The sequence below is a fragment of the Oculina patagonica genome, unplaced genomic scaffold (genome assembly GCF_052425735.1).
Source record: "Oculina patagonica isolate OP01 unplaced genomic scaffold, crgOcupat unplaced2, whole genome shotgun sequence".
NCBI lineage: Eukaryota > Metazoa > Cnidaria > Anthozoa > Scleractinia > Oculinidae > Oculina > Oculina patagonica.
In genome coordinates, this window is record NW_027558036.1 from 1,896,942 (window position 1) to 1,949,020 (window position 52,079).

The window sequence follows — 52,079 nt, forward strand, 5'->3', positions numbered from 1 at the left end:
GCTAAAACGTTCCGTCGCTCGTGTGTCGAGCAGAGATTGGCAGACGCCGTGTGTCGGCTCTTATAGCTAAAACGTTCGCTCGTATGTCGAGCAGAAATTGGCAGACGCTGTCTTTTGGTTGTAGCTAAAACGTTCGCTCGTGTGTCGAGTAGAAATTGGAACATGCCGTGTGTCGGCTATAGCTATGTTCGCTCCTTTGTTGAGCACAATTTGTTTCACGACGTGTTACGGTTTTGGTCTCAAGTGTGCTCGTGTGTCGAGCTAAGTTGGCAAGAGCCATGCGTCGTCTTTGTTTAAAGTTTGAATTGGGTATCGAGGGTATTTGGCAACAGTCATGTGTCGGTCCTTTTAAGTGTTGGTGTGTTAGGTGCTTTGTTATGGTTTATCGGTCAGGAATTAATAAGCTTTTATGTCAAGAAAAATACAGTAGTTGTGTGGACTTTTGTTTAAGAGCTTACTGCTGTTTGAGTGTTAATGAGCTTTGGTTAAAGTGTTAACACGTTGGGCTAACGTAAGGTTTGTTACCTAACACATCCCAGTGCGGAACTTTAAATAGACAATTGTATATTTCTGTAGGTTTAGTTTGTAATTATTAAAAGCTCGCCGGTCGGTCGTTTTTATCCACGGAGTTAAGCATTTTATCCACGTTTAGACGCTACAACCTGGGTTATACGGGAGTTATGTTTATCCTTTACTTCTCCCCTAGCTAGAATTTTAACAATTCAAAATATTATGTCATTTTAAAATAATTAAAAAATAGTCAGTCCACGCCCTCCACTGGCCTTGTCGCGATCAGAAGGGTATTCTAATTTACACCCTATAATCTGTTTACGACGGATTCCTGGTCCGGCTTGGCTAGTGGGGGTTTTCCCTTTTGTTCTTTTTTCGTTTTTGTCTTACGTTTTCCTTTCTCGGCAGACATCACTGGTGTTATTCTGTCCGCCTTAGGTCTTGGCGTTTTCTTTACTCTTAACTTCACTCTCATTATAAGCCACGATCTAAATACATGCTATGATATGGTATAGGGAAGTAACCCCACTAGCTGGGTTGGGCCTCTCTCGTGGTTGGATATACCGGTTGGGGTTTGAGGGGTTTTCTGAGTTTTGGGGAGAATGTATATTTTGTGGATTATTTCATGTAAATGCGGAGATCTTTTGGCGTTTATACTGAAGCAGCAAGGTGCGTGAGCAGCCGTAGGCCACAATCTTTTCCCATATCTTATCCACGCCGGACAATTAGCGGCATAATTAATGAGTGAGAATGGTAAACTATTCTCATTCATAATTATGACGCGGAATTCACAAGTGCGTGGATTACATAACCCTGTTTTTTTATAGATAGTTGTATTATGTAATGCCTAATCAGCATGTGCACAATCGCGGTATTTAAAGATCTCTTTGCTTAGTTTCGGGACATTTCGAAAGAGATACGCAAGCCGGGAAGTCCGAACAAATTTTCGACCCTCCAACCTCCCCTTCGGCGACGTAATACACAGCTATAGTGCTTTCTCACCCAGTCGCTCATTGCCTCGGCCACAATCTTTTCCCATATCTTATCCACGCCGGACAATTAGCGACATAATTAATGAGTGAGAATGGTAAACTGTTTAAACACATTATTAATAATTGACAACATTGCTGACTAAGATGACTTAATTTAGCGCACGGCATGAATCTCATTTAGAACGGATGAAGATTTTCGTAATGAATAAACTATTGAACAGCGAAATCATTACTAGTGTAAATTTAGTGAGTACAATCAGGAAAAGTAGTTTTTTTTATGAGCATTACAATTGAAAAACGAAACATCTAGTTTACCGCATTCTTTCAAGATATCGAATTTCTAATCACGCAGTACAAGAGCGTAAAAAGTTTTCTGTGAATGTCACGTTTACCGATCAACTTTAAATTTCTCTTTACGATAGCAAAAGACTGCCAAGCGACTCGTGATGGGAATAAAGGAAATAATCAACTGAATGATAATGTTCTGTAGTTATGCCATGAATTACATCGACCTTGAGAAATGTGACTGTGTTTAGAACTGTGTTAGTGACGCAGCGCTTTTTAATGGCTATTATAAATGCTAAAAACATGGCAAATTTAACGGCTATTATAAATGCTAAAAACATGGTAAATTTAACGGCTATTATAAATGCTAAAAACATGGCAATTTTTGTCTTGAATTATGCTGCAGGTTTTCACCGAGATAATTATCCAGATGTTTTAATTTCCAGTTGACGCTCTGATAAGCGACCACTCAGATATGGAAAACTTCAAATTGAAAAGCAAGTTCTGCCAGCAATTTGACTGCCTCCTACAGTACATTTTTCTAGAAGACCTTTGTTTATGTTAACGATGAATAACGTCTTTAAAAGGATAGTCAATCAATTACAAGACTCGCCAAGATCCAAAGCACATTGGGTAGATTGAGCGGCAATTTGTTGATCGAGTCAATCAATGGCCACCAATGGGGAAAAACGGGAAAAGGTGGCTCGCCGGCTTAATGCTTATCACGTTGGACTCCAAATCGAGCAAAGCGGTGCGGCAACAAGCGTTTTCCGGTACCATTTAAGATCATGTGTTAGTCTTGAATTGGCCAAGACTAACACATAGTGCCTCTCCGCTCACGAGTATAAATGGGTAACTGTTACGCCTAATTGATTCTAGCGACGTACAGAATCAAATACAATTGGGGAAAACATCGTTCGCGGTACCAGTGTTTCAAAGACTATAATGAGTTAGAGAGAACTGTAAGAAACTCAGCAAGTTTGCCAATTTGTAAGAAGTGTCTTTTTTCTGCTTTTTATAATTAAGTATTTTTAATCCTTTTAATGTATATATTGTAAATATTTTTTATATTTCGGTTTGAGCTCTAATTTATTGATTTTAATTGTATCATTTTATAATATACATCTAGTGTTAGGACCTCTATGTAAACCACTTTAAGTGATGGAGCTTCCTAATAAAAGATTGTTATTATTATTACAGTCGCGTTCATAAGTGCGCCAAGAGAGGATGAGGGGCTCTTGGTGCGCGATTCATTTAAATTTGTGTTTTTCCTTCACGGACCCAGCCCTTAGGGTTTTTCAGGCGCTAAAATCGCAGTAGTGTGTCCGCCATCTTGCATTTGAATGCCTAAAAGACACTGTGGCCCAGCCACGGTTAGCTGGGGCCGCGCAAAGAACGACGAGTGAGGAAAACAAGAGGGCTTTTTAGGCTTTCACAGGTAAACATTGGGCACCGTAACTGCACCGAGATTCCGACCACAGCTACATTCCTCAAACGTAAATTTGTTCTTAACTTTTTGTCTTTTTTTGCTCTTATTCTGCTTCTCGGCTTCGCGGCTTATTTTCCAACAAGAATGACAACGACGACAACCCATTACACACTTTATTTAACAACAATAACATTTGTTTTCACCAAAACAGTAATACAATAAGAAAAGAAATTTTTAAACTGCGTAAAATGTTCCAGTTTGAGTTCTTTAAAAAAGTGGAACACAAAGCGCAGCTGCAGTTGTACTTTAATGTTCTTGGTCCTCAAAATCCATTTTTATCATATTGTCGCGAAGCAGATTTAGGAAACAGAAATGAAGAAGAGACAAGGCTTCTCGGCAAACAGGTTCTAATGTTTCTGGCTTGCATCGATTAAGCTACAACACTAAGGTTTGATTCCCGCCGGGCACTCAGAATTGCATAACGTAGAGGAGACGTGGAACCACGATAGAAACAGCACTGAGCCGATATACGAGTGATATACATGTAGAACCGCATCTTCCTGTTCTTTACAACTAGAAGGCTACGAACACGAAGACGGTACTCGTAAGGACAGCTCAACGGGTCCTACAGGTTTGGGGTGAGCAGGGGGTTGAAAACCCACTCACTATAAAATCTGATCTTCTTGGATTTCGATTCGGTGGCTGTCACCGACACTGGTGGAATTCGAGCGCGATGGAAAGCCGGTACTATGTTCCACACCACCAGGAGCCGGGCAGTCGGGCGATGAAGAACGCTGTCGATATCGGTTGAAACAAAGGCGTATTCGCTTAGGGTCTTGGCAACACAACATCCGGGAATGTGTTCTCTGCTTCTCTCACTGCCTCCTCAGGGAAGAAGGCTGCCACGCACAATTCTGTTGCCTTCACCCAGCCCCGGTCAGGCATGCTATCATTCTTCCCTACAGGGGGTGAAAAGAACTTTGAATAAGTGAATGAGGGATAAAGGATGGGGGATGTGGGATGAAGGGATACAGGATGTGGCATGAAGGATATGTGGGATGAGGGATATGAAATGAGGGGTGAGGGATTCATGAGGGATAAAGGATGAGGGATGTGGTATGAACGATTCCGGATGAGGGTGCCACAGGCTGATTAACACTGATCTTTCTTCATACAGTTTCTACTTGACATTTCTTATGCTATTACTCCCCTGCTTCAAAGTCATCCTCAACCTACCTACAGAGCTACATATCTATATAACTGGATTTAAGAATTCTAGTATTATTTTCCTCGGATTTTAAAAGAAGTATGGTATTATCGGTTAATCATTTGAAGATTTCTGGCGAAACGTTCTCTTATGTTGAATGTAAGTAAGACAGAATTGATGAAATTGTTTAGCACGGCGGCATCATTTCATTTATTCTGTCATCTATTCCTTCATGGGAAAAATAGAACCCACAAAAATCACTTGGCTACCAGTTGCTTCATAGTAAAAGTTGGTGGAGCATCGCACCGGTATCGTGGAGGTCACGGATTTGAACCCGGTGTTCAAAGCCCTGAAATTTTTTTCAGGCATTTTGCCCCGGTTGATTAAATGTATCATTGCTTGTTTCTTAATGTAAGTTACTTACAAAATACTTGTTTAAGATCCACTATGAGAGATGTGGGCGTATTATCTTCCATGACTTCTGCACTTCCTTGTAGGACTACAAACAGGGTACCGCCTTTAGACCGAAAGCAAAATACATGCATCAGTAAAGAACCAGGGCCCGGTTGCATAGAGCAACTAAGATTAAGTGAGATTTTCTGCAACCATTCCCTGTGTTCCAGAGGATTTTCGCGGCCCGTGCTATTATGGATGAATTGGGCAAAGACGGACTAAAGAGTAACGAAAAACCCATGACGCTGCAAAAACATTCAGCGGAACGCAAGGAGCAGTTGCAGAAAATCCCACTTTATCTTAAGTTGCTTTATACAATTGGGCACAGGGGGGATCAAAGATTTTTCTTAGTAGGGGGTGAACCAATAAACCACATATTATTTCTTTGCCGAATACCAGTTGTATTTGAAAGTCGCAGGTCATCTCAGGGGGGAGGGGGGGGGGGGCACCTTTCCGGGCCTCGATCCGCACCTGAGAACTTGCCAATCTCTAAGATGTTTACTTGTGTTGAGTTGCTTAAAATGAGGATTTAATGACGTCGCTTACAACCTCTTCTTAGGGGACGGGGTGTAGAGATCCTGGGAGTGATGTCGAGAGCTGTTCTCTTGTTTATTGCTGCTTGCATTGCATCTGCCATTCCAAAACAAGTGAACCACTCACAGAACACCAATAATAAGAAAAAAGTAGACTAACCTTCTTGGTACTGTCTGGTTGACAACATGACATCATCAGCTTGCACTTCCTTAATAACCATGGACAGAGCAAGAATGTACAGGAATCCTGGTGGACAAGCTTTGAATTCTTCTGTCTGTCAAGAAAATCGCATTCTTGAGTAATGATTATGATTCTGCACTTACATACATGTACGTGGCTTAAACAAAGAGGAAACAGGTTTTAAGAAGTGAGGAAGGATGAAGCATGGAAGATGAGAAATGGAGAATTAAAAGGTGAGGAGTGCGGCGTGTGGGATGAGGGATTTTGCACGAGGGATAAGAGGTGAAGGAAGAGGAAAGAGGGATAAGGAGTATAAGATGAGGGATAAAGGATGAAAAATGACGGATGAGTGGTGAAAGATACAGGATAAGGGATGTGGGATAAGGGATGACAGATGTGGCATACGGGATATGGGATCAGGGATAAGGGGTGAGGGATATGGAATGAGGGATGTGGGCTAAGGGATGAGGGATGTAGCATGAGGGATATGGGATGAGATATATGGGGTTCAGGATGGAGGATAAAGGATAAGAGATGAGGGATAATGGATGTGGACTAAGGGATGAGGGATAATGGATGTGGACTGAGGGATGTGGGATGAGGGATACGGGATGTGGGATGAGAGGTAAAGGACGAAGGATATACGGGATGAGGGATTCTTCTTTACTATTCTTATGTTGTTACTCACCTGCTTCAAGGTCATCCTCAAAATCTTAATAGAGAAAACAACAAATGGAACATTATATAACATTAATTATTGCTTTGTTACGAAGCTAAAATGCATAAATAATTATGCTAAACGATCCCTGTCATTTTAATGGGTGTCATTTGTTAAGGTTGGTGCAGTGGCATAATGCAGTCTGGGTGTGAGCCCTGGCCAGAGTCATTGTGTTGTGGTCTGGGGGGGGGGGGGGGGGAAATAAGTTTTCTCTTACAGTGCCTCTTTCCACCCATGTGTGTATAGGTAGCAGCAAATGTGTTGTTGGGGTCAACCCTGTGATACACTAGCATCCCATTCCCATCCAGGGAAAGGGATGAAGAAATACTCCTCCTCGAATTGCTTCATACCAAAAAAAGACAGAATGAGCTCTTCTGACATGAGCCACTTGGCCTGATCAAGGATGTAGAAATAAGAAAAAATGCAGGAATGTGTTGAACATTTTTTTGATCATCCAACCAGTCTGTTTTCTTTTTTTAATGGACTCATGTGCTCGCACTACATTTCAGTGGACTTGCGTCATCTTTAGCAAAACACAGGTTAAACAGATTGATTGTTATTCAATATCCACAAGATAAAAAGACGGTCAAACCTCCAAATCCAAAGCTCCTCCATACTTTGAGTACAGCCTGCTATCTCTCTGAGTGACCTGTTGTTTCCACTTGACACTTAGCTCTTGGAGCAATGTTGCTTCTGTTGTGAACTGTGCAATGAAATTTGTAATAAGCATGTGTAGTTGTTGTTGTTGTAGTTAATGATCTCTAGCAACTTAATCTGTAAGTGTTAATAATGCAATAAAAAACTTCTTGTTTATGATTGGTTCTCTACAAACCTATCATTTTTTTTGTCAAGGAATTGACACAATGATCATGTGAATGCCCAATTTTAACATCATCATATTTGGCTGATCAAACAACTCAGAAGTCAAGTGATTTGTGCTCATCATATAAATTGTGCAATTTTTCCCTGAACTGTACTCCACTCAATCCAATTTATATAATTACTGATTTAAACAATGCCAATTAAACTTATTATTGCATAACAATGTTTTCAGTGATACAAAAAGATCCATGTATTTTTTTCCACTCATAAAATCAAAATCTTTAGCAAAAAAGCTGCAAGATTACAAACTTGTATGAAATAATTTGAACGTGCTTGTAGATCTGTGTCTAGCACTTACTCTCCCTTAAAGCTAGGCACACACTAGGGGACTAGTCGCAGGGACTAGTCGCAGGGACTTGTCCCTTAGTGTGTACACACTAGAAAATTGACCGATTTGTGGGATTATTGTTCCCTGCGAATAGTCTCAGAAATCAAACCAGCTTAATTCGTGGGACTAGTCGCAGGGACCAAAAATGTGGTCCCTGCGACTAGACTTTCGATGCAAAATACGAGTACACACTATGGGACTGGTCCCCGAAGCAAGTCCCTGCGACAAGTCCCCTAGTGTGTGCCGGCCTTAAGATAACACTGTGTATAATTGCATGAAGTGCAAAGTGTTTAATATATGAAAATAATAAATTACACACACCTGACTAACAGCATCATGGAAGTTTTCCTCTCGTAGCATAATAACCTGGCATGGCCCAGCCGCCCTGTGGAGTACATGTATGTACATTATATACCTATAATTGTACTACAAGCTCTAGGTTTTTATCAGATGGTAGTTGAAAGTGGTGAAACCCAGAGTCTGCTGTCAAAGTCTACAGAAAACAATGGCAGGTGATCTTTATTGTCACAGTGTTAGCAGGCGGCTTTTCTAATAAGCATGTACTCATTTATTAATGGTTACTTTACCGTTTACATGTTTTGGGAGGGTGGGGGGTGGGTAGGTGACGTGAGGTGAGGTGAATCTCCACGGTATTTAAATAGAGTGTGCAAGATACCTGATCTAAAATAGAGCTTGAAGAAGAATCCAATTACAGTCACAACAATAATATGGATCCAATGATCACATCTGGTTTAAGTATTCAGACCCCCCCCCCCCCCCACTAAAATGCTTACAGGTCAGAGTGTTTATGGAGCCCTGAGAAAAACTGAATGGGTTAGGAGGGGCAGGTACCATCATGGAATAAGATATGGCAGGGTGCAAATAACACTCTAGTACATGCTGATGTATGATAAGGTTTTCAGGGTAGAATATGTAAAAAAAGCACATCAAAATATAATAGCAGAGTAATACTGTATATTGAACACTGTCACAAGACTAACTGTAACATTCAATCGAGATCACCAAGTAGTTTATCACTGAAACTGGGAAAGATTGTTTATCCTCCAAGCACCAATTATAATCAGAGAAACATGTATGACCTTTAAAATAATGCTCTTCCATACTGTGTATCTGTCCTAACCTGATGGTGGATCTCCTCTCAGTTCCAGTAAAGAAACCTGCACATCAAAAATAATATCATAAGGTGGGCATGGTATTATGGCTGATTATCCAATGGTGGTCTGAAACATATTTATAAAATGGTCGAGGAATTGCGCGCGCTGTGATTGGTCAATTCGAATTCATTATAATCCCATAAAGCACGCTGCATACGTCACGCGCGTGCTTTATTGAGTTATAATGCACGCTGCTTACGTCACGAGTTTAAGCGCGCGCAATTTCTTTAACATTTCATAAAAGAAATAAAAAACTTTCTCCTCGTGCATTATTGAGTTATATAAGCACTTGGGAATTTTTAAGAACACTCGAGAAGTGCGAGAAGCACTCGGCTGCGCCTCGTGCTTCTCTATGCACTTCTCTCGTGTTCTTAAAAATTCTCGCGTGCTTATATAACTCAATAATGCACTCGGGCGCGTTTTTTATTTCTTTAATAAATTATGCATCTAATGCTGGACAGCTTCAAATGTAATAAATAATATTGTTAATAATATCATTGACTATGAAAAGAAAAAAGCCTGCTGATGGGTGTTTAGCTAGTTAACCCCTTGACTCCTAAACCGGCCTAAACCGGCCGTAAAGGATCCAGGCATTTGTCCCGCTTGTGACGTCATCACCTTTCACCCAGAAAGGCGACATCTATGCTCAAATTGTGAAGCAGACCAAGACCTTTCCAACGATACCTAAACCAGCGTGATTAGATTGATGGAGCTGAAATATGCACCAAAACGCTTCAAAATTTTAGTGAAAAACTCAGAGGAAAGTTTCCCCTTTCCACCCTTTGATTGTCCATGGTAAGTAGTTCTTGCCTCGTTTGCACTTTCGCGGAAATTCTTCTACTAGAAAGAAGCCTGGAAGAGGGCCAAACATTGCAGCAAAAAGAAAGGAAGAAGAGAAAAAGGAAAAGCAAAAAAATATATATATAAAAAACAAAAAGCCTAAAGTGGTAGGATGGTTTATCGTTCAAAAACTATGTCCAAATTTTGATTTGTGCACATGCACGCACTAAAAAGTTGAAACGTGGTTCTGGTGAAAAACAAACATGCATTTTGCGTTTCAAGGGCTGTTTTGAGTGATTTGGAGCTATTTTAGCTTATAATAGACCTTAAAAGGTCAAAAACACCTTACAAATGCCTTTTTCGGAAAAATCTCCAGGAGTCAATGGGTTAAAGGCACCTTTTCACAAAATTGGACCTCTTTTAAAAGGCTAAACAGCAAATAAAAGGTGCATGTTATATATTTATATCAATAATTTCTACAATTCTATTAATTGCCACTGGTACCTTCCTCTCCAAAAGAGAACCCTCTGTCTCCAGCATCAAATGTAGCAAGCTCCTGATTTCCAGTTGAGAACTTCACCCTACATACAGAGCAATTAACTTGATCATTGATCAATGCATACATTAATACTGACTGCTAATTAAGGAGAGGGGTGGATTTAAAAAAAAAGAAAAACAAACAAAAAAACAAAAGAACATGATTTTATGGCAGGAGTGGGTTAGAGAGTGGGGGTTGACAATATTAATGGACCCTTTTCTAGTCCTGTTGGGTGTTTAATTGAAGAAATATGGGATTTGAAGTTAAGCCTACCAAAGTACAACACTGATTATGACCACTGGATTTTTTCCTGTATATGACCCGGGGAACATCCCATGGTGGATAATTTTGCGCACCTCCAACCAATGTTGGTAATAAGGCTTAGTACAAATGTATTTGTGTGTACTTTTACGAGTTTATTCTCAAACTTGCATTTATCAGATGTTTATTGTATAATTTAACTTACTGTCCATGAACTAGAACAAACATTTCTTGTCCTTTCCATCCTTCTTTGAAAATTATGCTGTCAGTAGGATACAGTACAATAATTGCTGCAAACAATTAAAAAGTAATTAAAGGTAAAGGAATTAGTTTTCCCTCATGGCATTTCTAAGTTAAACTGTCTGGTAAATTCTTTTTTCCTGAATTACTTATACATGTAGTTTGGGGTTCAGAAAGTTTTAAAGTAACAGTAGGCATGCAGCTTTATTATCAAAGTAGTTGGCCAATTTTACCATCATTAAGTAAAGAATCAGAGGATATCCCAGCAGAGTAGATATGGCTTATTCGAGGCTGGGCACTTACATGCATTAACTTTTCCTACCTTCAGGGTGGGCGCTTATTCAAAGTGGGCGCTTATTCGAGGTTGGGCGCTTAATTGAATAAATACGTACCTAGTTTATGACCAAAAAGGTGTGAAATAAATAATAACATTAATATTAAAATTTGCTTCTCCATCCACCAGAGAAAGCTAAGAATACCTACTGCATTATATCTATATTTTTAAAAAACATAATTTTAAATTAACTGACCTGGCTTTATGGTGGTGACCACAGATGCTAAAGACTCTTTTCTCCAGCTGTGTACCACTGGGGACTAAGAAGAAGAAAACAGTAAATTTTATAATTATTATAATTGAGTCATTTCAACTCAGACATCTGGGATCAATAGTAACAGGGACGGCGGAGCATTTTTCCAAGTGGGGGGGCTGACTAGTGACTTGAAGTGGGGGGGGGGGGGGGCTAAAAAGACTCTTCTTTTAGTAAGTCTTTATTTTTTCGGAAATTCTGGGGGGACTGAAGCACCCCCCCCCCCTCCCCCCCAGCCCCGCCGTCCCTGAGTAACTATGGCAAACACAGTGTAGTTACGATGTGTGTCTTCCAACCTTTTGAAACACATCTATAGCAATCTCCTTTGACAACTGTTGATTGTCAAACAGTTTACTGGTGTCAAGGTATCTCCTACAATTGACATTGAAAACATTGGAGGAAATATCATTTATAACATCTGCTACAGAACAACTTTTCTTAATTGCAGTCACTGACACTGAAGCTACAATACAGTAAACAAACTTAAGCATCCCATGCAGCAAATGACAAGTGTGTGATTAATTGAGCAGACTAAAGAAAATGATAATCAACAAGAAGAAGAAAGTGCCCTGAATTAATGCTGCAAATTACAGAATCTTAAATGTTGACCATGGAGCATAAACTTTGCTTGAATGTCTGTCAACATAATTCAAGTGCTTTATCGGTACTTATTAGCCTGGGAACAGAAGCTATGAAAAATAATATTTTGAATTTGGCCACATAAAATTTCAGGCAGTGTTAACAAGAAATAAATTATTTCACATACATGTACTAACCCTGAATTCAGATGGGTAAGTTTAAGTCTGATTTTGAGCCAATAGAGGCACATCAGGCTAGAGCTTATTTTGGTTTCTGTAGTATTGAGTGACTAGGAGTATTTTTTCAGATGGGATGCTAGTCCATCACAGATACAAGTTATGCCAAGCATTAATAAGACAGTTTGCTGGTACCCATTTACATGTATACATGTACAACTGCGGGGTTCGTACTCTTTTGAGCTTTTGAAATTCCATGACTTCCCATGACCTTTTCCATGACTTTCAAAGTTTTCCATGACCTACATTTTACCATTTTACTTGGAAATTTTCAAAAATTAACTTGATTTCTGGAACCTTCTTACCCTTTTCTTCACAAATAATAAAGTATTATTTTGTACAATCAATACAATTTTCCATGACTTTCCATGATCCACACTTAAATTCCATGACTTTCCAGGCCTGGAAAATGAAATTCTAAAATTCCATGACTTTCCTGGTTTTCCATGACCCGTACGAACCCTGACCTGGGTGATGAGAGGCACTATAATTATAGTGAAGTGTCTTTCCCAAGAACACAATGCAGTGACCCCAGGCAGGTCTTGAACCGACTGCTCAATCCAGAGTCCAGGGCCGGGTTGTTCGAAAGACGATTAAAGCTAACCCAGGATTAAAGGACGATCAAGATTTGAATTTTTCTTGTTTTACAGGGTTTTCCATAGCTAAATGTTTTGTTAAGTTTGAGATTGGTCCATGTCAAAACTGGGGACAGAAAATATTAACAGAAAACCTCAAAGAAATGTTATAAAATTAAAATCAAATTTCACACTAATCCTGGATTAGCTTACCGGTAATCGTGCTTTGAACAACCAGGCCCAGGACACTAACCATAAGGTCACTGTGGCTTCAGTCTCCACACAACTTAGATGGGGTAATACAAAACATGTTAAAAAAGAAAGAAGAAATGACAATTCCTTATTGTTACTTATTTTCGCGGAACTTAATTTTAGTGATTCTCGAAAAAAAAAAGCAAAATTAAAGACCCGTGACAAAAACGTTCGATCGCGAAAATAACGACGCAAAGTTTAATACCGTTCTATATTATTATTGATTAAACGTTATAGTGAGTTTCCTAGTACATGATTATCTTGGTTCAGTCTTCAAACTCGCTCTACTTTGTTACAAAGGAACAGCGTCCAAATTTTTTAAGTTTCATTAAATGTTTTATGGTTTTGTTCAGTGTCATTGGAAACTATTGCTGTGGAAAAGAAGACTTACTGTTTGTTAATGCAGACAAGTAAATTTTGACAATTTTTCGCGAAATTTAGTTTTATATTTAATGTATTTTTTGGCCAAATCACTTAATTAAAGTCCTACGAAATATGCCTGTTCCATTTTCACGAAATTAAGTTCCCACAAAAATAAGTAACAATAAATAAGGTAACTTGAAATTGCTGCAGAACAATTCTGTATGAAGTTAACACAGTATTTTCACCAACCTTTGTTGAAACCACTGCAGTAGAGTTATCTCACTGGGAAACGTGAGCAGCTGGCGAGCATCAGAGGTCTTCAGAAGTAATATCACACACCTTGTTAAAATATAATACCGGTAATTGTACAACACATTTTAAAAATATTTTAAAATTTGTTACTATTGCCATTATCATGCATGACATTGAAAAGTGACTTGCCAAATTAAGGCATATTTATTTTATACAATTGTAGTTTTATTAAAATTACTGTACTAGCGCAATGTATCCATGGGAGGCATGGTGGTCTAATGGATAGCGCGCTCGACTCTGAGTCGAGGTATGAGGCCTGGCTGGGGCGCTGCGCTATGTTCTTGGGCAAGAAACTTTACTCTTTTAATAGTGCCTTTTTCTACCCAGGAGTATGAATGGGTACCGGCGAATTTACTGCTGGGGGGTAACCAGGGCTGCGATGGACTAGCAACCCATCGGGGGGGGGGGGGGTTAGCAATACTCCTAGTCGCTTAATGCTATAGAAACCGGGAAAAGCTCTGGCTGTATGGGCCACTTGGCTCGGACACAGACTTAGTGCAATTAATCTGTTGAAGAGGAAAGTTTTCAGGGTTATACACATGCACAAGGTTTTGTTCTTAATATAAAATGTCAGGCAGACTTTTCAAACTTTGCTCATTTATCCTGGAAAATTGGGTAGGACGGATAACAATTTTCACAACCTTCAACAAATAAGTAACTTCACCTCAGTTAGGGAAACCTGATGAAATGCTGCCAGAAGGATTAAACCTAGAGACCAATGAGCCTACGACTAGAACCGACATGCACATAATTATGTACCTGTTAGATGACCACACATCAGCTGTGCACTTCATATTATACAGCACAGAAACCTCCCCAAAGCAATCACCCACTTGAATTTCCCTCAAGACAAACTTCTGGTTTTCACTGAAAACAGTTACATTCCCTGACACCAGCACATGAATTCCAGATGCCTCTTGGCCTTTCCTAAGTAGAATTTCTGGGGCATCCTCTGTCTCTTTCAGTTCTACACGACGTATCACTTCATCCCGAACACTTTTGTCAAGAGCAATAGGTAGTCTGTTCAAGCAGTCAGTGAGTCTGACAATAGCTTCTGGTGGAAGTAAAGGATTGATGGATGATGCAAATTGTGGACGTACCAATTGATTTTCCCGTCTTCTACCACTCTGTTTGTTACCCATTTCTGAGTAAATGGAGTCAGGAGTGTTTCTAATCCTGTTCAGTCTAACATGAAATTGGAAACAAAATCAAAGAATAGGATAAATCAAGACATAATAATAAAGATGTTTACAGGCAACTCTCTCTAAAACGGACGCCGTCGGGAACGGCTCCAACTGTCCGTGTTAGAGAGGTGTCCGTCTTATAGGGAGTTTAGTTGCAGTAAAATGACTGAAAAACGACAGGGACAGGGCCAACACCAGGTGTCCGTCTTAAAGAGGTGTCCGTCTTATAGAGGTGTCCGTTAAGAGAGAGTTGACTGTAGTTTGTTTTTGTTCTATTTTTGTTTTTAGTTTGCCTTTGATTCTTTTTTTTTTTTTTTTACAATAGAGATGTATATGGATAAGGCCCTTGTAATAGGTGAACCTGTTCTGCGGAATGGTAGTTATGACAGAATGGCATTAGTTTGCCAGTGGCTAGCTTCACCCCTGTTGCTTGTGTTTAGCTTCACCCTGGTTTGCTTGCAGTTAGCTTCACCCCCATGGCTTGCTTTCTTTTTTTTTGTTGATTAGGACAATACTACATGTAAATGTTGCCCTAACCAAGAAATAAAAGCTAACCACGTACAAGCAAAGTGAGGTGAAGCTAACCGCAAGAAAACCAGTGTGAAAATTAGTGCCATTCCATCAATCCGCCATTCCACTGATTATGGTCACTGATTCCTTTGCAATGACATTTTACAAGCAATGCTTCATGTCGCTGCCTACTTGAACTAGCTTGATTGCCTAACTACTGTATGAAATTTCACCACTGTGAAGCTCCTGAAGATCATGTGTACTTTAACGTTCCAAAACGATCTTAAACAGAACTTTACTTACAGAAACAATTGGAAATAATCGATTAACCAGTACAACAAACTTTAACATACAAGCTGCCCTAATGTTTGCTTTATACAAGCCTTATTTCAATTAATAATTATATACAATTAATTAATTAATTTGACTATATTATTATTTGAAGTAATTAAAAAAGTAATTGCATTGCCAAGTAACCCTTTTTGCGATCTGTGTTGACCAGTCTAGTCAACCATGTAAATAGTCCACGAAAAGCCAGCCCAGATTGACATTTTGACAAAAATAGCCACGTTTCTTTGCTTTCTCCTTTCTTTATAAGCCACTACCGTTCAGTGAGACAAAGGTTTGTTAAAAAAGTGGTATTTTTTTTTTCTTTATAGCTACCATTTCCAGTTTTTGGTGTCAACAAGCTGACCTGGGTCAGCATTGTGGTACAGAACAGAACTTTGATACAACCAGGCAACTCGAGTTCATGTAAACATTTTTTTTTACACTTAACTTGCCAAGCAGACCCGGGCTAGTTGCCAGCTTAGGGTCGTGTAAAGAGACCTGATTCTGACGAGGGTCCCTGGGTGAGGGTTGCTACTTTCCAGTACTTTCGGAACTTAAAACTAGGCTACCAATATGTATGTTATCTTAAGGACGTTCATGCTTATTGTTTATGCATGCACATCCTCACTACATGTGCAAGTAATTCACTGTTGCAACATCATGCCATGCCATATATTGAGCCCACGTGCTGAAAAACGTTCTAAGGACATAGGGTGGGTGGCTGTTCTGCTCACTTCGCTTGCAGTTTGCTTTCTTAAATGGTGGGTGACCCCTTTTTTAGGCCCTACATTTTTCTTAACAGATTACTTTTGTTAATATAGATCTATGTTTTGCAAAAAAATTTAAAAAAAAATACATGGAGTGGGAGTTTGTTTTTATTGTCACACTGACGTTTGAATTTCATGTTTTGAGATTTTCGTTTTGCCGTACGACAGTTTTAAATGCCTTTTTCCAGAGTAAAGTCTCACAAAAAGGATATCAACACAAGGAATAATAACCAAAATGGCAGTCGCTTTTGCCAACATCTTTATGGCAGAGGTAGAAACACAAATTCTTAACCAAAGCGCTCTATTTACGTAACAGATGCCCTCCAATTTCAAAAATCAGGGTAATTTCTCACACGCTTTATCTCTGAAACGAAGTTGGTGATCGCAACTTTGTGTTTTGCATTTCTGACACTTTATCTGGCCGCAGTAAAAATAAACAAAAGTCTATCGAGTAGAAAATTTTGGCGCGAACGTCCTTATAAGCTTAAGCTTACTTGTTTGATGGCTGACAGAACCCTCACTGTGATCAGACCGAAGAGTGTAAATAATAGAAACGCAGTAATAAGCTTACCTCACTCCAACATTATAAAGATGTACGCCTATCACTGGAAAAATGGGCACATTTCCAAATTCGATTTTTATATGGAAATTGTATGGATTTTGTGTGGAAATCAACTATTTTCCATATATGGATTTAGTACAATTTATCCAAACATGGATTTTGACTAAATACCAGTTTGGATTTTTAAGATACCAAACTTGGTTTTCTCAAAATGTGTGCAGGACTATCGTAATTGGAAATTTACAAAACCACATTTGGATTTTATGGTAGGAAGTAAACGAACTAGGATATCCCCATTCCCAAATTTGGATTTTGGTCTTTTTTCATTTCTGGATTTCCACAGAACCCAATGTGGAAAGAATGAAAACCACACCAGATTTTACAACAAAATACTTGTTTGGATTTTAATATAAACAAATTTGGTTTCTAACTATTTTCCCTGTTTGGAAAATGGAACACCATTCATGGAAAATGATTTAATTCCATAGTTGGTATTCTAACTATCGAATATGGTTTCTTGGGGTTTTCCCTATCGGGATTTTCAATCAACCTTGGAAATAACGAACAAACCATGTGTGTTCTTTTTTTTTGCAATACTTGTAACACAGCTGTTCAACTGTTGTGTAAAGATCGATGTAACAATGAAAAAAAGAAAGAAAGAAAAGAAATCAAATAAAACATCATTTAACAAACTGTTGTGATTTAATGAACAATTATTTTAACTACCAAACAAATCATCCACTTGTATCAGACAACAAAATTAATACTATCTACATTGTTCTATTACAGCTAAGCCAATATGTTCATTGCCTAAAGGGTTCTCACCAGCATTATGCTGATTTGCAACCAAAAACCAAGGTTATTAATACATAAGTATATCTAGGCCAAATCATTAACATATCTATGCAGAAATTTAGCCATTTTGTATTGCCAAAATTACTGAACATGCATGTAAAACTTGACAGTAGATATATTGAAGTCACACACACATGCACAGTAAGTGCCCTAAGCCAGACTTGCAATCTTAAAACATGAAATCATGAACACAACTTACTATGACACCCAGAAATTTAGCTTTTTGTAATGCTAAACTTATATTTACTGAACATGTCCAACTTTGCAGTAGATATTGCAGTCACATACATACTTGCACAGTAAGTGCCCTAAACCAATCAATCTGAATGTTTTAAGGCCAAATAATGAACACAACTTATATGACATGCAGAAAGTTAGCCATTTTAGGCTTAGTCAAGAGCAATCTCCTTTGCAATCTGAACATTGTTTCGTGTTAGGGATTCTCCATCTGCCACCTCTGATATTGTGACGTAACCCTCTAATTTCAGCGAATTGGCAATGGCTCGGACATGAGTCATTTTGTCTTTCCCCCTTAGCAATCCAAGGTTGAACAGTTTTCTCATTTTATGCAGCTGCTCCATTTTAACATCTTTGATTGATGATTTCTGGAGGGCTACCATGACAATCAATTCAGCTGTACTCTGGGTCATGTCTAGGGCAAAAAAATAAGTGAAAGTTAATGCAACATTCAACAAAGTATGTCAATACACTTTGTTATTGAAACCTTCCAGCTCATAGACTCTCACACCTTAAAACTTAAAGAGAGAGAGAGAGAACCTCATCTTTTGGTCACCTTGTTAAATTTCTGTGGCCTGTTGTGGTAAGGAAAAAAGTGTTTTGCCCACTCATCTAACTAATTTTTTTTTACCACAATTCATTTCAAAAATTTCCCAAGGGAGAAGCAAAGAAATGCAATGTTCACAACAAACTTTGCCTCCTTTTAAAATCCTCAAATCCACTCACCTTCGTCAAAATATAGGCTGTATCGTTTGACCCTTTCAAACTGAGACGAAGGAGGACTACTGGAATTTGATGATTCACTTTCAGCACTGTCAGTTGACAATACGTCTTCTTGTCTCAAGGGTATTTTTACGTCTTTCTGTTGCCGTCGCTGTTCCCTTATTTTTTTTAACACTATCTCGAGTATAGCCTCCTTTCGCAGTCCACATTCAGGGAAAAGGACACTTTCGTCCTGTGCAATCTTCTCAACAAATTGGTCGACAACCATCGCTTCAACTTTGCTTCTGTAGTTGGGAAGTGTACTTCCTTTTGGCCATTTTTTTTCCACCTCTTTGGTGATCCTCTTTTTTCTGTTAAAGGGACAGATTATATATTTGATACATATCATTTGTTTGCATATTTTATTTATTCTTCTGTTAGACAGATACTTAGACGAGGACCATCAGCAACTTAAGTTAACTAACAAGTGTTACCCTCTGAAAATGAATTCGTTATTGTAATTGAGTAATCATCAAGAGGTAATTTATTGTACACAATCTTAAACAAGTCACTTGACACTTCACTTTTTGAACCCACTTACCAATGAAAATTTAGCAAACTGGCCCAATTATTTGTCCTAAATTTAAGGACTGTAAGGACTGTAGCTGGATCATAAGGTAGATAGCTCAGGGCTGCAAATAACAGTTGGTCATTGGCCGACCAAATTTTGCTCATGTCCGGCGAAATGTCAAGTGTGGTCAGACATAATGTCCAGACAATTTTTTGATCATACATTACTTTAGAGCAACGATGAATAAAAATCTGTCTGACCACAATTTTGTTTTGTCCGACCAAGTTGGTGCCTTTGTAGGACATATGTCCTTTCAAGTGAACAAAATTATTTGTAGCCCTGTAGCTAAATTTGGAAATAAAACTTCCATTCCATTCTTTTCACCAAAGAAAAATAACCTTAGTGTTTCATCTTGGTATTACATGTATGTTCAAAGAAATGAGAGGCTCTTGCCATCACCAGTAATTCTGTAAGTTTCATAAAGGAAGCTCAAGAGAAATAATTTTTCAAATGAGATCCTTTCCTGACAACACAAGAAATTTACAATACTGTTATTAGATACCTACTTTGTGTTGTAAATACTCTTGTCTTTACAGCTGAGATGCTCCCTCTCTTCTCTTGTTAGTAGTCTGTCATAGCTTCGGAATGATGAACAATCAATCTTCTTCTTTTTTTGCCCAAAAGGATGAATGTTATCTAGAGAAATAGCATCTTATTAATATTGGCCGTTCTACGATTAAATGTGATTCACAGTTCAAAGAGTGCTGTTATTTTAAAATTTAAAATTAATTTGATTAAAATTAATTTGATAAGAATATCAACGCTGATACTTGCCAATTTTAAAGAATATTTTAAGAATAAACCCGAGGCCGAGATTTTGAAAAGAATAGCATTTTGAGCTGAAAATTTGTTAATGCAATACAATTTAATATGTTTTTATCTGAACCGTATAAAATCCTTTATTTCTCTAAACGGCAAAACTTTTAACTAGCCAGTAAAACAATAAAAACCTGCACTAACGAGATGTTCGATGCTTATGACAGTTCGATGAACGGTACATTTATTATATAATTACAGTATGTATGATGTACGGCACAAAAGAAATAAACTAAACAGCAAAAAAGTATCATTATAAATTCTAAAACGAAAATGTCAAACGGAATTATTTAAGAATGTTCATGAGAATATTTTCAGCCTAAAATCGGCAGAAATATAAGAATATTCAGCTTGGGTCGGAAAAACAATATTCTTATAAAATAAAAAGAGTGTATCTACCATCTGGTCTGACAGCTCCAAGCTCTCTCTTGAAACGCTCTTTCTTTCCGATTGTTGCGATACCAAGTTTCTCAAGAGTTGAATCCTCTTCCAACCGTTTACTTTCCAATAATGCCCGCCCATCTATCTCTTCCTCGAGGAACTTCTCTGCAACTGCTTCACCAAATAAGCCAAAAATCCACTTTTTTACTTGTTCCGGAGACCAATCTGCAAATAAAATAACCGTCACTAGACTCACTAGTTCCGAGCTTCAACCTCAAAAGAAGAAAACAATGTTTAGATTCTTGGCGTCAGAGTTTCCCTTCGCAGACGTCGGCCTCGATCTAATTCGCATTTGGTCAAAGTTATTACATGAAAGAGTTATCAGGTATAAATTTGTTCTTTACAGAAGCATCTGCCTTTGATCATTTCTTTTAAATCGACAGAAGATTAAAAGTCGAATTAATCGTTGCGAATATAACAAAAAGCTTACCAATGACTTTCGCGGGTCCGACTGCATGTGTTTCCCGCCGTTTCTCATCGTTCTCTGTATCACCTTCTTCCTGAAAATCTTCGTCTGCACTTCTTTTTCGACTCAGTACACTAGCCTGACTCTTGGACATGATTCGCTCCACCTCTTCATCATTTTCCGAACTGGTATCAACCGTTTGCGAAACGCACAAAGGTGACGACCGAAAACCTTTTCCTTTTGCATACGACGACGAATACGCCAAAACTACCGCCAACAATCCCGCCAACACTATAAATAAAAATGCTCTTTCTGATAAATCCATGCGGCAAAGAGGGCGGGAAATTCTTCAACGCAACAGTTTATACCAAAACTGCTTTCATTTGATTGGTTGCTGATGATTTTGTTCCATTTGATTGGTTGGCTGCTGTTCAGGAGCTGATTGACTGCCCGCGCAACACAGGTGAACGCTGTATTGTGGCACTGACTGCTCATATGACTAAAAAGATGGCGGAACGATTGGCGGATCCGGCTCCTTCGTCGTTGTGTTTCTGCACTGAAAGAAGTTCCGTTCATGTTCATTGCCCTTGCGAAGAATGCCGTGGAAAGGCTGTACATTATAAAACTCAGGAAAGGCATCTTTCGGCCTTGAAACTGTTACAACAAGAAAATGGTGAGTTCATTCATTGTTTAGATCATATCACTAACTCTAGGTAATTAAGCGATTGTGGGCATGGATTCTTTGAAATCAAAGGTAATTTTGTATCACTTCATCGATAAAAAAAATAAAAAGCGTTCTCTGGTAAAATATTTTAAAAATTATTAGCTTTCGACAGCCAGACTGCTGTCTTCGACGGATAAAAATAAAGTTCTTCATTTTTATCCGTCGAAGACAGCAGTCTGGCTGTCGAAAGCTAATAATTTTTAAAATATTTTACCAGAGAACGCTTTTTATCTTCTTACAATGAATCCTGGTATCGGATCTTTAATATTTTTATTCATCGATAAACTTAACGACAAGCAGCCGTATTTTTAATTTTATAATTTAAGTTGAAACAATTATACAGCTGCTTCGATCTTGCTTGTCGTAAGTTGCAGTGTATATTATCCTTATAAACCTTTCGTTTGAACAATAAATAATAATAATAATAATAATAAGGGATTAAGGAATGCAACAACAGAAAAGTCAGGAAAATATAGCAGGCAAAAGGTACTATAATAATTTTGTTAGTGCTATAAAATTAACAGTTTCCTACTTTTTACAGCTTTTTGTTTGTTTGTTTATGTGTGTGCAATGTTGATCCTACTATATTGTTGCACCTGAACAAGAAACCGCTCAGATGTTGTTTTACTCCAGAAAATGTACATTATATAAATAAATTCTTTTGAACGAATGTTGTAGAAATCTGCAGAACATTGTCTACCAAAAAAACTGCTTTATAAAATCATGCACATGCATTTAGAATACTTACTGATACTCTGCATGCCAGTTGGGACAAGTTGGTAGTTCTTTAACTCTTTTTAACAGTGTTCTTTATTAGTGTACTTGTATTTCTGCCTCACCTACTGGTAACTTTTATCTTATATGAATAACACCTTGTTCAGAAAACATACATGTATAAGATCATAATTAGCTTGTTTCAGTTATATGGGCATCAACTTTACATATCCTTTGTGATTTGAATGAATGACCTGGTAGTCCTTCTTAACTAGTTACTTTTCTATTGTAGATGGTGGCCTCTTCTCTAGAAACTGCAAAGGACCTTATTAAAGAATGTGCATGTGACAGAGATGCAGCTCGAGCTAACAAAGGAATACTCATTGGAAGTGGCAAAATTGAGCAGTTGCAAAGAGATCAAGGAGAAGCAATTCATGCCTATAACAATCAAATTCTAACTCCTGAGGTGGCTCATTCATTTCGCAGTGCCTACCTACCATTACACAATGAAGGTGCAGGAGGAACTCTTTATCGCACTGGAGATGACATCATAGCCTTGCAGGGGAACCAAGAGATTTGTCTCAAAGTCATAAAATTCTACTTAGTGGAACATGAGAATCTTTTCACACCATTTGCCATTTGTGACGCCTATCAGTATATCTTAGATGATGATGGCCATCCATTGAGACATCAGCTCAGTGATACTATCTATGTCAAGCCTTTTCAGACATGCACTTGTATTGGCTTAAATGACATTGTAAGGCCAATCATGTTGTGGTTGGAACCTAATGGAAAATGTGCAGTGGTGGATCATTCCAGAGCAACCATCCCCCTTCCCAAGGTGATTGTCCCTGTGTATCCCCAACCTGGTGACATGGTCAGTGTGAAAGGAGACCGGGATGAAACATGGCATGCAGAAGTTCGACAAGTTGATGCTGAACAGAAGAGAGTGAAAGGATATTTCTTTGTTAAGCATTTACACTGGGAGAGGAATCACTTGTGGGTTAGGGAATCAAGTGCACGAACTATGGACAGTATAAGCTACAAAAGTATTATTGATATTTTGCCAGGGATATGGCATGGTCCAAACTGGCAAGAACAAATCTAACATTGATATGCCTTATGATAAGTTGGTAAGCAGAAAAATAATTCAAGATATTTGATTTTAGCTACAGTGTGCCAGCTCCTTGCAGAAATTCAATAATTAATTTAAATATTAATTTCTTTTTGCAGTTCAAAGTACAGTAATAAACTGGTGCATTAATATTGTTCTAAAACAGAAAAAAAGATAAGTGTATTAAGAAAGTAAAGGTTTCCTTGTAGAAATGCAGTTTTGCATGCCTGCATTAGTTTGGCAATCAAAAACCCATATAAGGAGATTTAAGGATTTTCCATGTTATCATGTCAAATACATGTGTAAATTTAGTGTTTTTTGATGAACAAAAATACATACTTGGAAAATATAAATTTTTCTGTTAGATTGCAATAATGTTCTAAATGAAGACTGCAAAATAAAATTTCCTTGTTTGTTTTGATTATTGAAAACTAAATTTGGGTGTTTTATCCAACAATTTTCCATACCATAACCAAGTATGGAAACTGAGTAGATGTGGATTTATATTTTACATGCAAAATACACATGTGGAATTTTGGTATTCATTTTTGATCAACAAAAATACATATTTGGAAAATAAAATTCTATTTGGAAATACAATTTTCCAAATTAAGAATGGAAAATAAAATTTACATGTTTGTTTTTAACATGGAAAACTAAAGTGAACTATTTCATCCAAAAAAATTCCATGCAATAACCAAGTATGGAAACTGAATGGATGTGGAGTATTTATTTTACATACAAAATACAAACGTGGAAATTGGGTGCTTTTTTATTGAACAATAATCCATACTTGGAAAATAAAAATTTATCAGTGGAAATGTTATTTTCCAAGTTAAGATTGGAAAATGGAATTTCCATGGTTGTTTTTTGTATGGCAAACTAAATTGGAGTATTTTATCCAACAATTTTCCATACAATAACCAAGCATGGAAACTGAGTATGTGTGGATTTTCTATTTTACATACAGAATACGCATGTGGAAATTGGGTATTTTTTCCAGTGTTATATCCTAACCTAGTCTACTTCGTGACGAGACCAAACTATGGAGTTCAGCAGCCATCTTTTTTTTAAGGCGCGTTGCATTCTGGTCAGTTTAAGGATTGCACCCAGGCCCCTGTTGCGCCGTATAAATCCCTTTTTTCTTTCTTTCTTTCTTTCTTTCTTTCTTTCTTTCTTTCTTTCTTTCTTTCTTTCTTTCTTTCTTTCTTTCTTTCTTTCTTTCTTTCTTTCTTTCTTTCTTTCTTTCTTTCTTTCTTTCTTTCTGTCTTTCTGTCTTTCTTTCTTTCTTTCTTTCTTTCTTTCTTTCTTTCTTTCTTGCTTACTTGCTTGCTTGCTTGCTTGCTTGCTTAATTGCTTTCTTAATTGCTTGCTTGCTTGCTTGATGGGCCGCAGTTAGGCAATTTTCTAAAAATCGCAAAATTCACTCTAGAGAGCAAGCAACTTTTCTAAATTTTGGTGGCAACTTTTTGATATTTGAGCAACTTAAGAGCAACTTTTGGGCATATTGTGAAGCAACTTTTCCTGAATTTATTAGCACAATCTATTCATGCCTAGCCGCTGTTCGCAAGCGCGAAACGGAGGAATTATGTTTCACCCCCCCCCCCCCCCCCCAAAAAAAAAAAAAAAAAAAAAAAAAAACCGGCAGTGGAGAAAAAGCTAGAAAAGTAGAAACCGTAGCTCACTAACTGCTGTCAGTGAAATGGCACATCAGTAAGATCTGACGAAGGTGTAATCGAAGGATAGTTAATCGAGGGTACAGGAATAAGAAATTTAATCGCCACCGTGGAATAACCGCTAATCGCGGGTTGTTTCAATTGGCTGGGCAGCTGATTTTAAAATAATTATGTTCACGTTGTAGTTAGAACAAAAATGTTGAACTCTTTATGAAATTTAAACGCAGTAAGTTAACTAATCTTGACTAGATAGATCAACTTTTTTTATCTTTTTTGCCCAAAAAAGTTTTCGTTGTAGCGCCTTTAATATATCCTTGTTTTTCGTTTTGCAAACAGAACGTCAGGAACCAGACATTAACGTCAACTTCAAGACATTACTTGACAAATGGAATTCGTAATGATGTAAAACAAAACAAACAGTAATTTTCCCTAAAAATTAGAATGAAGAGCAGCTGTAAGGCATTGCAACTGGACTTCTCTGTGTGGAATATTTCGTATTTCCTCCCAGTTAAGTGGTTACGTTCCAACATTACAAGACAAGGAAAAGTTGCCATCTTCAGGTAATTTCAACTACAGTTCTCTTTTTTTGAATAAGAGTTTACTTTCAATTTATATAGGAAAACTAGACCGACAAAACCGTTTAAAACAAATGCAAGGCTGGTCAAACAGCTAGCCCTGATGAAGCTAGATTGGAGTCAGTTGTCTTATCGAAATAATCAGATGGAATAAAGGGGTTGCGAATAAGGTATCAGCCTTACATAATTTCTTTTGAAGTTTCATTTTTAATCCTAATCTTTGCAAGGATTCCGGCAACAATTTCAGTGATGCTGTTTGTTCAATTAGCCCTTCGTTGCATAGCAGAAGCGTAAACTTTATCCAAACATTCAATAGATAACGCATTTTCAACATTTTTAATTTATCTACCGCGCACAATACCGTCGCAACCGAATTTTTTCCACACTCAATCAAGAGAAACTTTGAAAACGAGCAAAGAAAAATTCAAAAGGAGAAAGAACTGAGGTTTGCCAGTTCAACACATTCGCCCCTTTTAAGTCGAAATGGCTGATCATGACATACCTCAATACACAAAGGAAGAACCACTCCTTTCGCCCTTTAAAGCATTCAAATTTTGTTTTTGCGAGATTGAAGGTGGCAAGTTATGAGTCTGTAAAAATGCTTCACTGTTAGACAAGCGGTGAGCTAGTTATACAATGAATGTGGGCATTCTGTCGATTCATAACAGCGTTTAGCATTAGTTTAGTACCTGTTAAAATTCAACATGGTTTTGCTCAAAACAACCTGTGATATAACGGAACAAAATGTGAAAATGGTACTTTTGGAAAATAAAATTAAACAAAAGGAAGACTTTCGAGTAAAGGGCTAATTAAAGGAACACAAGAAACAGATGTTGAAATTTTAAAACCTAGAGCGGGCTAGTCAACACTTTAAATTTGAATAATAAGATCGCGAATAAGGTCATTCTGACAAATTAAGCATTTTCACCTCTCATATGCACCTTCCGGTATTTGCGAAATATAAATTCAAACAATGCTTTATGCTTGCAAAGCCTGCAGTAAAACAAGAAACACTGACCTTCGCCAAAGAGTAGGAAGAAGAAAATCGAAAAGGCGCACATTTAAATTTTTGTTCCGAAAAGGACACCAACGAAAGTCCTCGGTAATTTTTTAAAACCATTCCTTAGATATGCGAAAACAAAAAATTAATCACTAGCTGGCCAGGCTCATGACTGCGACACAATAAAATGAGCTAAAATGAAACTCAAGAAATTAACACCGATAGAAACAGCAACACCGGTACCTGCTCTTTCACGAAATCTAACTATATTTTCTAAGGTTCATTCCAACAGCTTAATCTTAACTCGAGAAACTGTTTGTAGCACAGACTACATCTTTTCTTTGTCCGAACATATTTTTTTAAGTATTCAGCCTCATCACACTCTCTCATAGCCGTACAGCTGGTACAGGCAAAGGGAAAGTGTTTCTTTCTTGCTTTCTTTTAACGATTTGCAAACCAGGCTACTTGCAGCAGCTATTAACTGCGGATAGTTCTGAATTTATAATCATTGCATTCAGAAAAGACTCGACAATTAAGAAAGTCGTTCTAGGCCGGAAAGGAAATAGACGCAAAACAGAGTATAATTTGCGGTTGGAAGGCATGTGTTGTTTATAGTGACAGCCAGAATTTATGCTAGTTGCATGTTCCCTAACATTATTGGTCTAGCAAAATGTGGGTTTAAAATATAAGTGTTTATTGACAAAGAGACTGCGACAACAGATGTCTAACACTTAATGGATGCTAATTTACCCCACAAAACAATGATCGCACCGGCGGGGGGTGGCCGAAAAAAAACAAAAAAAAACAAAAAAAAAAAACAATAAAAAACCAATAAGTTTTCTCAAGAATTCGGACTTTTTTCAATTTTATTTTTGGCTCCAAATGAAATATTGAATTATCGAATGATTGTAAAAGAAAAACAATGCATTTTGTATAAAGACTGCAGGCGCGAAAAAATGTCGCGATTAACTCGAGTAGGTCGCTTGTTTATTTAAACAGATGTTAAACAAATTCTCCAAATTCACAACATTTGTCGTAAAAGATGACAAAAAAGTGTGGAAATTACGTGTTGTGAAAATCGCAAAATTAAGTTGTCAGCTTTTTCCTCAGATCCTACGCACGAGCAAATCAACGGTTGAGAAAGAAAGAGGAAGTTCTTGAGGTTTGCGTTTCACCGCCTTGCTATCAATTTGTCGCCGCTTTGCTTTCTTGCACCACATGAAATATACTGTTCGTAGCTTGGAATTAGAAGTTAAAAGGCTGTAATCTAATGCAATCTTCAACAAAAGCGTGGGCGCTTTTCCCGTGAAGTAGTTTGTCGTGAATTTTCAACGTCATTATATTGCAATGGCTGAAATTCAATCCATCTCTAATGGACAATTTTACAAAACGTCCGGTACAAAAGCAATCATTTTTTAAACTCTCCAAACATTTTCAAAATCCTACAAGACATGCAGATCAAGGTTTTTTTTAAAAGACATCGTCCGAGGTGCTTATAATTCTTTCTCTCTGTGGCCCAATTCTTGTACGTATGCCATGTATAACGTCACAAACAAAACAAACATGCCAATCGGACATGAACGTCCAAGGCATTGACTGACAAGTTAATTTATATGTAAAATGGAACGCATATGGTAAACTTCCCTAAACTTACTAAACTTACACTATTGCATAATGACCGGCAGCCGAACAAGATCTCAAAAACACTAAATTACCGGCAGTACGATCACGACGATGTTTTTTAATTCTTGTAAATCAAAAGAATTTAGCCAATCTAAAGTATGTCGATTCAAACGAAGAGCCTACTCTAGCTTTTTTTTATTCGAAGTGATTTATCATCCTCCGAAGATACTCCGAATGCACTCCGAAGATATTCCGAAGATTTTTCGAAAATTGTCCGAACTCCGAATATACTCTGAGAGATGGTTCTCCGACGATTGCAGAAAGAAAATCCAAAGATCCCCGAAGAACACTCGAACCTGAAAGTGAAAGAAGAACACCCGAGGGATGCCGAAGAAAGTCGGGCACTTGAGAAGATTAGGGAAGGCTTTCAAGGATTCGTCTGAACATTTTGTTCGTGGGAACATTATTTCCTTTAGCTTCACTAAAAAGGAAGGGTTGGAGGATTCGGGAATGGTGACGTGCCATGAATTCGAAGTTTCGGATGCATAACATTTTTTTATGTCGCTTCGTTGTTAAGTTTTTATTCACAATGAAAGAAAAGCTGTTACGGAGAATTTCCCGTATTTAAGTCATTTCTATATTAAACCGTACTTAGCATGTTTATCATTTAAAAAACACTTAAAAAGCCAACAGCACCTAATTAGCCAAAAATAACCCGTTGATCTATTATTTTGGTCGTTTTATATAAAAAGGCGTGAGTTAAAATAATTAATTGTTCCTTTTTAGTTCCGAAGTTTTTGTGTTATTTATTTTTAGTAATAGCGGTTGTTTTGATTGAATACCGTACTAATTACTTAAGAGTTCCGCGCTTGTCGCATTTCTAAAAAGTGTTACATTTTCTCAGTATTTAATTTAGTTTTCTGATTACTTTGCTAATTGAGTCTCGTGCCGATCTCGCCTCTGCTATTCACTTCAATAGGATTAATTAACAACCTGTTGGTCGCTGACTCATCTTGTTTTAACTCTGAATACATTTGCTGACACATCTAGCTTCTTTAATTAATGTTTGGTTACTTAATTTACCAGAGGTGCGAGCGGTCGGCAAGAAACCGCTCGTTAACACTTTCTATCTATTCACTAGTTTTAATTTCGTTCGGTAGTTTTAATTTAGTGTTATTTTAGTTGTAACTTTCACCGCCAAGCAACGAACACTTTTGACAATAAACTCGGAAAGTTGAGTTAGAATTTTTATTAGGTTGCGCTATCCTCAAAGGACTTTATATTACTTTTCACATCTTGGTGTTAGCGCACTTATTATACTCGGTTAACAATAGACGCATGTACAAATCGTATATACCGTATTTACTCGAATAAGCGCCGCGGCGCTTATTTAATTTTTGGCGCCTCAGGTGCGGCGCTTATTCGAGGGCGGCGCTTATTTGAGGGCGGCGCTTATTAAAAATTTCGACGCCACCAAGAATCTAATCCTTTACATTAATTGAAATAACGTTTTTTGATTGTCACTATTCGCCTCTTGCTGAAGAAAGAAGTGGTGCTAGCTGTCCTAGCAAAGTTCACGGCCTTCACAACATTTACAGAACTACGTATTGTAAGAATGTTGGACAGAAAAACTAATGGGCGAGCGGTAAAACAATCACTTTGAACTGCAAAACATCGCTTTTGATGGAAAGAAATATCCAAGTTTTGTTTTAGAGTTGCTTTGTAGTGCTGTTTTTAGTAAAAACGGATTTCCTTGAATAAGCGCCGCATCCGGACTGCGGCGCTTATTCGGGAGCGGCGCATATTAACTTTTTTGTCCGAAATGCGGCGCTTATTCGAGGGCGGCGCTTATTCGGGGGCGGCGCTTATTCGAGTAAATACGGTAAGCAACCGCACTTGTTATGCTTTTTCGATTACATCTCTTGATTACATCTCTTGATTACATTTCTGATTACGGTTCGCTTACGAATAAACTGCTGTTGGAACCAAGCTGAGTTGTTGCTGTTGCTGTCCGTCCAGCTCGTGGTTAGATCCCGGTACCCAAGAGTGTAACGGCTCTTCCTTGCAAAGCGAGTGCCCCGTTTGAGTCTAATCTTCCCCGCAATTATCGTCACAGTTGTCTCGTTATCTCAAGTTCAGAGTTCGCCCGTTTCCCCGTACGCACACAAGGAAAAACCCACCGTTACAAAGCAATCATCACTAGTCTTTGGGTGCACTTTGCAGTAAGAGATCCGATTGTCTTAGGTGAACTTTAGCCGGACTTAGCTGTCTCGCCCTGCTCCTAACAGGCGTAAGTCAACCAAGCGCGGTATTTATCTGAGCCGCGAGAAACTGACACGAGACTCGGAAAGGTAAGAGGAACAGTGCTCACTGTTTGGAGCAGTCAGGGAGGTGAACATTGCAAGCATTAGCCCGTCGATCACTCGTGATCACTTAACAAACAAAATCTTCACAATGCCTTAGTTCTTTTTTTCTTCAGGTCATCATCGGCAGTCCTCAGTAGTCCTCAGTAGTCTTTGATTCTTCCTTGGGAATCTTCGGTTGATTTGGGTAAATAAAGAATAAAATTAATTTGGTTGAATTCTTCTCTAACATTTTCGCTCAGTATTTTGGCAAACTTGCTGCACATACACTGAATTAATTTTGGAAGCTTCTGTAAACAATTTCAGGCGGAAAAAGTCGACCATCAAGTATCTTTTTAAACCGCGCTGTGTTCTCTTCGGGAAGTGAAAGTTCTTCTCGGAGCTTCGGAGTTTGTTTTGAAATTTGTCAATTAAACAGCCGAATTCTGCCAGACGTCTTTATATAAGGCCTTCGCCGCCCTTTGTTTTAAAAAATGTTCTTCAGAGATGCAATTTTATAGCGACAAAAGAAGTCTCGAGAACGGATTTCGGGAGCCCGAGAACTCAAAAGCTTTCGCTCCCATCGCTTCGCAATTTGACACGCAAGTGTTGACAACGTGTTGACATCTTGCTGTCAACGCTCCAAGCGATAGCTAATCATATTTTTGCGTTTTGAGAGCAACGCATATTTCAAACGCTGTGGCTTGGCCGGTAGTCCCAATTTTTTTTTCGCTTCTCGCCTCATTCTCGTCCCCATAGCCCTTTCGTTTCTCTTAGCCGGCTGGGCCTTGGCACGAGAAAACGAAGGGCTCTGGGGATACAGGATTGCCAGTCCTAGATTCTAGGACTTCCGGTCTTCATGTATGCAGTCATGACGTTTCAAAAGAATGTATGAGAGAGTAGTTACGTTTTCGACTTCCGTTAAGGAATTCTTTGTTCCAAAACAGCCAATCAAAAAAATGCGAATTTATAATTCAAGAATCATATGTCCCCTAATCCCTTCGTTTTCTCGTGCCAACAAAAGTTCGAAATAAGTTCGAAATAACAACAAAAGTTCGAAATAAGTTCGCGGTCTAATATTTGTCGTTTTGTTTCGGATTCTAAGCAAAACCCTGGGCTGCACATGGCTTGAAATACGGCGGGTCGCCAAACATTTTAAACCTCGGACTCCTCAAGAAAGCTCCGGTATCCAGACGAGTGTACACATTTTCTTTAGGATTTTGGTGAGTCATTGAAGAATATCGAAAATAAACACGCCAAAATGTTTTGCCTTTGTAAGCATACATGTACGTTGTGAAAAAAATGCGTAACAATGATTTTTCGGGCCGGTTTCTTTATTTTTTTCTGGTGAAATAACCATACGTGATCACTATACATACCTGAAACGCATCAATAAAAACGTGTTATTCTCAGTCGACTTTAATAGTAGTTTTTTTTGGACTTAGTAGGAGTAGATTTTTGCATTTTAGAAAAAAAAAATTGTATTCAAATAATTCAGACAGACTGAAGCGGCTAATTCGATTAAAAATAAAACATCAGTTGGCTCCACGCAAAGGATTTTAATACATAAGTGAAGCGGACAGTAAATGTTCAACACAATCTTCAGTGAACAAGATCATCACAATGTTCCCCAAGTCATGAAGGAAAATAAGGCTATTAATTCTGTAAATTTAGTGAAATCTAATGGAATTCCTTCTGCAGCGTCGAACGACATGAAATTTAATCTCGGGAAGAAATTTATCACGTGCTAGGCAACTACGACGAAGGTCCAACTGATAGAACAAATATTCACGCTTTCGCTTCATTTTACAAGCTTTTACGCCTTCCGCATTAATTTATATAAAGCTGAGATTATTGGAGGCGATTTTTATTTATTTATCAAGTATTCTCAAATATAATGGTTTATTACAAAGAAGAAACATATCATAGCATTGGAATTCAATACCGGTAGTCTCCGTCTTTTTAATTAATTTGTCAACATTTCAACGATTTGCCTTAGCACAACGAAGGTATTTTGTGAAGTAAAAAAAAAAATAACAAGCGAAGGAATAATAGTAAATAAAAATTGCTTAAAGGATATGTGTCCGGACAAGGTGTCTGAAGTTGAAGTTTGACTTGTCAAGTCCCCATATAAACGCTGCTGTTATTTCAAAGCCGGTCTTCGTGCTCTACTAAAGATCCGCAAGGAGACAGAGTTAGCATTTTTCGTTTGCTTTCACAAAAGTGAAAAGAACGTACCTTGACAGCGTCTGGAAAAGAACATACCTTGACAGCGTCTGAAAACTAGTTTCGATATCTTTTTTTTTATTTTTTTTTTTTTTATTGCAATTACAAAAAAGAACATTAATTACACAGTAAAGTTACATACAATTTAGGAATAGGAAAAAAAGAGAAAAAAAAAATAATAATAAAGTTAATTAATAAATATGATATAATTACAATTCACTATTACAATTCTCAAGTTATTACACACACAAAGATAGCCTTAAGGATAGTAACATTTGAAATAATAACAATAATACATTTTTATTATATAGGTTTAATTATCCATTTTTTATTAAAATATTCTTTTTTTGTGATTTTACTTTCTATTTCATACTTAATTTTAATTTTGGCTTTAAACCCCTCAATTTTAGGAAGGGTTTGACTTCTTCTGCAGTCCCACAAGAACAATTTTTCAATAATTATGAAGTAATTTAATAGATCAAGTAAAGGGCATTTTTCCGTAAATATTCCAAATAAAACATCTTTTAGGGAGAGGTGGATTTTCTGTTTTGATAGTAGGTGCCAGTATGATGCAAAATCTGTCCAGAATTGTCTAGTGTGGGAACAGTTATAAAAGAAATGATTTGAGGTTTCTGACTCAGTTTTACAAAACGTACACAAATCATTGCTTCTGTAACCAATTTTAAGTAATTAAGTATTCGTATAAAAAATAGAGTTTATAACTTTATATTGGAAAGCTTTAACATAAGATTCAAGTGCAACAGAATGTGGTAATAAGAAGATTTGATTGATTTGGTCGATTGTGAAATCAAAATCCCTCTGCAATTTGAAGGTGATATTGGGAGGTTGAGCCTTTCTGGAAACAAGTAGAGAATAGTAATCTTTTGATCTTTTTTGTTTAATATCGAATATGTTATTCTCAAATGTAAAAGAGGGAGATAGGGTTGATAATGGTACATTCGCAATCCTTAGCTGTGAGGGTATAGAGTGTCGGAGGCCTGCCCACTGAAGAAAATTGGTTTTGTTAATCTTGTTCGAGAAGTGAGTGAAGGCAACGTTAATATCCCGGTCAAAAAGAAGATCATGCGTGTACGTGATTCCTGCCTCGCGATAATTTTTGAAATAAACCGGTTTTTTATCGATTTTTATGTCTTTATTATTCCAAATAATGTTTTGATAATCCTTTTCTTCAGCAAAGGTATCGCGAAATTCTGACCACCATTGCAGAAGTTCGTAGTAAAATTGAGAGGATAAATTGAAATCTTTCACATCATAGTTACAACTGAGAAAGAAGATCCCCCCAACGTGCTCTAACAGATAAAGAAAATATCTCTTCCATGTAGCAGTTGAATCATTAAATACTCTCTGTAGCCATCCTAACCTCAAAGATCTAATCATGCAATCAACATCTATCATTTTTAAACCGCCCCTCTCATATTCGTTTATTACAGACACACGAGTTACTTTATCTACACCTTTCCACAGAAACTTGAAAAGCAATCGATTCAGTTCACTTACTACTTCTGTTGGTGTTGGTAATATCGAGCAAACATAAACAAACTTCGAGATCAAGAAGGATTTGATTATTGTTATTTTACCATAAAGAGATAGGCCTCTCGAGGACCAGATATTAATAAGCTTTTTGATGCTGTCAAGTCTTTCGATAAAATTCTTCTCCTTTAGAAGTTTCGGATCGTATGTGAAATAAACTCCTAAAGCTTTGATCGAGGTTTTAGGCCACTTAATGCCGAATGGTTCTTCCATTTTTCCTCTAAATGAACCAATCCACATACCTTCCGTTTTTGAGGAATTGATATTGAGGCCAGAAATGTTTTGAAAAAGCTCCATCAGTTTAAAGAGTGATTTTGCTGAATCGACATCGGCTAATGTTGCAGTTGTATCATCAGCATATTGCAGGACTTTTGTTTCCTCTTGTCCAATAACAATACCTTTGATATCAGGGTTCTGTCGAATGGCGATTGCCAGCGTTTCTACCGCAATTACAAAAAGGTATGGAGATAGAGGATCTCCCTGTCGAACGCCACGTTCAAGTGGGAAGAAGTTTGAAGTTGATCCATTGTTTATGATACAGCTTTTTATGTCTTTGTAGAAAACTCTAACCCAGCGAATGAAGTCTGGACCGAAATTGAATTCTTCAAGACATTTTAAGAGAAATTCCCATTCAACACTATCAAAGGCCTTCTGAAAATCGATAAAAACCATTAAACCGGGAATATTTTCCTTTGCAGTGATATCCATAATATCGTAGATAGATCGTATTATTTCGCCTATAAAACGATCTTTTACATATCCAGTCTGATTTTGATGAATTATATCAGGAAGAACATTTTTTATCCTCCATGCAATTGCTTTAGTCATAATTTTTGTATCTACATTTACAAGAGAGATAGGGCGCCAATTTTCTAGAAGCGAACGATCTTTCCCTTTTTTTTCAATAAGAGTGATGACAGCTTGTTTTTGAGAGTTAGACATCTCACCTTTTTCAAAACATTCATTGACACATCTAATAAAGCTATCCTTAAGTACCGCCCAGAAGGTTTTATAGAATTCGATGGGGATACCATCATTTCCTGGGGTTTTATTAAGATCAAAGCTGTTTAGAAGGCGAAAACATTCCTCTGATGAAATGGACCCTTCGCATTGCTTTTGCTGTTCTTCAGATAATTTTGGAATAGTTAGATCGTTTAAGAACGCAGAGATTTTTTGTGTAATTTCTGGATCGATGTTTTTACTCTTATAGAGGTCTCGATAAAAGCGTTCCTGCTCCTTTAATATACAAAACGGATCTGTCTTAATTACGCCACTAATAAAAAGTTTTCGTATATGTTTCTTTACGTGATTTCTTTTCTCCAGATTTAGAAAATATTTCGTGCTTTTTTCCCCGTATTCATGCCAGCGGGCACGCGCTCGTATAATAATTCCTTTGGTTTTTTCTTCGTAGAAGGTTTCCAATTTTTCCTGAACAGCCTGATATCGTGATGCGTTTGAGTCACTTGGTGTCGTTTCAAGTTCTTTCTTTGCCTTACTTAATTCTTCTTGTAGAGTTTTTTCCTTCTCATTCCTTTCCTTTGATTTTCTCTTGGAGAAATTTATTGCGTGAGCCCTTATATTGTATTTAATCCAATCCCAGACACTCCGATGGTCTGAAAGTTCCTTTCTTCCCTCTGCAGCCCAAACTGGCAGCAGTTCTGTTACACTGTTTACATACGCATCATCCGCTAACAACGAGCAGTTTAATTTCCAATATCCAGGACCCTTTAGCTCATTTTCTAGCTTTCCAATTTCTAGCGAAATTGCGTCATGGTCTGTCCTAATAGCGGGAATTATCTCAGTCGATCTCACCATGTCAAATAAATTGTTAGATATCAGATAATAATCAAGTCGACAAAATATTCTTGGAGATTTTTGACTCCAGGTGAAACTCTTTGTATCTGGGTTTTTGATTCGCCATATGTCTACCAAATCAAGTTGACTTTGTAAGCATTCAATACAATTAGTAACTGATTTTCTTTGGAGCAGCACGCCCCCTTTTTTGTCAAGTTCAGGATTTAATGGACAGTTGAAATCGCCTCCTATGATGATATTTTCTTCTGATTCTAGGTTTTCTTTTTGTAAGATTGCAAATAGATTTTTGAAGAAGGTTATAAGATCTTTATCTTTGTTTGGAGCGTATATGTTAATTAACACATACGTTCTATCTTTGATGACAGCTTTTACAATGATATAGCGCCCCATAGGGTCAAGAATCTGCTGATGAATAGAACAATCAAATCCAGCTTTAATCATGATTGCGACTCCACGTGCGTTAGAGCTTCCGTGGGATGTTATGATCTCTGCACCCCATTCATTCTTCCATTGTGTTTCTGTTTTAACTGTGGAGTGTGTTTCTTGCAAAAATATTATGTCTGCTTTGCGTTTTCTGCACCAAGTGAACATTTGTTCTTCTTTTTTGAAAATTGCTAATGCCCTTTACATTGAGCGATACTAATTTAAAAACATCCGCCATTTAGCATATCTGATTTGATCTGAAGTTGGAAACTGCAGAAGAAGCCAAAAAGAGAGAGAGAAAAAAAACCTATGGTGACGAAAAAACATCTTAAGAGTAAGAGAATAAATTATCTTCGAAATCAAAGTAATATAAAGAAAAACTGTTAAAGAATGTGCGCATTGAAAATAACTGAGATTTGCAGGCGTTGATTGGGGCCTATCAGTAGTAAAATCGAATTTATAATTAATTACCGCGTCGCCGTATACAAGAAAATAATTTATACAAACTACAAATAACGTAAATACACAAAATGTTTCTCTACCGTGCATTTGAGCTCATCAGCCCTCAGTCTGCCTAAACTGTGCTATTCATAATAAGTCCATAGTAAGGAAGATTATCGGTCTCCGCACCCCTATATACTTGTCCATTAATAATTAGCTTGTCAACTTTGAAAAAAAAAACTGACTGTTTCCCTTGTTTGGCTTTCTTTAGTACTGGGTACAGTTTCTGATGAATTGCATCAATCTCTTTGGGATAGTCGTGAGAAATTCCTATTCCGGTACCCTTCAATTTTTTAACCTTTGACATTACGTACTCTTTATCCTGATAGAAACTAAATTTGGCGATTATCGGCCTAGGCTTAGTACGTGTTTGCGAGTTTCGCCGAGTTGGTAGGCGATGCACCCGGTCAAAGCGAATTTCATTCATATCTTCTCTTATTATTCCCAGTTTCTCTTCCATCATATTTCTCACTAAATCTTCAGTTTCTCGCGGTGTCTCACCTTCTGTTTCGTCGAGATTAAATATCTTTACGCTTTCCCTTCTCGTATAGGCCTCTAGTTTGATGTTTCGGCACTTTATCTGCTCCATCTCCTTTCTAAGTTTTCGCACCTCTTCGCTGTCTTGTGCTTGTTGCGTGCATAAACTCGCCACGCTGGGTTTTAGTTCTTGTAGTTCTTTCTTCGTGTTTTCTGCCGCCTTCTTTAATTCTTTGTTTTCATCTTCAATGGTTTTTAGACGATCCTTCAGAGTAGCAATTTCGGAAAACAAGTCCAGCAGTTTATCCATCTTGGCCTCCAAATTAGCCAGCCTTCCAGAAGCTTCGCACCAATGGTCGCCATCACACTCTTCATCCGTTTGAGAACCGGTAGATTTTGCCTTCACTACACAATCAAACACACAACACCGCTATAAGGCATGGGCGCGTTGGTCAGCCAAGCCCAAGATAGACATTTATTGACACATCAATAAGATACAGGAGTCATAATTAGAAGATATAACTGTTAGCTTACATGCACCACAGCCGGACACGTAAACCCTAAAAAACCCGCTACGGGAAAAAATAGGGACCGTGTACCCCCAACCAATGCTATGGCGCGACCTTTGGGGTTTTAAGGTTTACAACAATTTTGCAAAAGAAGCAAGGTAACAAATAAATAAACAGATGAAATAATCTAAACAACGTAGTGTGAAGCCGAGGAAGGCTGACCGTAGAATGTCACAACTTTCTCAACGGACACTTTTCAAACCGCCTAACCGTGAGGCCTCACGCACTACCCTCGCCCCAGTTTTCTGATACGTGTCGGCAAAATATTAATTTATGTTAATCAGGACCAACACAAATTACATATTTTGCCTTCACTACACAATCAAACACACAACACCGCTATAAGGCATGGGCGCGTTGGTCAGCCAAGCCCAAGATAGAAAGTAAAAGAAAGGGCTTGAGCTCATAGAGATAATGATTTAGATACTTCAAGCCTACTGGCGAGAGAATCTTTAACATAAATGTTCTTTGCTGTGGCAGTAGCCCATCGACCATGGCGCTGAAGGTTCCTTTCTGAGACACCGGAACTAGCTGCCGAAGTAGCGCCCCCTGACCTAGTGGAATGCGTACTAAACTTAGAGATATCAGGCACAATGCTCGCAAAAGAGTTCTTAAAAGACTGTCTATAAGTTGAATAGCTGATAGGCTTATTTACAGAAATAAGACGCTTACGATTACCAGAAGAGGAAATAGGTCTAAACAAATATTCGTCTGAATTATCAGCAATAAGAGCTTTCTGCATATACAATTTGAGCAAGGTGCAAGGACACGTATCCGTACGCGTTTCTGCGATAACAACAGATCTCCCCTCTCTTAGTTGGTCAGTCTTGCTTTTCTCAATATTAATGGTCATGAAACCCTCACTAAAGAGAACATCCTTGCTACGAATAACGCATAACTCAGAACTTCTAAGAAAACCAGAAAATGCAAGAATGAACATAACTAAATTTCTCAATTGCAAAAGATCTTCTAAGTTAAAATCTGCAACAAGAAGCTTTAGGTGGCTCACATCCAGGGGTTCCTTCCTGTTGGTTGAAGGCTGGCTAGCAAGGCGAAGAGCTCCTTCTTTAACAGCGATAACAGTGGGGTGTGTAGTAGGCGAATCGACTCCGGCAAGGTGGTGAGCCCATCTAAAAGCATAGAACGCACAGTTAATGGCGGAGGCAGACTTGGACGACTCAAGAAGGTGCTGCAAATAAAGGGCACAGTCGATCGGTCTAACGGGAAAGTCCTTGGAGTCCAAGACTTCTCTGGCGAAAGCTCTCCATTTGTTGAAAGCCCTGAGGTAGACTTCGGATGTCCCGGCTGCTTTAGAAGCTAACACTGTTGATTTAAGGTTCTCTTTCAATAGGGACACAGTGGCAGTGTTCTGGGTCTCTGAAGACCAGAAACCGGAAACGAAGATATCTATGGAAAAAAAACAAATGAGAGATACGAAATATGAGAGATAACGAAAAACAGCATATAAGGTCCGCCGGCGGAAATTTAATGTGGATTCAAACAAAAACAATATTCTCTCTAAGGAATATCGATATTCGAGGTCCGTACATATCCGCAAACATAAATACCCCTCAAGGGTGAAAACGCATAGAGAAAAAGGTACAAGCGAAAAATCAGTGCCCTACAGGCAAAAAACAACGTCAATAACATCAAACTCTCATAGCCCTCAAGGCATACCCCTCTAAGGTTTAAATACATGGTAAACAAAATACCCCTCTAGGGCAAAATAGCTGATAAGGAAGACACTACTACACAACTCGGAGCGAATAAATAAGGCGCGTAAAAGAACGACTTAACAACTAGTATTCTAAGCATACATAACCCCTCCAGGGTATGAAGCCATAACAGGTACGAGCAGCAGCTCAAATACCAGGGACACGAAACGACTCGCGTGAAAAATCAGAATCTAGTCTGGGGACGATGCCAAAGTCAATACGCAGAGCTAATGAAACAAAAGGGATTGGCCTACTGCCAAAAATAGAGTTCTTGGCTTTTCCTCTAATGAACAAATTAGGAAAATTAGGCAGGATAACCCAGTCATGAATAAATGTACTCCAGTGTAAACCATCTGAACACAGGATGGGCCAGAAGTGGGCTGATCTCCAAAGGGGAACAATTAGAGTTCCTTTTGCACTGCAAAGCTTCATGTGATTGATAACTTTACAAGTTAAATAGACAGGAGGGCACAGCCAATTATTGTGATGAGACCAATCCTGAGAAAATGTGACCTTGCACGGGAAAACGTACTTTAACGCTTTTTCGTTTAACGACTTAAATCGTTAGTTAGTCGTTAGATTACCGTTAGGACGACTTAGAAAATCGTTAGAAGCGTTAGAATGGTCGTTAGAAAAATTTTCTTTGTCGTTAGAAGCGTCAGAAAAATCGTTAAAAAAGATCATGCACGTCGTTAGATGTATCAAGAAAATTCGTTCAAATCGTTAGTGAAAATCGTTAGAATCTCCGTACAAGTCGTTAGTTAAAATCGTTAGAATCTCCGTTTAAGTCGTTTGAAACGTTAGAAAATCAGTTAGAATTACCTTTCAAGTAATAATGTGAACGCTAAAGGAAGTAATACTTGTTGGATTATCGCTCTGTTATCGTTTAAATCGTTATGTTAGTCCAATTGTTTTATAAACGCACCTGATGATCATCGGTGTATTCGACTCGTGTTTAGGAGAAATGCGAACACGAAGGCAAGCAAGCAAACAAAACAGTTTATCTATACCTTAACGAATTTTTAATAAAATTATGCATACATTGAAACTCGACTGGACTTCGTTCCTTAGTCAATTCTTTAAGAAGTTGCCAAACATCAAGAAGTATCATCACTTCCGTTTCTCCAAGGAAAACCCTGGAATGATCTACTTCAAGGAATTCGTGTCTTCTCCAGAACAATCGTTCCAGTTGTTAAAGAACAATGTTATTCTTCCGCCTGCTTCAACCCTTCCTCGCGAAATCAAACCCGATGGACTGACCGAGGAACGCAAGAACTATCTTTACCGCGAAATAAGGCAGTTTTGTAAACCAGGAACCGAGCACCTCGTAGCTCCAGCGCCATGAATTTCCGAAACGGCTCTTTTAGAGTCAATGCGCCCTGCTTTCGTCGTTTTGGACGTTTGTAGGTCGCTTAAAACGGCTCTTTTAGGAGCCACCAAATCTATGAAAGTCATGATCAACATTGAGTTATCTGAGTACTTTAATAATTGCGGAATAAAGTCTATTCTTTTTATTAAATTAAGAGCTGTAAACTGCGAGAACCTTCACCTCCATATACGCTCCACATGGTATCCGGTCGGATCATAAGCCTTCCTTAGATTAGCCCCAACCCAAAGTCGAGTAGTCCTCAACCCAAAGTTTATTTTCCCCAGTTTAAAAGACTCTTTAGACGCCGTACTTTTCAAAAATAATTTTCCTAAATTGACAAAAAGACGCCTCTTGATTCAGACGCCAAACTTTTTGGCCGTTCCTAATACAGTTCCAAAAAAACCAGTCAAATTACATTATAATAATCTATGAATTAGATCGGCACATTAAAAGTACGGCGTCTGAATCAAAGGCGTACTAATTTAATTCAGACGCCGATCTTTTCATGCACAGTAAAAACCCGCGTGTAAGAACCTAGGGATTTAAGAATCTTCTGGCAGAAATTTGCTTTTTTAATACCCCAAAACATAAGAACCTGTTTAGCCAAATAAATTCCAAAGTCATTGAAGTATGGAAAAGTTGCCGCCAGATTGGACCTTTAAAGTTAAGGTTTTATAGGTTTTGTGATTGTTGTTTGACCAAAGGAAAATTTCCATGTAAGAAAACTGAACTTCGGTCAATATTATTTTATATAAATATATTTTTATCGAACGACTATTTGGACTAAGTCTCGTTTAATTATTTCAGTATTTAGGTTGCGCGCGCGAATGGCATCGTTTCATGTTTGCTTTAACCCATTTTTGTTTTTGTTTTACAAAATTCTGTCCTTAAGTCCGTCTGAATTCCGTCAATAATTATAAACACGCACCAGTTCTTGAATAAGCCTTCTTTGTCCATAAAATCACAAGTATAAACAATTGAAAAGTTTTAAGATAAAAAGGGAAAAAGATCACACGTTCCTTGCGCGGGCCACTAATGAACTGGTATTGTTAATAAGGCCAAACTGTAAACAACTAAGTTTTGAAATTTGTAGTAAACCTTGCCGCGAATGTGTGACATTCCAATAATTAAAAATATTTTTTGTTGGTCCATGTTCGCACGCGCGGGAAAGTCACAAGTTTCATTGAGTATAAACAATAGAGAAGTTGACAAATTCACATTTACCTCAGGCGGGCCACTGACAAACTGATATTGTAAAGGAAATCTTTACTACAGAAAGTTGCTCCTTGTTCCGTTCGCACGCGGCCAAAATTTAATTAATTTTGCGCGTGTGACGAAATAATCCAAAATTATGGTGCGTCACTAAGTGAAAGACACTAGTCTGCGCGCTGTTATTTATTAAGAATTTGCTTATATAAGAAGTTTTAAAAGCGCATTAAAGAAATTTTTATCAATAAAGAACTGAGAGAAAAACTTGTTATTTTAATCTTAACAGCGAACATCTTACACTTAAATTACTTTTTTTCTCTTCGGTCGATGAAGAGAGTGGATATAGCGGGACCTGGGGCCAAGCAATCGGTTGCTATGACAATGTTAAACCGGTTGTGTCCTGGGCACAAAGTTGCTTCGCTCATCCTTAGACGTTGCCCAAACGTTTTTGCCGAAATAATTTTACACTTAAAGACTTTTTAACGCTAAAGTTAAGGAGAAAAACACTAAAGAAACTTCCTCGCACTGCTCATTTTAATCTGATGTGGTCGAAGAGTCGAAAATATGCGACAGTTATTTTACATCTGCAGCGAATTCTGCTTTCGATGTCCGAAAGCACTGTTTTATACCATTATAAACACTGAACTTTCGGTAAGTAATAAAGATTTTATCATTTGGAAATGATTTGGCGTCCTTCTAATAAGCTAGACTAGTTCTTAGACTAGCTGTGTATCACTTCTCGTTCAATTTCTTGCTCAAAGCACATGTTTCAGTCGTAATGTCTTCTCGATCTCGGCGCGAAATGATAACTTATGATTTTAAGCTTACTTGGCAAAGTAAGTCCGCTCGTTTATGTTTATGTCGTTAGCCAATTCGTTAGTCCGCTCGTTTATGTTTATGTCGTTAGCCAATTCGTTAGTCCGCTCGTTAGAGTCGTTTGAAAAAGTCGTTAGGCACTTCGTTAGAATGTTCTCGCAAGTCGTTAGATATTTTTGCTTGAGCGTTCAACTCGTTAATAAAGTCGTTAGAGCGTTATGAAAAGTCGTTAGTTACTCGTTAGTTAGACGTTAGTTTTTGCCCGTTTAACGAAATATCGTTAAAGTACGTTTTCCCGTGCAAGGTCACAAATGCGTTGACCCCACTGGAACCAGGCTGATAGAATCTGGAATTGAACAAGGGGATCTTGGCGTTGTAAGAACAAGCAAACCTATCGCAGGAATGTGGGCCCCATAACTCGTCAAGGGCATGGAAGACTTCATCATTGATAGTGTAATCATCGTAGTCGATAAATTTACTGACATCATCAGCCGCACTATTAAGGTCTCTTGGGATCCATTGAACATCAATGTTAATGGCATTAAGCAAACAACTTTGATAAATATCCATGGCAAGATCCTGCAACAAATGAACTTTGGAACCAGAGTTAACAATCCGAACGACGTTCTGGTTGTCAGTAAACCAGGTGACTGTCTGTGCTTTCAAAGATTCGTTAAACGCCTTCAAGGACAAAGAAACAGCTAACAACTCTCTGTACGTAGAACTCTGAGCTTTCTCGAAATCCGACCAGTTTTGATGGAAGATCTTGCCCTCGAAGTCAATAAAACTAGCACAAGCAGAGCCAGAGGCATCCGAATAGACAATCTTGGAAGGTTTACTGCTAACAGGCCACATAGGAATCCCATTTAAGCTTGCCACATTGGATGACCAGAAATTGAGCTCAGCCAAGGCGTCTGAAGAGAGGTATACGGAAGCATTCCAAGACGGCGCAGAGTTGATGACAGCAAACAGATTCCTGGACATAAGTCTGGAGACATTGCCGACGCAGTTGCCAAGAGAAATAATCTTCCCGCAAACACTAGCAAGCTTACGAACTGGAAGACAAATTGAAGAAGTAGCCAAAAGAGACGACAAATCTTGTTGTAAAGAAGTAACACGCTTCTCAGTAGCAGAAATTTCAGACGTTGCCGTGTTTAAAACGGTCCCGAGCCACGTAATAATCTGCGTTGGCTCCCAAACACATTTAGCTTCGTTAGGGAGAAAGCCAGATTTAAACAAATCAGCATGAACTTGTAAACTTGCAATTTTCGCTTTGCTCTCGTCAGCAGCAGCCCCGAGGCCATCATCCAAAAACACAATAATCGCTTTCGACTCTGACCTCCATTTCTTGACTAAAGGCTTAAGCAACTTGGTAAACAGAAAGGGAGCAGAACTGAGACCGAACGGTAAAACAGTAAACTCAAAATATCTTGTGCATCCTGAAGAAAAAGTCCAAGCAAAAGATAGAAATTGCCTGTGTTCGGGAAAAATCTCGACGTGATGATACCCTGATTTAAGGTCAAAAGAAAACATGAAATCGCCTGGATTCAGCACTTCTTTCGCGACAGTCAAATCTTCACACCTGAACTTGATTTTGTAAAGAAACTGGTTAACGTGACGAAGATCTAAAATAAGCCGTTTTTTGCCTGATTTTTGAATGGAAACAGACAAAGGATTGATAATCACAGGTGCTTGAAATACTTCAGCGACACAACCTTGCGAGATAAGCTCATTAATAGCGGATTCAACAAAAGGTGATTCATCCAAAGCCGAAGAATTGTTCTTAGCCACAAAGGGCGTCGGAATTTGTAAAAGTGGTAGCTTGTAACCAAACTCAATCACGTCCAGAATAAATTTAGGTGCGCGGATGTCCTTCCAGAAATTTAAAGCTCTACGGAGTCTTCCCTTGACAGATACGCAATCAACACCAGATTTCAGCAAACAGGACGCTCCATTAACGCGAAGAAAAATCAGATCATCAAAAGTTGAGTTCTCCTCTTCAAGCACAAGGTCCAAATCCAGTTCGGAATCCGAAATTAGTCACTTAGATTGTTGAGCGGCCTTCGAGGTGCTGGCAAACTGTAGGGTAGGGCAACAAGCCCTCCAATGACCCGGTTGACCGCAAGCAAAACATACACCAGAGCTAGATCTCTGGGACAAACTCTGAGGACGCACACGCGAAAATAAATTAGGCAACTGTGAGGCGGAAAGTTGCGGTGTCGCAGCGGTGACAGGCGTTACAAATCTTCTTTGCTGAGCTGAGCGAGAAGCGAACCGCTTGGTAGATCTAGCTGCTCTAGACTCTGCCCTGTAGATCTTTTTCTCGTCCTCTTCATCGTCCGCAAGATCATGATGCTTGTACTCAACCACAGTTTTCCAACCGTAAGGCGATTTGTCTGCCAACAAAATTAACTTCTGGCGTTCCTTCAATAAGTCCATACCTTTGTCGAGCGCCTCCTTGGTCTTTTGCAAATCTTTGTTATCAAGGGCAGTCTGCGCGTCCTCGACGGCATCCTTAATAGCCTTGTTAGCGTTGAATTGTTCCTCGTTACTCTTTTTATTGAAATGATGGACGGGATCCCGCTTCAACCTTTTGATTTCCGACATTTGGTGCGATGCAATGGTCTCATTAGAACGCTTGAGATCCGATATAGAGGATTTAACAAGATCCTGAATCTGAACGAGAAGACCTTGATTGTTATCCGCGATGACTTTTCGAACGCTCTCTTCATCCATAACGGGAAAAATAGGGAAAAGGACAAATACAAACAACGTAGTGTGAAGCCGAGGAAGGCTGACCGTAGAATGTCACAACTTTCTCAACGGACACTTTTCAAACCGCCTAACCGTGAGGCCTCACGCACTACCCTCGCCCCAGTTTTCTGATACGTGTCGGCAAAATATTAATTTATGTTAATCAGGACCAACACAAATTACATTTTGTCGCAGTCGCTTGCGTGAGGTAGTCTTCGAATCGGTTGGGACCTCTTCCGTTTCAAGTTTTTCCATTTTTTGCAGACAGAGCGCTGATTAAATTGAGATTCACATACTTTTTTAAAGATTTCTTCAGGAGAGATCAAATACACGTCTGTCTTCTACCTGTGCTACCGCGCCTTCCCCACTAGTTTCGATATCGGTCCGTGTAAAATTTTACCGGCCAACAGTTGTCGAAGCTTCTTTTGAAAACAAAAACTTTAACTCTGTTTCCCTGCAGATCTACGGTCCCTTTCTGCTTGCAACACAGAAACAAGAATAATTACTAGACTGTAAACTCGTTAACCCTATTCAGACCGGGCTTTTTTGGACCTTCTCAGACCGGGGGGGGGCTTCGGAAGCCCCCCCTATCTAACTTCCAGAATATTTAAGCAATCACAATGAAACTTATAGGATGTATTGTATGTCCGAAAATCTTTCTTTTGGTATATGTCACGTGATATGGTGACGTCACATCACGTGACAATTACATCATGATGTCAAAACAGCCGCCATCTTGGATCCGCCATCTTGGATTTCAAAATTCTTCCAAAATGCCCGAAAACCACCCAAAATTATTGCAAAGTACTCAAAATCAATAAAAATGTGCTTTAAACCCGTAAAAATGTAAAAATAATTCCATTTAAGTTGATTTTTATTGACAGAAACACGCAAAATTACAAATTTGGGAAAACATGCCTGTCAAAATGACGTTGCCATGGTGATGTCAAGTTCATGACACATCATCCAACCCTACCAAATTGTTGCCAGATAAATTTTAGGAAAACTCAGAAAGTTTGGGAGCGTTTGATGTAATCTTAAAAAAGTTATAAAAGTTCAAAGTCAGCGCGGGCCTCAAAAGCCCCCCCCCGGTCTGAATAGGGTTAAGAATTCCTTAATCTCGAAAATTTGGAAGGAAAGCGGTCTATTTCCCCGTTTAACAAACAAAAACTTCAGAACTCGCGTAATTTTCACTCTATTCCCCTTGTAACACGAAAGTTGTTTATCCTAAAACGCCTCGTTTTCATGTCTCGTACCAGTTTTTTTCCGCGCGTCCGCCATTTGTGAAATCGGTGTATCGGGGACGAGAATGTTCTCGCCTCGCCCCGCCTCGTCCCCATTTTTCGCGCGGTCATTCATTTTTTGGCTTCAAGCTCGACGGACTCTGCGAAAAAATAGGGACAGCTCGTAGTCTAACCGCACGTGGTAAGCAATTCCAAAGGGTGATAGCGCTATATCGTGCGTTGTCCAGAGGCCGATTTATAACCTGGGATATTGAAACTGTTCTTCTTTCTCGTGTTACGGTCATGCACAACAGAACGTGTTACAAACTGATCACACAAATAATTGGGCGCTAGTCCCTTGACACATTTAAACGCAAGAATGCCTACCGTATACGTCAAATAATTAACTACTCATGTTATATGGTCGCACGGCATGCTTTGCAAGCGTTTGTTTTTACTTTGCTTCTGTCGCTAAAGGAAGGCGTTTGAAAATCGAAAATATTTGGGGCATTTGGTGGTCTAAAAAAATAATATTTACTGGAAGTAAAAAAACACAAGATTAACATATATTTTTTGACAAACATGATCGTAACGTTATGTCGCGCACCGCCATAATTCTGAAATTAAAAATGCGCTGGTTTCCGAACGAAGGGCGCTATTGAGTTGAAGTTTCGAACAGACATAATTTTAATACCTCTTATGCCTGGTGCGGATAAACACGTTAGGGACTCCTTAGTTTTGTATATTATATAGTATATTATACTATTAGTACGCAAAAACGATCTATTGAATGAATTTCACGCCGTATGTTATGAACGACAATTCAGTCCAAAAGTAACCATTTTAAACTCTGCCATGCAATACTTCAGAATTGACGAGATAGATCAAAGTTTTTTTTTTCTGAGGAAAGCATCTGCTGGCTGAGGTGAATTTAATCTTTCATTGTTCTTTTAGCCAATAACAAGCCATAAACCAGACATGAACGAGGGTCTGAAGGGGGTTTAGTGTTTAGTGTTATTCGGCACATAATTTTTTAGTGTTTGCTGTTAAATTGGCCAATTTTTTAATGCTTACTAGTACTGTTTCGGGAGAAAATGCCGTTAAGTATTTAGAGGGTATTTCGTAAAAAATCCATAGTCTTTACACTGCAAACATATATCTTTCGCATGTAAATATAACGACGACAATATGGTGGAAATTTTTCGTATTTTTCCTCGGAAATATTCGGTAGTCTTCGGACATCTTTTGTAGTCTTCGGAAATATTCGGTAGTCTTCTGGAATCTTTGGTAGTCTTCGGTAATCTTCCAAAATGATCGGGAATCGTCGGAAAATGACCGAATACTTCCATGAGCGTCATTGCTGATCCAGATCTAAACAAGGACGTCAACCCGAATACAATTTGCTGTTGTTTTTGTGACTGGCCCTTGCCCGCCTAAATATTATATATAAAGGCTTAAACATTCCCCAGACATGAAACATTTTACGCTTTTTGAACCTTTCCTTATATTTCGCGCCTCTTGCCCGCGCTCAGTACCAGTGCAATAATGAACACAAAGGAAGAACCAGTTCTCTCGTTTTTACCGAAGTACTGAAATTTTGTTTCTGTGAGATTGAAGGTGAGAAATTACGAGTCAGAAACAAATGCTTAAAACCGGTAGACAAGCGCGCGGTGAATTTTGCAATAAATGTCGGCATTCTTTCGATTCTTAAAAGCGTTTAGCATTATCTTAGTAACTGTTAAAGTTCAAATTGTTCGTCTCAGTGAAGTCTATTATATAATTGTGAAGTTGGTATTTTTGGAAAATAAAAGTTTAAGGAGCGAAATTTATTTCCCTTTCGTGTGTAAAAGTGGAGAAAAACGAAAGACTAGAAACAGATCTTGGAGATTAAAATTAAAACCTGCGAGCTAGTCAATACTTTAAATTTGAATAATTAGATCATGAATAAAGTCACTCTGACAAATTAAACATTTCCACCTTTAATACATATTTTCTTATATTTGCGAAATAAACATTCAAACAATATCTTTAGCCTGGTATAATGTTACAAAAACATTGCCCCTATCACTGTTTTAAACTGAAACCGAATACAACTCAGCAATAACCAACTTCGTCAATGTATGATTTGTCAATCCCTTATGGAAATGTGCCAGCGCATCCTACAGAAATGTTAATGTTCTCAGAGAATTAGAAAAGCAAAAACACAAAGGATTCGCGTTCCCTAGCTTATATGAAAAGTCAGCGGCATGGCAAAAGTTTCGGATTCTTCAGATCTTCATCACTGTGATAAAAATACCTACACGCGTATTAAATAAGTCAGTGTTTAGTATAATAGCAGTTTTGAGGGAGTATTGGGGCTTGCCGTGTTGCCATTTTTTTTTATGCGGTGTTACGGTGAATAAAACCCCATCTCGCGGTGTTGCGGTGATCTCAAACCCTTGTGTTTTTAAACCGACTGTGTTTGGTGAAACGAAATTATTAGCGGTGTTACGGAACTAAATTCGTAGCACATACACATATTTATATTATTATTGTTATCCTCTTAATGGAGCGCGGAGTATGTTAAAAAAGCGCGTCCGCTACGGGGACTTTATTTTTACCGTAATACTCCAAAATGTTTAGACGACGTTTTTCTACGGACGAAAAATATTCAAACACTCTTTTTGTCCGACAGTTTTATCATCCGAACATTTATTCATCCTCATCGCTAATAAAGCGCCTGCTTTGCACGCACTCTAAGGTAACCGTACAGCTGCCACTGGCAAATAGAAAGTCTTTTTCTCTGTAGCTGTCATTTTTACTCGGTTTCTCACGATTTATAAACCAGGTTACTCACAGCAGCCTTTAACTGCTGATAGTACTAAAATTATAATCTTTATATTCAGAGAAGACTCGACAATAAGAGAAGTCGTTCTAGGGGAGGAAATAGGCGCAAGCCGGAAAAAATAATTGCAGAAGTTCGAAGACATTTCTTGTTAATAGTGACAGCTAGAATTTATTCTAGTTGCTCCTAAACATTATTGGTCTAGCAAAATGTGGGTTTAATAAACAGCAGTGTTTATTGACAAAGTGACTAGGACTGCAGATGTCTTTAAAATATATATATATATTTCCACAAAAATAAGGACTTTTTCTATTTTCTTTTCGGCACAAAATGTAAAAACCAAAAAAATTCTCAAACCAGTTGTTCCCAATAATTGTAAAAGGAAAACAATGCATTTTATATAATGATTACAGGTCGTTACATGAAATTTTCGCGCCTTTTAATTTTCAAAACAGCGAAAAATGTAGCGAATAATTCGAGGTCGCTTATCTATTTGAACAAATTTGAAAAAATATATATCCAAATTCACAACACATATGTCGAAAAATGACAAAAAGCGCGAAATTATGTGTCGGGAAATAGCGCTCTTCAAACATCGCAAAATTAGTTGTCAGCTTTTTACCTCAGTCTCCTACGCACGAGCAAATAAACGGAACATAGTAAAAAAGACAGAGGAAGCTCTCGAGGATCACGTTTCGCCGCTTTTCTCTCAATTTTCCGCTGTTTCGCGTTCTTAGCGCCACATGAAATACAGTCGAAGCTCTCGTAAGCGGGCACCCTCGAGACGCGAAAAAAGTGTCCATAACTGGAGCTGGCCGCTTACGAGAATGGTTTTCGTAAGCGGCCACTAGAGGTGTAGGGGATAGATGGCCGCTTACAGGAGCTTGCCCAGCAAACAATAACCGGACGGACGTGGATGAGGACAAAACAAGCACTGAAATGTGGTACTCTAATTATTGTAAAATCATTGTCACGAAAGGCGATGTGAAGTTGGTTGATAAAAACAAGATACAGAGGTTGTTAGTAGGATTTTCTTTGGGGTGTTCGCTTACGGGAGCTCAAAAACAAAGAAAAAGTCCAAATCGTAATCCCTGCAAGTGTCCGCGGCCGCTTACGGGAATGTCCGCTAACGAGAATGTAAAACTACAGAGTTTGTATGGGAGTTAAAACGGGGTTTCAAATAAGGTGGCCGTAAGTAGAGCTGTCCGCTTACGAGAGTGTCCGTTAAGAGAGCTTCAACTGTATACTCAAAGTTTCGTATTCTGATTAACATGTCCAGTTTAAAATTAAAATTAAGTAAAAGAGTATAATTCATGTCATCTGCTATGGACAATTATACAAAGCGTCCAGTACAAAAGCAATCATGTTTTTAAACTCTCTAAACATTTTTAAAATCCTACAAGACATGCAGATCAAAGTTTTTTTTAAGACATCGTCTGAGGTGCTTATAATTATTTTTCTTTGTGACCCAATTCTTGTACGTATGTCATGTATAACGTCAGAAACAAAACAAACATGCTAACAAAACATCATAAATCAGACATGAATGTCCAAGGCATTGATTGACAAATTAATTTATATGTAAAATGGAACGCATTGCTGGTTTGCAACCACGTGACAAAGCGGCCATGTTGGGGGTCAAAACAATAAAATAAATTTTCGCAAAATTTGCATGATAAAAACGTTAAATTCCCAGTGGAGGGAAACGCTTTGTTCTTGTCTCCCGGCATGGCCACCGTGACGTCAGTTGCAAGCCAGCAATACGGTTAACTTCCTTAGTGTCTCTCTGTTGTTAAGGTTTTATTCACAATTAAAGAAAGCAAACATCACTAGTCTTTGGGTGCACTTTGGCAGCAAGAGATCAATGACTTAGGTGAACTTTAGCCGGACTTAGCTGTCTCGCCCTGCTTCTAACAGGCGTAAGTCAACCAAGCGTGATATTTATCTGAGCGCAAGAAACTGGCACGAGACTCGGAAACACG

At 38.3% G+C, this 52,079-nt stretch overlaps 3 protein-coding genes across 4 annotated transcripts; 1 reads left to right on the top strand and 2 right to left on the bottom strand.

Annotated features, from left to right (window-relative positions):
* Positions 1-3,375: 3,375 nt before the first annotated feature.
* On the bottom strand, positions 3,376-14,573 carry LOC144640154 (uncharacterized). 2 transcript variants are annotated; one of them, XM_078499372.1, is made up of 13 exons: positions 14,176-14,573; positions 13,354-13,443; positions 11,396-11,471; positions 11,043-11,106; positions 10,478-10,562; positions 9,978-10,054; positions 8,660-8,696; positions 7,840-7,903; positions 6,901-7,011; positions 6,279-6,302; positions 5,570-5,684; positions 4,848-4,940; positions 3,376-4,175 (listed from the first exon to the last, which is right to left on the bottom strand). In XM_078499372.1, exons 1-13 carry the CDS (start codon positions 14,556-14,558, stop codon positions 4,045-4,047), a joined length of 1,350 nt encoding a protein of 449 aa, XP_078355498.1. In that variant the 5' UTR covers positions 14,559-14,573; the 3' UTR covers positions 3,376-4,044. The 2 variants fall into 2 exon arrangements, with proteins under 2 accessions (XP_078355498.1, XP_078355499.1); XM_078499373.1 differs by lacking the exons at positions 13,354-13,443; positions 14,176-14,573 and adding an exon at positions 11,876-12,211.
* Positions 14,574-17,449: 2,876 nt separating this feature from the next.
* LOC144640156 (uncharacterized) lies at positions 17,450-21,498 on the bottom strand. Its single transcript, XM_078499375.1, has 5 exons — positions 20,882-21,498; positions 20,410-20,616; positions 19,701-19,830; positions 18,588-18,934; positions 17,450-18,276 (listed from the first exon to the last, which is right to left on the bottom strand). The coding sequence occupies exons 1-5, from the start codon at positions 21,180-21,182 to the stop codon at positions 18,014-18,016; spliced, it is 1,248 nt and encodes a 415-aa protein (XP_078355501.1). The 5' UTR covers positions 21,183-21,498; the 3' UTR covers positions 17,450-18,013.
* A 517-nt stretch (positions 21,499-22,015) lies between these two features.
* LOC144640159 (uncharacterized) lies at positions 22,016-23,762 on the top strand. The gene is made up of 2 exons (XM_078499378.1): positions 22,016-22,067; positions 22,588-23,762. Exon 2 carries the CDS (start codon positions 22,588-22,590, stop codon positions 23,401-23,403), a length of 816 nt encoding a protein of 271 aa, XP_078355504.1. The 5' UTR covers positions 22,016-22,067; the 3' UTR covers positions 23,404-23,762.
* The last annotated feature ends 28,317 nt before the right edge of the window (positions 23,763-52,079 follow it).

Excerpts from the sequence above, each read along its gene's own strand:
- LOC144640159 (XM_078499378.1), top strand. The coding sequence starts at position 22,588 with ATGGTGGCCTCTTCTCTAGAAACTGCAAAGGACCTTATTAAAGAATGT.
- LOC144640154 (XM_078499372.1), bottom strand. The coding sequence starts at position 14,558 with ATGGGTAACAAACAGAGTGGTAGAAGACGGGAAAATCAATTGGTACGT. Across the intron at positions 10,055-10,477 it reads TTTGTTCTAGTTCATGGACA|GGTGAAGTTCTCAACTGGAA; the intron begins GTAAGTTAAATT and ends CTCTGTATGTAG. Across the intron at positions 4,176-4,847 it reads GGATCTTAAACAAGTATTTT|GGAAGAATGATAGCATGCCT; the intron begins GTAAGTAACTTA and ends CACCCCCTGTAG.
- LOC144640156 (XM_078499375.1), bottom strand. The coding sequence starts at position 21,182 with ATGGATTTATCAGAAAGAGCATTTTTATTTATAGTGTTGGCGGGATTG. Across the intron at positions 18,935-19,700 it reads AAGAGTATTTACAACACAAA|AAAAAAGAGGATCACCAAAG; the intron begins GTAGGTATCTAA and ends TCCCTTTAACAG. Across the intron at positions 18,277-18,587 it reads CAGCCTATATTTTGACGAAG|ACATGACCCAGAGTACAGCT; the intron begins GTGAGTGGATTT and ends TTTTTGCCCTAG.